Raw genomic sequence first — 72,089 nt, forward strand, 5'->3', positions numbered from 1 at the left:
ACTGCGTACATAGACGCTCACGGAATCATCCGAGTTGGCGGCCGCCTCAATCTATCATCATTAGATCAAGACAACAAACATCAAGTAATTTTACCTCGCCACTCACGGTTCTCAACCTTAATCATCGCTCACGCCCATCTGCGCACCCTGCATGGAGGAACTCAGCTGACGTTGGCTCATGTCAGGCAACGATACTGGATCATTGGCGGACGGGCTCCAGTGAAGTCCACATCTTACGGTGTGTCATGTGTGCTCGGCAGAGGGGGATCCGTGCTCATTAACTGATGGGCCAACTACCTCTCTCTCGGGTTACGCCGTCACGTCCGTTTGCTCATACCGGAGTCGACTATGCCGGACCGCTCACCATCAAGACATGGAAGGGACGAAGTGCGAAAACGTACAAGGGATGGATCTGTGTGTTCACCTGCTTCGCCACCTCCGCAATTTACCTCGAAGTGGTGAGTGATTACTCATCGGAAGGATTTATAGCAGCCTTCCGAAGATTCTCATCGAGAAGGGGAATTGCTCAAACCTTGTACTCGGATTGCGGGACAACTTTCATTGGAGCAGACGCAGCGCTCAAGAAAATGTTCATCCAAGGCTCTCAAGAACATCAACGGATTGCTCAAGTTTTGCAACTTGATCGCACCAGATGGGAGTTCACCCACCAGGCGCTCCACACATGAAGGGCAAGTGGGAAGCGGTGGTAAAATCCGTAAAGTTTCGTTTGAGACGGACTGTCGGGGAGACTCTACTCACGATGGAAAAACTCACAACGTTGCTCACGCAAATCGAAGCCATTCTCAACTCACGGCCTTTGGAACCGTTGAGCGACGACCCTGAAGACGTCTCAGCGCTCACACCAGGTCATTTTCTCATTGGAGGTCCAATAACTACCATACTCGAGCCATCTCTGATTGACCTGGCAACCTCACGATTATCTCGGTGGCAGTTCATCCAGTAGCGTGTTCAACACGCTCACTGACGAACGCTCTTCATCGTGCAAGTAACCACTCGCCAGAGTAACGGCATTGCATCCCGGCAAGGATGGACTCACTAGAGTGGTCACCCTTAAGACGGCCACCACGACACTCATTCGGCCAATTGCCAAGTTTGCCGTGCTACCCGTCTCATCGGAATAAGGATCAATGAGTAAGGGATCATCAACAAAGTTGCTGATGGCTGGCGGAATGTTCGAGATTCCGTTATTACGATGCGCCCTCCCTTCAGATGGCAGCATCGATCGGGTACCGGCATCGTGGATCCATGCGGCAAATAGCGCAAGCTCATCGCCAGCTTTTTTCCGCGTATCTCGTTCGTTGATATGGCCGCTGTGTGACCGGACGTACGTGCGTGCTCGATGCATTTCAGCGTTTTGTGCATACGCTTCAAGTGCTTATTGAAGTGAAATAACTTGCTGAGAGACACTTTTAAAGTGTGAAACGGACTGCTTAGTAATCTCAGGTGCATCAACACGACGGATCAAGATCTCACGTGCGCGAGTGCCGACCGCCGCGTGTTTCAACGGCTCAAGGGCTGCTCACTCACCGAGGAGGGTGATTAATATAATTGCCTCTCAAGTGCACGGACGATTATACAAAGACTTCTCATTTTAAGTGAACCGCGAAAGACTGCTCATCATTCTCAGGTCAGACTGTACATATTTATATTCTCATTGAAGACGACTCAGACTGTGCTCTGAGTTACATTTTTTAATCAAAGGATAATCAATTAACACCTTCCACGCGCGTCTTTCTCATCCCGCTTCCATCGCCGGGATTAGTCAGCGATTTCGTAAACAGTAATTTTTTTATTTCCGGTGCAGATCTGTGAATAATTTTCTACCAAAGGCGTCGGTGTCCGCAGCCACATCTTCACCAACTTTGTCGCCAACAGATGAAGAGCTGTCGCTTCCGCCGTCATTGGCATCTTCAGGCAGCATAGAAACAATATTGAGCGAGCAGGCTGTGGATGATGTTAGTGCTCCATTTAGAGTGATGCTACCTGCTCTCCTCTCTCGTCACCTTCACCTGGATGTAGCTCATCATCAGCTGCTGCAAGTTTGCCCTATTTAGGACCTACAGGTCGGTGCAAGAAGTCAAAGGTGGACGAAACGGCTGAAATGTTCAAAGAGACTCTCGTCAATCTGAACAAATCTATGGCTACACCTAGTACTGCTGCTCCATCACTACGACCTTTAATTGATATTAATGATCCAGACATCTTGATCGGCAAAAGTGTTGAATCTTGCCTCAAAAGTCTAACGAATATGGGTTTGAAACTGAAGTACAGGAGGAAATTTAGGTCGATCATTTAAGATTATGAAGAGGAGGCTGAAGATTTGAAAGTACCGGATTAATTATGTGTTAACATATTACTTGTTCTATTTAAATATTGTGTATTGTTAGAGATTTTACAAAATAAATTTTATTTGAAAATAAAAACGTTTCCTTCGTGTTTCAATAAAAACATTTTATTATGTTTCGTATTTCTATTTATTTTATTTCAAAATTTATGGTAGTAAGCGTAGATTGCATGACATTATCGTTCTATGTATGTCGAATTAATTAAGGTATCCGTGGTATTGAAAGCGAATAATTGTGAGTCCATTCAGTAATCATAATAGCGAACCCAATACCAACAAAACTAAAAGGAGAATTGGAAAATGGAATGGAGAATTTTTTGTTCCCTCGTACCTTTCTTCGGAATCTTTTCGAATTTTTCTCCAATTTGAGATATCCGATGTAGATCCGAATCTTGTACGTTATATAATAATTGTCAATTTTATCATCGAAAAAATTGCGCAGTGATTACCTCGTTATCATCGATTACTGCAATCATCCCTGCAAAATTGCGTCCCTTGCGTCTCTTAATTCTAGTAACACAGACTTGAATCTAAGAAATGCAAATAAAACTTCAAACGGTTGATTAAAAAAAGACCCGATCTCCTTTTGATAAGTTTAGCCATGTTAATTTTTTCATTATTTAATGATATCATCGTTTTATTCGGAACTTTCTGAGAAAAAGAAAACATTCAAAAATATTTTGATAGAAGTTATAAAATATATAGCCAAATTTGTAAAACCCGAACCTTCAAAGAAGTACTTTATTTTTAAATCTGTCCTGCTAGGTTTAATTAAATTTTTATGTCATCTCTACATCGAGTTGTTTTCGTATAATTGAATGTATAATGATACAGTTGCATCGTTCCAAGTACAGTAATATACACTTGCGGCGAACGCAACTGAACAACTCTTGACCAATAAAAACGAGATACAACATGACGCAAAATAATAATAAATTACACTAGACAAATTATCGGAATCTACAGCTACTGAAGGGGGATAATTCCTTGCCGGATCCTCACAATATTGTCTTGATGGCGCATAGCCCCAGGCCCATTTACAAACTTTTTTAGTGTATCTTTCTGTTGTAAAACTCCAAGAGCAGCATTTCTTGCTCCCATCCGTGGACCATCAATGATGGCTCCATTCTCCCCAGCAACAATGTCATGCCATTCTCCCTCTACCAGTTCGCCAGTTGGCAATTCCTGGTCTACAAAAGAAGGGAAGCAATATTCTAGGTTGAGTTTCCTGTCGCCTGTCTTGCGGATGAAATTGTGGAGGCAAACAGCACATTCAATGATGCTTTCCACATTCTCTTCTGTAGCAATAATGGAGTGACGGAAAATCCCCCAACGAGCCGCTAAAATGCCAAAAGCATTTTCAATTACTCTCCTTGCTCTGCTCAACCTGAAGTTATACACAGACTTGTCATGGGGTATGTTGCGCTCGCCATAGGGTTTCATCAGGAAAGGTTTCAAAGGGAAAGCTGCATCTCCTACAAGGACGTAGGGCATGTCAACATCAGTTCCTGGTAGATGACTTGAATTCGGCAAGTCAAGGGATCCATCATTCAATCGCCGACCCATTTCAGACGATTGAAAAACTCCGCCATCACTTTGTGAGCCTTCTGCTCCTACGTCCAGCATGATGAAATTGTAGTGTGCATCACAAACTGCCAATAGAACCATGCTAAATGTCTTCTTGTAATTAAAATAAACACTTTGAGAAGCTTGTGGGGCCTGTACTTGAACGTGCTTTCCATCGATGGCCCCCACACAATGAGGAAACTGCCATTCTTCCCAAAATCCAGCACTCACCTCACGCCACTCCGCTTCATTTGCTGGAGGTTTTACACAAATACACTCTTTAATACAAGTGCTCGAATGGTTTCGGCCCAGAATCTGAGAGACAGTGCTCTGGCCACATCGATAGGAAAAGCTCAGAGTATACTGACTGTCTCCTGCTGCCAAGAATCTGCAAAGCAAATTTACAAATTGAATCGACTCTTGAGAAATTGATAAGATAAGCGAACATTGATGATCTTACCTCAATGTCATAGCAAGCCTCTGAGTGGGTGAAAGAGCAGTGTACGTTTCTCGCTTCTTTATCAGTGGACCAACCAAGCTCAGGAGATGCTCGAATCTAAGAAAGCGAACATATAATTTGTAAAAATAAACTCTGTGCAAGAAAAATATTTATCTTTCGCGCTTCTTTATCAGTAGACCAAGCAAGATTAAGAGGTACCAGAATGTAAGAAAGCAGACATTAATTTGTAAAAATGATTATATTTTGTACTAGACAATCATTAAATCTTACTTTTTGACATTCATCCCTGTGTAAATAAAAAAAGAGTGGATCACGGAAACGGAGTTCTTCAAGTAAATTATGTCCATCACCAAACTGGATTCTTCTCCGAAAAATCTTTCACACCAACGGTTCGTACTCGTTTCTTCTTCCGCAGTTGAAGATACAAATATACTCAGTCCTATTACTCGTGCCCGAGCGTGGTGACTTCTCTTTATATACATGTGTTGCGCACGTGGATTATACACATTGTATATGGAACCTACAGTTTAACACTGATTTTAAACGGCAATTTTTAGAGAAGTTTTCGTGGCAAGACATACTCTCGGTGGTTTGCCATTGCCTTCCGAGAGTAGAACGAGCGAATAAAATTTTCTAGCTCTACCGGGAATCGAACCCGGGACCTTTGGCTCAATAGACCAGTGCGCTGTCTACTAGGCCACGCTCGTCCTCTACATCCTCTCTGAAGATACAAATATCCGGCTAAAATTAAGTTAAAAAACTGATAATGCCTCATAGAGTAGAATTTATTTGGAATTACCAAGCAGGAACTACCAACGAGAATGACAACAAACCTTCTATTCACACCACGCTGTCAAATCATTTTTCAATGCACGCTGCTTCACGTTACGGCGATCGTAATTTCACAGATGTACTTTTGCCGTTAAGTTCACGTCACGTTACTTCGCGCCCCGTCGCGTCCCGTTACGTTAAGTTATCGTAATTCCGGCTTTATTAGTCTTTAATAGTCACTTTACTGTTCACTTCACTGTTTGCTTCACTGTAGCACGTTATTACACTCGCGTCACTACACTATCGTCGCGACAGTATCTATTTATCTATCTCACTCCGCGATCGTCGTTGATTTGTCATAAACATATAGACACGTAGATCGTGTTCACAATTTACATTACTAATACTGAAAATATGTACCATACGTAACGTGAATTTTTACATGTTTACATTTGGAATAGATTTGTGTAGTGGCAGTACACGTAAGAACAAGGCCGTAGTATGTGTCATGTAAATGCGATAAATGATATCACGGCATTTTATCCGCGGTATTAGTAATACTATGTCATTCACTGGAGCCGGTACGTATTCTTACGAATTCATATCAATGAATTAGTAAAGAATATCGTTCAAAAAAAATTCCTAATATTTACTACAAATGCATAGATATGAATTTGTAAAAATACGTATCAGCTCGAGCGAATATCATAATATTATAATACCGCGGAAACACCATGATATTATTTATATACGACACATACTACGGCCGTGTTCCGATATATACTGCCCGTACTAAAAATCTATTCGAAATCTAAAAGTAAAAAGATTCACATTACGTACTCTGTCAGGAATAATTAGTGGAATCGACGTCGATACGTCGATGAATGGTCGCTTTCAAATACTGGTTGATATTTTTATCTTTTCGTTTTTATCATAATTATGTTATGTTCATAGTCTTTATCATAGTTATGTTCATTGAACAACTGCAAATTGTTCTATAACATTTCTATTCGTTTTTCGGTTTATTCTACATCAATACACAGTATATACATTGACTTTGCGTCAATTCGATATAGAGTAAAGACCATGATTTAGAAATAGATAACAACTTTACCAATGAAATATTAAAAATATTTTATATACAGGGTGTCCTATTATAAATTTGACAGCGCTATATTTTGCGAACGGATGATTTAATTGAAAAACGTTTCAAGTAAAATTTAATCTGTTTCGAGGGGAACATCTTATGATGGACACACGTTTTTCCTAGGTGAAGGTGTTCCTGATATTTTAAGGTGACCTTTGTTTATTTTAATGGAATCATACAACTTTCTTTATATAATATAATTCCTCTACTTATTTGGCATATAAAAGTATAAAAGTAAAGTTATCAAAAAATCTATAGTTTACGGGATATTTTATATTATATTATGATACTTTTATATGTAGCATAGTGGGACGAATCAATTCATGTGAGAAAAACATAGTTACTTTCCAAAAAAGTATGTAATTGCACATTACAAATTGCATTATTTTTTTTTGAAAAGCGACTATGCGTTGTCTTTAAATCAACTTACTCGTTCCACTATTTTACGCATAAAAGAAGGTACAGTTATCAAAAAATGAATAGTTTATAAGATATTTTATATTTCATGTCAAAATATATGTTAGAATAAAATATAACATCTTGCAAACTATTGATTTTTTGATAACTGCTAGCTTACCTCAATACTTTTATGTGCCAAATAACTACAGGAATTATGTTATATAAAAAAGATCGTATGATTCCATTGAAAAAAACAAAGGCTACTTTAAGATCTCAAGAAAAACGTGTGTCCATTATAAGATATGCCCCTCGAAACAGAGTAAGTTTTACTTGAAACGGAGCAAGTAACGCGATGTATTTTTCAAGTATTTGCGAGAAAGTATTGAAACTTCTCGTGCGACTGATGTACCGAGTACGCAACCGAGATAGCCATGTAGCAAGCGTGGCGCAGCGACTAAGGTGCCGGACTGAAACGTTGCAGGTCGCGCGTTTAAACCCTGCTTTTCCCAATTTTTTTTTTTATTTTTTATATGTACATTAAAATAAATGATTAGGCAAGAATGTATAATAAAAAAATTATTATTTTATTATTATTAAATTTAATATTTTATACATATTTTAACGTTTGCAACAATACGAATAATATCGGTTCGCAATAATTCCAAAATCTTTTTAAATTCTGCCTCATTTATATATATAGAAATCCTCTTCGGAATCTTTCTCGAGAAGTGTACATTTGGATGATAATTATCGAAGAAACATTTTAAACATAATATATAAAATAAATAAAAAATAATTTTAAAACATTTAAAAAATAAATATAATAATGATTTAGAAATTTTTACGCGATGAATTCGTCGCTCGCTGAGTAAAAATTATTTTCCGGCTTTGATGATACCACGCCGAGCAGCGAGTAGCGAGCGAATTCATCGCGAATTCATCGCAATGCTTGCCGTTCGCTGCGTGACAATTATTTTCCGGCACGGTATCATCGAAGACAGAAACAATTGTCACGTCGCTCATTAAGCGAGTCGGCTAGCAGCTCGGCGAGCTGGGCGAACAGCAAAAACGCAACGTGAGAGAGACAGAATATGGCTGTCCTTTTCTAAGCGCGATTCGTTTGTTTTCCGTCGCAAGGATAGACCGAATCCAGCGAAGTCAAACAAACATGCGATAGAAAAAGTGTCACGTGATCGAGACCCCCCGACCCCCGAGCAGCCCGGGACTGCTTTCATGATTGCGCGCGTTTTATTTAAGGTTGTATGACCCGTAAGATCTCTGCCAAAAGTTTAAGAAACGTAACATAAAGCTAATTAACATATTTAAGAAGATATTCTTTACTGGAAAGTAATATTTATATTAATATTTTATTAAAATAACGGTTGCCTGTGTTTTTAAGAGCTATAGAGACATTTTTATGCATATTTTCTCGTATGTAAACTTTCACTTTTAATGGTTTTTAGAAAGACTGTACCTGACTTGCAACTGACACAAACGAAAATCTGAAAGTGTGAAAATCTTTAAAAAGTAACAAAACATAATAATTACTGTTTAAAAATACTAATGAAATTATATTACGTTATTTATTTACGTCATTTATTAATAAATTAAATACAATAGCTCTCATAAAAAAGTATTTTGATCGCGGCAACGTCGCATTTTCTGTAAGTTGGTAGCATTGATCTCACTCGACATCAGCTGCGTGAACGCGAAGTGTGCTCCGAGCACGTGTAATATACAGACGCATCGTTTGAGGTTAGTTTTCGCTTGCGCTACGAAAATGCCAAAAGTAAAACGTTACATGTGGAAAGGAAAAGTTGTCACTGAAAAAGTGTACAATCAACGGTTAGCACAGACAAATACTGGGAAACGTAATTTGAAGACACGAGTCGAAACTACACCAGATGATTGTATGGAAAATACAAGTACTGCGGAGAAAGAATCAACAGATATCGATGAAGAACAAAGATCTTTCGAATGAGCCTGGTGAAGGACGCCGAATCGTGGATTTAAAATTTCTCGGTGAACAGTTATGGTGCACATCTTGCAAAGAAACTTTATCATTAAAGAATATTGAACAAGAAGAACGTCGAGGTCTTGGATCTGTTTTGCTCATACGATGCCATAAATGTTTATTGGTTAATCCTGTTGTAACGGGAAAGCAACACACTCCACCTGGAAAATCAAGACGCAACTCACGATTTGATGTTAATACCAAATTAGCAATAGGTTAGTATTATTTATATAGCAAACTATTATTTATAATACTTCAAAAACAAGCCTAATATACAATAAATAAACAGCCACATATACATAAGTTAAATCTTTTTCTAGGACTGATCCACAGCGGAATAGGTTTCACAAATTTAAACAAATTGTTAGTTTGTTTAAATATTCCAACAATAAATTTCAAGACGTATAAGAGATACGAAGCAGAAGCAGGAAGAGCACTGGAAATAGCAGCTAAAGAAAGTTGTCAGCGTGCAGTTGAATTAGAGCGACAACTAACGTTAGAAAATAAAGCGACTATTGAAGAAAACATGTAATTTGGAATTTTATTTTACAATTGAATTCGCTTTAAATTGTACATTGATTTGAGTTTCTATTATTTAGATATTCAACTATAATAATTGTATATTGTAACTCTAACATTTTTGTATTTTTATGATTGCATGAATTTTAAAATGTTATATTTAAATTCAATTTAAAAATTAACTTTGAAATGAGATAATCATTAAAATAAGAAATAATTTTTTGATGCGATATAATAATTTGCTATATGTAATATCCTGTCGAATTCGAATACAAATGATTTTTAATTTACTTTTTAATAGGCCTGACAGTGTGAGATCTTGTTTGAATACATCCCAAAAATCCTTAATAGATCCTCATCCTGTAACGTTCGATACAGTAGTTCGTGTGATGGCGTCTTATGATATGGGGTGGACTACAAGAGGAACTGGTCGCGACTATGATAGTCTTAATGGTTTTGGATCTATAGTAGGCCACTTCAGTCAGCAAATTTTAGATTACTCAACATGTAATCGAAAGTGCAAAAAATGTGACATGGGACATACTCCTTTCGATCATGATTGCAGACTGAATTTTAGAGGCTCTGCCAAAGCCATGGAATCGCATGCAGCAAACAAACTAGTCAATGAAAGTGATATTTTAAAATCGAAAAATGTCGAAATTGGCATTCTTGTTGGTGACGACGATAGTTCCGCCATAGCTGCTTGTCGAGCAGATGCTTCGCATTCAATTGCAAAATTATCAGATGTCAACCATACATCCAAAGGAGTAAAGAAATGCTTGTATAATATAGAAAAACAGCACAAAGAGTTGACAAAAGACGGAATAACCTACTTTCACAGATGTTTCACATACGCTATGACCCAGAATAGGGGTAAAAGTGCAGCTATGGCCGAGGCGATAAGGAGTATCCCTTATCACGCGTTCAATCAGCATGAAAAATGCGGCCAATGGTGTGGATACGTGAAAGACAAGGAAAATTATAATCACAAAATGATTCCAGGTGGCTTTACAGACTTGAAATTATTTGAGGCACTTAAGGAAGTCTTTGATAAACTGGCATCAAATGCAGAAAAATTTTCTGTAGGCGCTTCCAGTAACGTAAATGAAAGCCTTAATGCAAGTATGGCTAGTAAGGCGCCTAAATCTAAATGTCTAAGCCTAACAGCATCAGCCGATTATCGATACGCTTCTGTTGTTGCGCAAAAGAACATGAGAGAAAGTTACCCCCAAATAGCTGCAAAAATGTTGATTGTCGCCTGGTAAACATCATTCCAAGCACGTTAAAAAAATTGATTCAATTAAAAAACGACGACAAATAACAACAGCAAGTCGTGCATTTAAATTAAGGCGTATGCAATTAAAAAAATATAGAGCTTCTCTACGATACCAAAGAGAACTTTCAGAAGGTGTTACTTACGAAAGTAATTCTGCTTTATTGAAAGAGCCAGCCGTACAAATAAATAAAGAATGTATAAGTGATGATGAAGGTACTATGGAAGAAGATATTCCCATAGTATATCTTGACCTCGAAACCTCAGGATTTCAAAGAAATTGCGATATTTTGCAAATTGCAGCCAAATGTGGTAAAAATTCTTTCGACGTTTATATTCAACCTAGTCAAGAGATTTCTGCAGCTGCCACTGCGGTACATGGTCTTCGAAAATGTCAAGCAGAGTTAATGCTGTATGGTAAACCAGTTCCTTCAGTTCCACCAAGGCTTGCAATAACAAATTTGTATCAATGGTTAATTTTATTAAAAAAGAAATGTTATATAGCGGCACATAATTTGAGTTTTGATGGACCAAGATTGATTGATTTAATAACAGTTTATTCTTTAAGCGAAGAGTTTGCTGACATTATTGTAGGATTTATAGATACCTTACAGGTTATAAAAAAAGAAACTAATCGAAAAGGTAAAGGAGAATGTTCAATTACAGGATTAGCAAATTGGCTTAAAATTTCTAGTGTAAATGCTCATAACGCAGTGCAAGATGTATATATTTTAGAAAAAATTATTAGTAAATCTGGTATTAGTTATGAAACATTAACAAAATATGCAGTGAGTTATGCAAAAAAATCACAAAAGTGGATTGTAGATAAGCGCATAAATAGTCTGCTTCCAGATTTAAAAGTCCATTAAACGGTATAGTGAGTTTAGATATTAGGAAAAAACTGGCACGAGCTTCTATTAACATGCAATGTTTAAAAGATACTTATTTTCAATCTAGTTCAGAAGGGATTTATCAATTGTTAAGTAAAAAGGAAAATGATAAGCCTGTAGTAACGGCGTCTAAGTCAGTCATTAATAAAATAATAGATTATTTTAAAACACTTTAGAATTATTTAATAATGAATTATTTTATTAAAATATATGTTTCAATATAATTATAGTTTGTTTCCGTTTCCGTAGTATTTATATAGATATAAAAATTTTCAAATATCTATGATAATCGAGCGTTACACGCACTTTATTTAAATGTATTTTTTTCTACGTATAAAATATTAATATGTTATTTATTTAATTTGTGAACGATTTTATATTTATTATATGTGTTGATAATTTATCATTTTCAATGCAGTTAATAAACGAAATGTTTACATATAAATTAATAATCGATTATTTATGACATTTTGATATCAATTATATTTCGATACACAGGAGGCTCTATTGAAAAAAGTAACGGACCTCTGTAGTATTTGTTATCCTTTACGGAGAGTGACGGAGAGAGAGGTTATAATGTGACGTCATAGTGCGCTGTTGCCGGATCTCCGTACTTACGAGTTCAGCGAGACCAAGCGAGACTGTTCTCTGTTTGCTTTTTATTTAATATTTCAGAAAATATCCTTGAAGTCATAATTTTTTTGGTTCTAATTTGTTTGTAAAATGTTTATTAATATTTCTGCAAAGTTTTAAAAGAATGCCATATTTTCTTCGATATTAATTTCTCAAATAAAGTTGAAAAAATAGTGAAACTTGATGAATTCCCGTAAGAGCCCATGTTAAATTCAAATTGTTATAACTTTTGAACGGGCCTCGCAAACTTGTTCAAACTTGGCACAATGCTTTATTATTATAATACTCATCACCTGACAAAGTTTAAAGAATTTGGCATTTTTTCTTGTAAGGGGTCATACAACCTTAATACTCGCAACACTCGCGAACGTCATTTGTCCTTACTTAATAAACAACAAGGCTGAAATTCTAAGAGAAATTCTCGTTGAGATCGTAAAGTGAAACACGCTTTTTTTGGACCGATTTCACCGCCTCTGATTAACTTGATCCTCCGATTAAACTCACTCTTTGTCTCTTTCTAAGGGGGACAGTTAGAAATACATGCAGAGTGAGTTTAATCGGAGGATCAAGTTAATCAGAGTGTTTGCACAAGCTCGCGCACAAGCCTGAACTCTAGAATTAGATGAGGAAGGAACAAATAAAAAGAATCCGTTTATTGAGAGAGAGAGATTGCGCTTCTTAATTTATATGTAATTCAAAAATAAGAAGTTTAGAATGGGCAGAACTATACAAAAAATACCAACATTTGTTGCATAGGAGAAGGGAAACTGCCCTAAAACCTTCCCAGTATTCGTGAACAAAATTGTACATAAATAATATAAAAGACAATAGAAATACAATAAATGTATCAAATTCAGAAAAAAACAAATAATTGGTTATAGTAGAACAGTCCTTTCTTTAAAGCTATTGTCGAATAGACTCTAGATTCACTGATGTAATTTGTTATTAAATGAATTGATTCTTTATAATAGGACTAAAAATAGTATGCTCTAATATAATTAATCTTGACGTAGTCAAGCTCAGAACTAGTTGTTATTTATCAAAGAAAGGATCGTTAAAAACATAGACATAAATCAATTAGAAACATGAATATCAGTTCAGATATAATTCAAACAATCGGGGAAATAATGCATCAATCTTTTAGTTCAATCATGAATAATTGTCATCAGCCTTGTAGATAATATTCTTCGTAATTCGAATATTGACTGAGTATTACAGAACTTGTGTACAAATCACGGCACAGAAATATTACTTACAACATGAGCTATTATTACGACACGAGAGATAAATACGACAAGAGCAATAAGTTTTCAACTAAGTGTACTGAATTACAATTGTAGTAGGCCTTCAATCTTTGATTGGTACATTAATTCGACACAACACAAACGCAATATTAGATAATAATAAATTGGCAGAATAATCACGGTGATAATACAAAGAATAATATATCGAGAGATATCATCAAAACGTATAAAAACTGGTAACAGATGTTATCGCAAGTACTGTTGTTATAAACGTTATGAACGAGTCGTGAATGCTACGCAAATACGCACCGCAATGTTATCACGTGAAAATATAATTCAATATCTATTGGGAGATGTTCTCAAAAACGCAAGCAAAAGTAAATATATCTTATCGCAGACAATGTAAGGTGAAAAGATTATTAAGTGCGAAAAACGTACGTATAAGAAAGAAATAACGGTTTTACTTGTAAATGAAATGAAATGAAATGAAATGGTTGCAACCAAAGAATTAATTATTGACTTTACTTTAGACTGAGCTCAGTGTTACAAATGACTCGAAATAAATTTACACCTCAAATGAGTTAAACTTGCTCTCTGAATTTAGCAAGTTGCAAATTTGTAACCGTCGAGGGTTTAATTATCCCTTGCGGATCCCTTGAGTAACGTTAGGTGAAATTCTAACGCCCCTGCTCAAACGGTTACCTTTGAATTGATGAGTTTAAATTTGAGTATATCTGAGTTCCTCGATACTTGTCCTCGATGACTTCTAGTATTCCGTTCGGAAATGCTTTCTCGAACGTTCCTGAAAATGGCTTCCTTCCTTTGTTCCACGTGCCGGCATGGCTCGCCGGGACGGATATCCCTGGATTCCTCTCGGTGACGATCGTAGTTTTACGTATCTTTCGTTAACTGATGTATGATAATTAGTTACTGCACACGAATAGGCAGAGTTCAGTGACCGCACAATTTTATCGCGAAAAGATGACGCAATTACGTATCGAACTTAGCTACAACGCACGATGTATCGTGCACGAGATCTGGGTAACGAATGCTCGCTCGGCCGGGCCACAGTATATACAGTAGCGCAACTCTCTGTCGGCACTTTTGATGTTAGCGTGGATAAAAATGAACTGCACATGCGCGTGCGAGGTATGTAACCAATCAGAGCACCGATAATCTGTCTCACTTCCTCTCGCTGTTATAAGTCTCTCTCTCTTTCTAATTTATCGTTGCGTGTCAGACGCGCGCGTTTTGATTGGGATAATGTATGGAGACGCATGTTTGACGTGCGTTATAACGCGCAGAAACGCATGCATAAACAACAAGGGTTACATTTGAGATAGAAATAAAACATAATGTACAACCAGACGCGCGCTATATATTTATTTATTGGCACTATATATTTTTAATTATATATATATATAGGTTAGGTATGTACAAAATACAGATAAATTTTAATAATTTGTATAGCAATTGTACAAATGTGCCATATTACTTCTTCGTGTTATACACGAGTTGTATAACACAAATCAATAAATTATTTATGCTATCAATATTTAAACGGTCACAAAAGGAAATATCAAGGAAATATTAAGAAAATTATATAATACAACTTGTAACTTAATTTTATCTAAAATATAAGTAGAAAGGGCTGTAAGGGTCACAACGCGGATCACGGTGCGTTCAGATATAAATTTATTCCTCGATTTACAAAAATCCAAACGTTTCGGCTCCTGTCTGAGCCATCCTCAGTGGTATAATATTAACATCAAAAATATATATTCTCCCTTAACATATGGTGAGTTTACTGTTTCAATTTGACAGAAACTTAGTGAGACTAAAAGGTCCAAATCAGTTAGTCTGGAGAAAAAATACATCGCAGTCAAACCGAATAATAAGAAAATAAGGCAAAGAAAATGATCTGTGCAGAGCGATCTGTAAGACGAGATCCCATCGACACGACGCACAACGAAAGACATTCTGAATGATCTCGTCTTACAGATCGCTCTGCACAGATCATTTTCTTTGCCTTATTTTCTTATTATTCGGTTTGACTGCGATGTATTTTTTCTCCAGACTAATGATTTGGACCTTTTAGTCTCACTAAGTTTCTGTCAAATTGAAACAGTAAACTCACCATATGTTAAGGGAGAATATATATTTTTGATGTTAATATTATACCACTGAGGATGGCTCAGACAGGAGCCGAAACGTTTGGATTTTTGTAAATCGAGGAATAAATTTATATCTGAACGCACCGTGATCCGCGTTGTGACCCTTACAGCCCTTTCTACTTATATTTTAGATAAAATTAAGTTACAAGTTGTATTATATAATTTTCTTAATATTTCCTTGATATTTCCTTTTGTGACCGTTTAAATATTGATAGCATAAATAATTTATTGATTTGTGTTATACAACTCGTGTATAACACGAAGAAGTAATATGGCACATTTGTACAATTGCTATACAAATTATTAAAATTTATCTGTATTTTGTACATACCTAACCTATATATATATATAATTAAAAAATATATAGTGCCAATAAATAAATATATAGCGCGCGTCTGGTTGTACATTATGTTTTATTTCTATCTCAAATGTAACCCTTGTTGTTTATGCATGCGTTTCTGCGCGTTATAACGCACGTCAAACATGCGTCTCCATACATTATCCCAATTAAAACGCGCGCGTCTGACACGCAACGATAAATTAGAAAGAGAGAGAGACTTATAACAGCGAAAGGAAGTGAGACAGATTATCGGTGCTCTGATTGGTTACATACCTCGCACGCGCATGTGCAGTTCATTTTCATCCACGCTGAAATCGGGAGAGTTGCGCTACTGTATATACTGTGGCCGGGCTGCGCGCCCCTCCTAACATGCTCGAGCATGCGCGGCACACGTGTGCCTCGCCGCCTGGGACGCAACGTTGTCGGCGCCGCTTGCGCGCTTTTTCTCGGAACTATGTAAAATGCGCGGTTTGATTTATTGAATTACAACCGCCACAGATGGCCGCAAAAAAGAATAACACAACCTCTCTCTCTCTCTCTCTTTCAACTTCAAACACAGAGACTGTGAAATCGGCCCTTTGTCAAGGCTCGGTAGAATTTTTAGTGTCACCTGTGCTTTGCTTTTCGCTCCTCGCTGCTTCGAGGATAAGATGTGATACAGAACGACAATGTTTCCACAATAAACAACTTACACAAATCGTACTCATCAATCGATGGCTGATTAGAAAGTAAGTAATTCTAAATGCCACTCACGTAGTGAACGATAAATATATTTTTAAAGAAATGCATATACTTTGGGTATAAGTTTGTGCTAATTTGATTGCGAGAATAAAAATAAGCACTGGTAAAAAATTATAGTGTAATTGTTTTTTTCTGTCGTATATGTCCCTTATCGCGCATATGAAATCGACATTACTCTTGCAAGTCAAAACTGTGCCCGTAAAGATCAGTTCATGGAGATTTCTCTCCAATTTCCAAATTCAGTTATATCTGTCGCGATTCGTCGAGACTACCACGAAGATTGTTATACATATATCTGAACCTTCAACTTTTATTATATTTTAATATTAAACATGCATTTAAGTATATGCAAGGAAATACCTTACATATAAAGTTTTAATATTTTTATTTCTTAGTGCCTCCACAATATACTCAAAAATATCGAAAGAAATGGGAGAAATTGGAGGCAACAAAAGACTGGCTCAATCCGTGCACTTCCGACTCATCAAAGGCATACTGCAGATATTGTAAAGGGTTGCTCAACGTTAAACTAGGAGATCTTTTAAAACACGGGAAGACTTTAAAGTACGTTGCAGCATCAAAGCCATTTTCGAGCAAGAGACAACAGATGATACCATTTCAACCCATCGACACATGTACCAAGGAACAGCGTAAAGAAGCTCAACTTTCTCTTTACGTCACCGCACATACATCAATCGCAAGTGTCAATCATTTAAGCGATCTCCATAAAGATACGCCTTTTAATATAAGCTTACACAGAACCAAATGTACAAACATAATCAATAATGTGATAGGACCTTAGACCTTATTTTTACGAGGCACTAGTCAAAGATATTGGTGATGGATATTATAGTTTATTAATAGATGAATCTACTGATATTACAGTGAATAAAATGCTTGGTATCGCCATTAGATATATATTACAGCGTCGAACAAAAAAAATCGTATTGACTTTTTTAAGCCTGATTCATATTGAAGGTGGCACCGCGGAGTCCATTGTAAGTGCAATAAAAAAGTTATTGATTGACGCGAAATTGCAGTTAATTAAAATGCAAGGAATTGACAGTGCAAGGCACTGACAATGCATCGACGATGGTAGGACTGAATTCAGGCGTTTACGCGCGATTGAAGAAAGATGTACCTCATTTAATATTAATTCGATGCGTGTGTCATTCATTCCAACTTGCCATCTCGAAGGCAACCGAAAATACGTTGCCTCGAAATATTGATTTTTTAATTAAAGAAACTTATAATTGGTTTGCTAATTCGTCTATACGACAGTTAAATTACGCGCAGGTCTATCAAACGTTAAACGATGGTCAACAACCCTTGAAAATTTTGCGAGTCGCGGACACGCGATGGTTATCAATCGAGCCTGCAGTCAAACGAATTTTAGATCAATGGACAGAGTTGAAAACGCATTTCGAAATTTCACGAGTCAAAGACAACTGTTACACAGCTGAACTATTATATTCCATGTATTGCGATAAGAAAAACTTCACTTATCTTAATTTTTTGTATCCGATTTTAAATATGGTGCAGAAAACAAACAAGAACTTTGAATCAAAAGTGGCTGATCCAACAAAGCTACTTTTGGACATTAAAAGGCTTTATTCAACGGTTGCCAATAAAATTTTACTCCTAACGGCGAGAATAGATATTTACGAGCAAGACATTGAAAAGTATTTGGATCCCTCGCCTGCCTTGGATTACGCGTTTGATTCTTCTTGTATAGAAAACGAAATTGTGGGTCAGGAAAAAGAAAATTTGAAATCCAGATGTATCTCTTTTCTAATTGCCCTGGCGAAACAATTAAAAAATCGTTTACCTGATAATATTAAGATATTGGAGCGCATAAGTGCTTTTTCTGTAACCAAATGCTTAAAAGCAAATAAACTTCCGATCACAGATGTAGCTTTGTATTACAATAAGAAAGACGCGATAACTATTGTTCAAATCGAATTACAGTGAGAGAATATTCATCACGTTCAAGCAACACGTGTTAGTCAAGTTGTCGTCAAAATGACATCAAATTGCTTCGAAATCCGTCATTGACCGAAATGACCTGACCTTGACTTTATTTTGACCTCGTGCTTTTTTATTTATTTTTATTATACCTGGTATGTGGGTGCATCATCTGCATGATTTCATGTACGGAAACTGATATCTGTAAATAAACGTGCGATATTGTGAATTTGACATCAAATGGACATCATTTTGACTTGTTTAGTTTGATTTCTAACTACTATATATATATATATATATATATATATATATATATATATATATATATATATATCTAGTGGAGGCTGAATAATATAAATAAGTTTGTCTCTTCATAAATTATTACAAGCTTTACTTTACTTTGATAATTTGATGTTCGATTATTCTTTTCCATGTATATTGTTGTGCCGCGAAGGTCAACAATCCCGAATTGCGACACTTAGCTGTCAGCGTTGCTTCCGGATCTTGCCAAACTCACTGAGGTGGCATTCCGGGTTTCGCAAGTGACACAGGTCACTCGCCCGGAAGCAAAAGCGCTGACAGCCGAGTCAGCACCGCGGAAGCTAACGCGCGAGAGATAAAAGCCCGCCCTTCCGAGAAGCGGCGGGCAGTCCGGAACGAAAGGCTAGATCACGCGCAACCGAATGTAATCGATAACACGAGCGCCCGCAAGTCAGGGCAATAGACTAAGAACACCTGTGTAACAAGACATCCAAGTTTATTAAACGCTATTATACAAAAGATCTGGACTCGTGTGTTTTCTCCGTCCCGGCGGATTCCAAAAGAACTCCGTGCCGACCCTGCAAACCCCAGGCGCGGCACAACAATTGGTGGCAGCGGTGGGATATCTGCCAACCGGACGGGAAGACATCCTGCCAGATCTACACGGCAGCCTGAAAAAGGGAACGGATCATAAAACGGCGACAAAATATCCCTGAGAGAAAAAGCCAGCCGGATCCCGAGTGCGTGAAACAACGGTAGCAGCCGCCGAGTGTCAGCGACATCGGAGAAGCCCCGACCTACCGCACGGACTCGCCAGCCCGAGGCAACGCCACAGGGACGCACCAAGCCAGCGAAGCAGCGCAGCAGGGATACAGCGAAACAGAGACGACACAAAGCAGCGGAGCGGCCCTGCAGGACTCCGACTCAGCAGAAAGCGGACACCATGCGTTGCGCGGCGGTACTGTAAGTCCAAAGCAAATTGTAAACCGACTACGGCACGCGCCGAGCGTAGAAATAGCGAGCGTCCCCGCGATCGAAAGTCAAAAGAAACTTCGCGATTACAGCAAATACAACCGCGAAAGCCGAAGAAAGCTTCGCGAGTACGAGGAACAAGAGTTAAGCGCAAATAGATGTCGGATGACTTGTCCCGGCATCCCCCTATTAGTAACGAGTCCTTCGTGTTGAGCGAACGCGCGCAACGAGCAATTGAGAATAGCATACGAAACCGTTTTCGCGCCGCACGACGTACAGACCACGATTCTTTAAACCGCGTGCGACGAAACTTAGACGCGCAACTTGCCGACGACGATACGCCAGTGCTCGAATTGCACCCCAACGTCATTATAGAACGCGAGTTTGAATTTTTAGACGCTAGCCTTTGTAACACGAACGAGCAACCGCGAGATAGCCTAGTGGACGAACACAGTGACACACGCGTACAGCCCCCGACCGACGGTGACGCACGATCGGACACCTCGGCCGATACTCAAAGCGAAAACGCAGGGAGAGGAGAATTCTCCCTGACTTCGTACGACAGCGATATATTCGACCCCGAGGAAGAGGACTATACCCCCCGGGCTAGAACAATGAGCCAGCCACGAGCTGCCGCGACAAACACGCCGCGAGAGGACATAAACCCCGCGCAAAATAACGCCGAAATGAAGCGGCTCAGACCCGCGGAAAATGGGCAACCGTCCGAAACCGACCAAAGTCGAGCCCCCGAGCCGACGCAAATGAGCCCAGGAGCAATAGGCTCCGTGCTCGGCGACGTATTGCGCATGATGCACGACATGCAGGATTGCATGAACCGCGCAGAGGCTGTAGAATTCGACCGCTCAGTCGAAGTCCTGCGCGCGATCCGCGACATACAGGACCGCGTGAGACGGCTAGAATCCTCGCACGACCGCCCCGACGCGCAAGAACGAAGCGTACGGACCAGCCAAGGCCCGCTGGACGTGACCTACGGACGAACGCAGAGCGACATCCGTAGTCAGCCAGGGCACCACGTCGGATTCCTTAGCCTAAAGGAAGCCCGTAATATGATTCCCGAAATAAACGGAGAATCTAGGGAGCGCGTCCGCGAATTCCTTAGCGCAAGCACGTACGCAATGAAAAATATTCAGCCCATAGATAAAGCCATGCTTCTAGAAGCAATTCTATGCACGAAGTTCAAGGCGATGACCGACTTTGACACGCGCGATATTCACGATTTTGAACAGCTAAAACGCGAACTCGAAACGGAATATCTCGGAAAGCGCGGTATAACCCACCTGCAGCTGGAGTTCAACTCGCTAAAGCAAAAAGCGGGAGAAAGGGCACAGGATTTTGGGCGTCGAGTCGAGAAACTAGCAAGAGAACTATATGAGGCCATGGAAGAAGGCCAAGGACACTCCCACGAACAACAGAAGGCGATTCTTGACAGCATTAAGATGCAAGCCCTGCACAATTTCCAAATAGGACTGCACGACGACATCAAAATGCTGGTCCGAGCGCAACGGTATCAAAGCCTACAAGAGGCGATAACCGGCGCCAACGCGGAGGAAAAGGTCAGAGGTCCCTCCCCGAGAAACGGACAGCTATCGTCAAGAAATAGACTCCCCGCGGAAGACGCCCGAAACGCGAGCGCAAACGTGCAATGCCACACATGCGGGAAGACCGGCCATTACGCGCGAGATTGCCGCTCAAACCGGTATGCAAGCAGATATACACTGCCGAAAGCAGAAAAGCCCCATAGAATCAACACCATAAAGTGCACCTATTGCGAGAAGGTAGGGCACAAGCGGGACGAGTGTTGGTCCTTGAACGGACGACCGAAAACAGAGCGACCGCACCAACCGAAAAGGGAAGCCACGAAACAGGCGCCCGTAAGCACGGTGAGAAAAGATAAGTCGCAAGAAACGAGCGACGAGACATCATCCAACAGTAGCAGTGAGGAAGAAGAGCGACCTAGGAAGGGTAAAGCACGCCCCGCAGCGGAGTATCGAATAACACAGATAACGGGGAAACGCAACAAACATGCCTTAAACCTGATAACACTGCCGATTCAAGAGGCCAAGAAAGGCAAGGCCAACTTCTTATTAGACTCAGGAGCGATCTTAACGCTAATCAAAGTAGGAAAATTAAAAGGCGATATTATGGTACGAAAAAAACGCCTAACATTGACCGGAGTGACGGGACACAAGATCCACACTCTCGGAAAGATAAAAGCAACCGTAAATCTGGGAAGCCAGAAAATACGCCATACCATGTACGTGGTAGAAGACGATTTCCCGATCGACTATGAGGGAATACTGGGGAATGATTTCCTCACAAAGCGCAAAGCCGTTATCTCACACGCCACACAGCAGGTACACATCGGAGAAGCTACATTTAAACTCTGATCATATAAGAAGGGAAAATCACCACACCAAAACCGAATAGGCATCGTAAAAAACGGCGAAAATTTTATCGGGCATTTTCTCACAAAGCCAGCCGAATCTAAATGTATTTTAAGCAAAGCCGGAAAAAGTAATATGAAAGCCGACGCGTTGAGCCGAAACCCGACACCGGAGGCATCGACCGTGCAGATGACACGGCAAGATAAGAACACGCGCAACAGAATAGAAGCAAAAAGCAGTAAGCAAAGAGGAAAGATTAAATATAATAAGCAAACTCACAAGGGTGTTACTCCCGACAAGGACGAACGAGGACCACGTCCCTCTGTCCTGTTGCGGAGTGCAGCGTCACTCGCAACGGAGGGGAGGGCACCACAGTGCCCGGGCGGGCCACCTCAGCATAGGGGGGAGGGGGCGAGGAACGCGCCTCGTCTCTCTCTCTCTCCCTCGCCTCGCGATCCGCGGCAGCCGCCGCCCGAAAGGCTCTTCTCCAGTACTCGCGTTGGCAAGCGTCACAAAAGGAGGGTGTAAAGTACTGAGTGCACCGATAGCACCGCATAGTTAATAAAGCACAGAGTTAAAAATCACCGAAAGGCACCCAACACTGCTCGAGAGTAGCAGTCAACTGACGCGAAATTAAGCGGAGAAATTAAAAGAAGAAATCCGACACGGACAGATGTCAGCAAAACTTAGGACTTAGGACTTTCAAACGAAAGCGAAATCCGATGAAAAAAGATATATATAGGATAGAATGAAGAGCGCTACGCGTCCACGTAACCGTTTGAAACCCTTAAAAAAGCAGAGATAGGAAGCATAACCAAAAGCATAAGTAGCATAAGGACAACAGTAATGAAAATAACCAAAACGTACAGTTAATCATGGTGAGGGGTACCACGCTCCAGATCAGCCTCCATGCGGGAACGAAGCGCAACCAGCGTCAAGAATAACACCATAGGAACAGGCGGCGTGCGTTGACCACGCTCCATCAGGAACTCACGCGTACCGCCGTCATAATGCACGCGAGCGTGAATAAGTTCCCGAACCACCGGCCTTTCGGGAATCACCAAAGCTGGACCATTGGTTTCTTCGGCCTCCTCACCAGCCCGAATCTCACTTGGATCTACCGCGTCAGCCCCGACTGGCACATAGTCAAGTGGAAGCATCCCGAGAAATAAAAACTCCACGAGACCAGTAACGAACGCAGACTGAAGCGACTCGTAAGACAGTATAAAAGCGAAAATCCGTGGACAGACATCGTCAGCGGAAAATACGATTAAAAGTAGAAATTCAGGAATACGCCTAACAGCAAGTTAGCGCGCCGCGAAGAGATAGACGAACATTTGCTAGCGATAACCGCGACCACAATCTAGTTGATAAGCGACGTAGAAGACACCCTAGCATACTTTATTTATTCTAAGAATTGTATTATAATCATGCGATATCGTAGCGGATTAATAGATGAAATAGACCAAATAGGTAAAACTTATTCGGGGCAAGGAATGCCGACAACGCACAACGAATAAGTTGAAACAGGATGTAACCTCTATGGAAAAGGAAAGCGCTAACGAAAACTTCGTACCTCAGTTTTCTTTTTTCACGGGGGGAGGGATGTTGTGCCGCGAAGGTCAACAATCCCGAATTGCGACACTTAGCTGTCAGCGTTGCTTCCGGATCTTGCCAAACTCACTGAGGTGGCATTCCGGGTTTCGCAAGTGACACAGGTCACTCGCCCGGAAGCAAAAGCGCTGACAGCCGAGTCAGCACCGCGGAAGCTAACGCGCGAGAGATAAAAGCCCGCCCTTCCGAGAAGCGGCGGGCAGTCCGGAACGAAAGGCTAGATCACGCGCAACCGAATGTAATCGATAACACGAGCGCCCGCAAGTCAGGGCAATAGACTAAGAACACCTGTGTAACAAGACATCCAAGTTTATTAAACGCTATTATACAAAAGATCTGGACTCGTGTGTTTTCTCCGTCCCGGCAGATTCCAAAAGAACTCCGTGCCGACCCTGCAAACCCCAGGCGCGGCACAACAATATATTGGTGTGAATTCTTCACTTTATTATTCAAAATGGTCGCAATATATACTATAATTATTAATATTATAAAATTATCATTAAAATCATAATTATTTATGATATTAATATCAAATGTACATTTAATAAAATATATTATACATTAAAATTCGCGGGCTAAAGCCGCAGCGCGCAATAATACTACTAGCGCCATATAATGGTTATTATTAGCGACACTAAGAGGGGCAATAGCGCCAACAGCTGAGATTTGAAACTGAGTGCCAGGGGTCTGGCCCTGTGTTTGCTTCCATATCACGAAGTATAGGCTGATAGAAGCTTGCAGCTTGCAGCTTAAAGTTTCTGTTGAAGTGTTTGTTGATAGAACCTCGTGCATTCTCGTCACCTACCACGCTTTTTAACATGGGAGACAAACCGGTAAGTACTTAAAATTATCTTGTTCAATTATTCGCACACTTTCTATTTTTTACGCATGATTTTTTCTCGTCACGTATGTAACAAAAATGATGCGTAAGAATTAAGTTGATTGTCAGGGCCTGTATTCTGTACACAACTACCGACATTTGTCGATTCGATATATAAGGGCCAGTTCCACGTCGGTTAACTCTTAACCTTATTTAGTTAACTCACTCTTCGTCTCTTTCTAAGGGGGACGTTAGAAAGAAACAAACGATAAGTTAACTTGAGGTTAAGAGTTAACCGACGTTTGTGGAACTGGTCCTTAGAGTGTCGTTGCGCATGTTTTTTGACATATCAAAAAACATCCGCAACGACACATTGACACTTTATCGAACCGACAAATGTCGGTTATCCCTTACAGAAAAGTATTACTGACTAAATACTTAAAATCTCAGTGATTTAATACTGTCAATATTTATTTGGGAAATACTGGGAAAATACTGGTAGTGATAAATATTATAGGTAGTGATTAATACTACACAGAACTACTGGTGCTTAGTATTGAATTACTTACCAATATTTCGATTTCCGATATTTACCCGGCATAAAAAAAAAATTTTTTTTTTCGAAATTTTATTACTATTTTATAACTAAGTTTGTTTCTCCAGATGCAGTCTATAATTATAAATATTTTCTCGTATTTGAAAAACACACTTACCTTGGTGGGATCGAACTCGGGACCTCTGGATTGTGAGCCAACTGCCTTACGTGGTAGACTACTTCTTAATTTGATGTAAGTGTTATATATAGTCTACATGTGTCATAACCAGCGCAAATATATAATTTTTCAAAAATCATCTTAAAAAACAAATTCAGTTTAAAAAAAGTAATAAAATTTTGAATTGGATATTAAAATGATATCCTCAGTACTATTTCAAAACTTGTACACTTTTATCACGACGAATTTGTACAGACCTTCATATAAAATGTATTTGTGCCTTACTTTTATCTCTTTTCCTTAGTATTATCAGGAATTACCCTTTATAATGTTTCTATACAAATTGTAGTACTGGTCAGTGATTAATTTCACATGGAATATTCAGTTCAGTACTTGAGTATTAATATTAAAATACTGGCCAGTGATTTATTACACATGGAATCCTTGGTTCAGTACTTCAGTACTAACATTAAAATACTCATCAGTAATTCAACACAAGTATTTATTACACAAGTATTTTTCACCTAGTATTAAATGCTTTCTCATCAGAAATTTAATACTAAGTATTCAATACTCGTCCTGTATTAAATACTACTTTCATAAATTACTGACCAGTAATAAAATACTATGCAATACTTGGATCACAGTGATTCAAGTACTAATAAATACTTAATTTTAGTATTATTAATACACAAAATAAGTATTTATTACTAACCAGCTAGTAATACTTTTTTGTAAGGGATCTGGTCGTCGTGTATCTGTCCTTTTTTGATAAATTAATAAAAATTAACGATGGCAACTTTCAATTTGTTAGACCAGATTCTTTTACTTATATCAAATCTAATATAGTTTTACTTATATCAAATTTACTATAATCAAATAAAAATAATATTACATTATTTGTCAACGAAATAGTCAATGTCCTCACAGGGGTTCCCACCTGCTTTGACATTTTCGTTCGAAAGATAAAAGGACTCACTAGAATTTATGTTGCTAGTGGCAAAGAGTGCTCTGAATTCATAAGCGCGTGCTAAAGTAATGTTTTTTTCAGAACGCTCTTTTATTCGCTCAATGTTGCACAATAGGAATAAAAAAAATTGCAAGTGACTAAATGTTCTGTTAAATTTCACAAAATTATCTAGAAAGAATTGTATTTAATTATACGTTTTTAAAAAATTACAGATTCATAATTTTATATTGAAAAAATATATTGAAAATTTTACTACATAGCATACCAAGTAAATTTACCTTGTTTTGTAATCTTGGTATGCTATGTAGTGAAATTTTCAACATATTTCTTTTAATTAAAAAATTTTATAAATATGTAATTTTTTAAAGACGTAATTCTTAAAATTGTGTCAAATTAAAAACAGATTTAATTTTTTAGAACAGAATAATTAGCCGCAATCTTTCATTACACGTTCTTCCTTCTTTTACCTCTACATAATCTTGTCTTTTAAAAAGTGACACTTTGTCTTTCTACATTATTCTGAACGATGATTGCCACTAATATTTCATTTTTGTCATCAGATAAGAATCCGAAACAGAATAGTGGATCAACATCATCAAAATATTCAAAGGCAAATTGTTCAAATGATATTCAATTCTACGATTAACTTGACGCTAATATCAATTTTTTTAAATTTATTTAAAACAAAACGTTTTTATAAACGTGTTTTTTTCAAGCGGATTTTTTGAGTTACTAATTTTTTAAATATTTTTTAAATGCCCACAAGAGAGATTGATTCAAAACATATACTTGGTACAGATTTTTTACAAAAATGTAGATTTTTTTGCTTTTAATACTGTTGCGCCCGTGTTGAGACACCCGTTGCGCGCGGAACTTCGATCACGAGGAGCCCGAACTTCGCTCGAATAGCTTCAAGTCGAAGCGCGGTCCTTAACGACTGGTTGTTGTTGATGTATAGATTTTCACGACGACTGTCAGATCTACAGGGAGACTCCGATCGTTCGGACGTATTCTCCACCTGAAACGCTTGTACAGAATTCTTAATAAACTTGAGTTTCTTTTATAATAAAGTGTTCACCCTCTTTTATTACACGAGTCCGGGAGTGCGCGGCGCGAACGCGAGTGATTGTGCGACAGCGAAGCGCAGCGCAACATTTTGGGGGCTCGTCCGGGATCGGACGAGCGAGGATCGGACAAACGAGGATAGGACGAGCGGACGAGCGGACGAGCGAAACTAATGGCGAGCACCAACGAGTCATTGACAGCGCCGGCGACGAGAAAAAGAGCGCGGATGGGAACCCCGAGACCGAGCGCTCCACGGCTCGAGACAGAGACTGAGATACGACCCGGTTCGAGCGCTCCTCAGCTCTCAGCGGAAGTTGTGACACTGCAGGACATGATGCAGGAGATTCGCCAGATGCGTGAGGAATACGCGGCGTTGCTGCGACAACGGGAAGCGGAGTCACAGCGACGAGAACTCCCGCAGCTAAGTTCTTTTTCATTTAACGCGACCAGAGATACGGGAGCGCGGGCCGCCACGGTCGCGGAAGTGTCGCGCGGAAATTTCGGTGACGCGAGAGCGCGAGCCGAAGTAACGCCCGGAAATTGTGCGCGTACGGAATTAGGCTTCAAGCTGAAGCCCGATACGTTCGACGGCTCGACGCCTCTGCGAGAATTCCTCTCCCAATTTCTTCTCATCGCGCGCAAATAATTGGGACGACGCGTCAAAATCTGTTGCGCTGGCCGCGAGTCTTAGGGGAAAAGCGCGAACAGTATTAGAGTGTGTCGAAAATTTAGAGAACTTATGTTTCGAAGAATTAAAATCGAAATTGGAGTCGCGCTTCGGCGAGGGAGGTTTGTCGCAAAACTTTTATACGCAATTTACGGGTCGAAAGCAGAGAAATGGAGAGGATTTGGCTTCTCTTGGCTCGGATTTAGAAAGACTTTCGCGATTAGCTTACCCCGAGTGTTCTTTTTCGGTTCGAGATAAGATCGCGTGCGCGCAATTTGTTTATGCGTTATTTGACGGTTTTTTGAGAAGGACTCTCCAGTTGGAGGGAGTAACCTCTTTAAAGACAGCCGTCGAAAGAGCGAAAGCGATAAAAATTATTCAGGGAAATAGTTTCGAAAGAAAGAGGGAATATTTTGGAAAGAATTTTGAGAATGTGGAAGGGAAGGTGGGAGAAGAGAAAGAGGGGGAGGATGGAAAGGACAGCGCGCCTCGAGGGAGTTGCAGGACCAATCAGTGGGAGTGTTGGTCCTGCGGAGAAACGGGGCATTTCCGTTCTGAGTGCCCCAATTATGAGGAAAATTAGACTTTTTATTTTCTATAGAAGTTTGGTTATTTTATCGATGTTACTGCGTGTTGTATTTTGTTTTTTTTTTCTTCTCTAGAGGAAGTCTACGGTTTGTGAGAAAGCTTGGATCTCGACCTGAGCCATCGCGGCGGAACATCGGCCAAGACTTCTTTGGAGGAGAATTATTAAGAAGACTGTCTCGCCCACGGTTCTTTTGAGTTGTGGTTTTTCCGTGGGACGTAGGGCAAATGCCGAGACAAGGACTTGGGGAGTCTTTAAGACGTTGGGTCCACAACAGTTCCCCCCCCCCTTGTCCGAAGATTTCGAGGAAGAGCGGCAACGTCGGGGAATGTTCCCGCAGAAGAGGATGGTTCGCCTTGGTGTCGGAGGGGAGGAGTCTGGCCAGCTCTTTCCCAGGAAGCCGAAGGAAGCGAAGCCTACCTCGAGGTGTTTTACGGCAAGGGACCAAGAGAGGGCAGTTCGTTAACCCGTGGCAGCAGCCCGGGGTAGAACAAGGAGCCAGCCTGGTGCCCGGGAAGTCGTATTATCGGGGCACTACCCTTCTGTGGATTGTCGGGATGACAATCTAGGAAGAAGGGGGGCAGTGTTGCGCCCGTGTTGAGACACCCGTTGCGCGCGGAACTTCGATCACGAGGAGCCCGAACTTCGCTCGAATAGCTTCAAGTCGAAGCGCGGTCCTTAACGACCGGTTGTTGTTGATGTATTGATTTTCACGACGACTGTCAGATCTACAGGGAGACTCCGATCGTTCGGACGTATTCTCCACCTGAAACGCTTGTACAGAATTCTTAATAAACTTGAGTTTCTTTTATAATAAAGTATTCACCCTCTTTTATTACACGAGTCCGGGAGTGCGCGGCGCGAACGCGAGTGATTGTGCGATAGCAAAGCGCAGCGCAACAATACTGTATTTACATTTGTGTCACTCACAATCACTTTCTTGTTTCATTTTTTTTATCAGCAACACAGGCGCACTTGGCGTCATATTGCTCGTGTTGAAGCTATCAGGGGATTGAATCTTCAAGGTATCCAAGAAAGGGTTGCACAAATGATAGTTGCTCATAATAATAACATGATCTCTGGCAGTGACACGGAGTACAGTAATAACAATTTTGGTAATGTTAATGAAAGTAGTGATGTCAGTTCTGAAGAATATTTCGGCCTACACGATGCATTGGTAAACCATGATTTAGACAAACGCAATGAGATATATGATGATGGTAGTACAGAGTCAGACTATGGGGATGCAAATATTATAGTAGAAGATGAGGAAAACATGGAGATCAATCATGATCATGTTAATATCGAGAATGATCTTGTCGTGAATGATGCACAAATTAACGCATATATGTTGAGGAGTCTTAAGGAATGGGGGAGGAGGGGTGTAACTGGACAGAAAATAAATGTACTACTACGAATTTTAAGAGTTGTCTTCACACAGCTTCCAAAGGACTACAGATCTCTCCTGAGTACTCCTCGAAACACACCTGTGAAGGATATTGGAAATGGACATCTCTGGTATAAAGGCATCAGATCTAATATTCAGTCTAAATTATCAGAGGAATATTTTACTGCTAATCAAGAAATTATGATGGATGTCAATATAGATGGGATGAAACTTTTCCCTCAGAGTTGTTCTCAAAAACACTTTTGGCCAATTTTAGGAAGTTTTGCCAATTAGGATGAACCATTCATTATAGCAGTATTTTATGGCGACGGAAAGCCCAATGACTTAAATGCATTTCTGGAAGACTATGTTGCAGAAGTGGCTGCTCTTCAGGAATCTGGTTTTGAAATCAATGGAACTGTTTATCCTTTTAGAGTAAGAAATTATATCCTGGATGCCCCTGTTCAAGCATTTATCAAGTGCTGTGTTGGGCATGGTGGAACTTTTGCATGTGAAAAGTGCTGTGTCACAGGTCGTAGATATCGGGCTCGAGAAATTTTCATTGACATGGATGCTGATCTTAGGACTGATGAATCTTTTAATACCAGACAAAATCCTCAACACCACACTAATAATGTGTCACCATTAGAAACTATTGGAACTGGAATGGTCTCCCAGTTTAGACTGGATAGCATGCATCTAAAAGATCAGGGTGCTTTCAAGAGATGGTTGAAATTCTTATTAGTTGGTCCGGGTAATTTTACTTTGACCGATGCAACTCTGAGAGCTGTATCAAATGCTCTTGTGGAATTGACTCCTCACACTCCCAGAGAATTCAATCGCAAACCGAGACAACTGAAGCGATCAGGTAATAGACTAAAAGCCCAAGAATTGAGGAGGATAGCACTTTATGATGGAGTAAAAATTTTCAAGAATTACCTTACTCCTGTTCTTTATCAGAATTTCCTTTTGTTCCATACTTCTATATACATTCTATCTAGTCCCCACTTGCTTGATCGGTGTATTGATGTTGCGGAAGAGTTGATGAGAGAATTTGTTACTCATTCTATACAAATATTTGGCCGCGAATTTGCTGTTTACAACATACACAGTCTGATCCATTTGGCTGAAGAGTGCCGGCAGCATGGTGTGCTTGACAATTTCAGTGCATACAAATTTGAGAATCATCTTGGTCTAATCAAGCGCTCTCTTCGGTGTCCCTATCAACCTTTGCAACAGATTGCCAATCGAGATTCAGAAGGTTATGGGAACTTGAGAAAAACTACCAACAAAATACTAGATCGTCAGGAAATCCTCTTAAGTAAGAGGCGAGAGGGTCAAGCTGAGATTCCAGGAGATCATTATAGTAAAATAAAAACTCGTAACATAACCCTTGCTGTAAACGAAGCTGACTGCTGCTTTGTAACTAATCAAAATGATGTGGTAGTCCTGACTAACATTATCCGTACTCCTCAGAGAGAAATTAGATTGGCCGGTCATAGGTTTACACGAATGACAAGCTATTACGAGTTTCCCATAGACTCTACTGACATAGGAATTCTTAGCGTGTCTGAATTAAGTGAGCGAGAACAGTTTTTTCGTCTCTCAGACGTTGCTCACAAATGTTATCTTATTCCAGATGAAAATATTTATCTTTGCATCCCATTAGCTCACACATTGTTTTGATATTATGAGGCATGTTTTAATTGACTTATTTTATTTGTTATAAATAATCTACTTTTACAAGTTAATTTTAAATTAAGTTTTATATTCTATTTCTTGTAGTACTCCGTAGTTATATTCACTGAGGAGGATACAGTCGACGTAGTAGCTACCAAATGGATCGTAGACAATGGTACGGCAGCATATTGGCCACCAACTAAGCAATCAATAGCGAGGATTGTGATGGGACTTGCCGATCCGAGTAATGACTGGAAAAAATGTCCGGTAATAGTGGAACATAGTTATAGTGCGTATGATTTAATTTCCACCTTTTACATGCAGTGTTGTACCAGATAATAACTTTCTTTTTATCTGAGATAAAGATAAAAATTGGTTTTTTTTTAAGTTTTATCTGACAAAAAGGTAATCTGGTTTTGAAATATTAGATAGATAACAGCAAAAATTATGTGGATAATTTATCTAAATTATAAAACTATAAGTAAAAAGTAGAAATTATAAAATTATAAGTAAAAAGTAGAAATTCATTACTTTTGGCTTTAGAATAAAACATTTTTCTTTTATTTGGGAATGGATCTCTACTACTATTGTAAGAAACAAATTGCATCCGCGGTTCAAAATAACCGCCATAAAAATTATCTAACATTTTAGATCGATAACATTTAGATAGATAAAAAAATCTTACCTCAGATAAAGATAGAGGAAAAAGTTTTCTACATAAATTATTTAGATGATTTATATACATAGTTTTATGTAGACAATACCTTACACTGTTCAACTCTTATTATAATTATAAATTGAAGCTTTGTCTATCTTTTCTCAGGTACGTACAATGTAGCCCGTAAGGCAGCTATGAAGAAGGCTGACACTGGTCAAGCCTTGGACTCGGAAATAACGGATGGAGAAAAGGGAAGGGGCAAACGGCACGTTAGGAAGAAGAAACATTTTGATGATAGTGACAGTAAAGAGGACACGGAGAGCCCTGTGCTGAATGTTAAGAAAAAGAAGAAGACTTTCATGCAGGAGTCTAGTGATTCTGAGGATGACAGAGTGTTACCTTCTCCACAAATAAGTGGCATCCTCAAAGGATGTTTCTGGTACCTTGTATACACAGAAGAGTACTTCTGCATTTGGTAAATCAACGAAGGCAAATCTTGCCACTACATCCAGTGAACGACAAAAGGAGAAGCAAATTACATCATCTATGAAATGTGACAAGAGACTCAGTTCAATGAAAACCCCTGATAAAACATCTTCAAACAGAACTTGTATTATAGATGATGACAGATGCACTGAAGCTTCGCATACAACTCCATCAAACGGTTCTCCTTCCTGTGTGAGTGTGCTAAAGAAGAAAATTTCCAGGATTCTTTTCAGTGAGTTTATACTGATGTTTTTATTGCTGAAGTGCATAAGATCTCTGAAATCAAGAGACTCGACAGTGTCTTGACACCAAATAATTAAAAACAAATTTTAAAGTGTCAAGATAACGTCGTGCACTCTTTATACAGTAAGTTAGACTCTTACTGGTCATATTTATTAATTCTAACAGCACATTTTGATTTCTCTATTAGATGACGGCGGCAGCAATAATGAGAAATCGCCACATCTGATTGATACTCCACGGAAATGTAAGCTATTTGTTTACATACATTTCTATAAATTTTTACACTACGAATCTTTGCCACGTGTTATATACTGTTGATATACTGTGATGTACTGATGAGAAACGAACTGAACTTTTCTCTTAATTTGTATAAGTGTTTTATTAATTTGTAAACTGTTGTCATTAATTTCTCCTCTTCGTGATAAGCATGAGACAGAAGTTTTTGTATGGAAAATACAACAGAGCAGAAAAGATGGAGGGATTGACAAATTGTGCTGTTAAGATCTTTATATGATATTGTTTCTAATATATGCAATACATTGTTTTAGCCTGTTCATCTCAGCCAATGTATTCGGCATCAAGTGTAGAAGTAATCAAGGTGGAGCTACTTTATGAGTTAAACAGTAAATTGGATTTTATAATGATACAAAATCAACGAATTATGAAGAAATTATACCCGGAGGAAGCTGCTCTCAAGAAACCAAAAGACTTTCCATCCCTGCCACTTCAATCTGAGGACGATTTCAAGAACTTTGAAAAATTCTTGCAAACCGAAATCAACCTCATCAGCACAGTAAGTTATCCTTTAAATTAATGTACTTGTAACTATATGTCCAAGTCTAGTACAACTATTACGTTTAAATTTTTGCTTTCCAGGCAGATTTCTTCCACGCGGTTGCTTCTGACTGTGTGTTGGAGAGTAAAGCGGCAGGAAAGCTAATGAGGAAATGTGTGTCAAACCGTCTCTCAAGAGTAATGAGCTGGGATGGGACTAATAAAACCAAGCTTAGCTTTAATAAATCGAAACTGAAGGAAGCAATCTTTTGTGAGTATTATATTATTTCTGGTAATGCCTGCAAATTTTGTTTTTTAAAGTAATAACAATATCATTACAATCGAAGTAAATCATGTTCTTGCAAATCTTTTTATGTTTTGAAAGAGGTTTTAGTAAATTAAAGTGACTATATTTTTTAGTATGAGTGTAATAAAAAGTACTACTGTATTACTGTATTACTTTATTGGAGAGTTTTGTTATCTTTTTTACATTAGAGAAAAATTATTGCAATTTTATGTCTTATTTTACGTGTACAATTTTTCTCTATGGATTCTAGATATATTGAAACTCAGTATTTATACAATCATACTTCCTTCAGGTTCACTTCTCAAGTTATACCCTGGGAGTAAGCTCTTAGATGCTGAAGCTGCTATTAAAAGGTAGCTAAATACGAGTGCACAGCGCTTGGTATAACAAATACCGTTCTCGCCCGAACTAAATACAGGGGCAGACCTGCAAGTACCTCCACATAAAAGAAGTTCTTTTGATTATTTTTGTGTTATTTTATATTAAACATACATAGAGAAGCATATGGACAATATAATAAACCAAATGGTCCATAAAGACATGTATTATATTTTACACCTTTACTACGTTTACGCGAGCGTTACTTCTGTAGTAACTTACGATAATTCTTTCGCGTAAACGGGATTTTTCTTCGCGTAAACGGGATTTTGTAATAACTTACGATAATTTACTCCGCTTAAACGAGTGAATTATCGTAAGTTACTACAGAAGTAACACTCGCGTAAACGTAGTACTTGTTCCCTATGCTCCTTATCGTAGCCGCAACGCATCGAAGCGTGCTCGCACGCCCCACGCCTTTATAAAAAGGTCAAGATGATGTCATTTTGATATCCAAATGACGTCAAAAATTTGTCAATATGGAGGTACTGATTGATGTCAAAATGACTTTGACTTACTTGACCTCAGGTTGACGTCTACATGATGTCAACTTGACTAACACGTGTTGCTAGATGGGAAGAAAGACAAGACACAGAAAAATTTTTGATAGAAGTAATAAATTATCGAGATGCTAGTAGACAAAATCCTTTTAAAAACTTAGTCGATTTAGCCTTTAAAATTCTGTCTTCCTCACTCTAATGCCGATATTGAGCGAGTATTTAGTCAAATGAATTTGGTTAAAACTAAGTTGCGAAATAAAATGAAGCTTCAATTATTGAATAATATTTTGCATATTAGATTCGGACTCAAAAGACTCGATGTTTGCTGTAATAATTACACTTTACCTGATAAAGTTTTGAAAAGCATCGGTAACATGAAAACGTACGAGTCAGTGCCCGAGTCGGATGCTCATGAAGCAGAGGAAATAAATCAGTTGTTATTATAATAATATATAGTACAATATTCAAGTTTATATAAATAAGTAACGTAAAACGTACGTTAATTTTTATTAACATGTCATTTTAATTTTATAATTTTATTGTATTTTATTCTAATTTACCAAAGACGTTAAAACTGTTTTGATGTTTCTATGTTCCTTATAATGTATAATCAAAAAATTTAAATTTTATTTATAAATTATATTTAATTATAAAATTTATATTAAATTTAATACTTTTATTAAAAAATTTATTCTGATATTTACTCCCTGTACTAAAAGTTTATAATATCCGTAACGTAAGCTGTAGATTTTCGGTATTGACTGTTTACACGTCACTCTTAGGGCCTCTCATCAATCTAACCGATCGGTTAATTCATTGGAATTGACCAATCGCATTTGTTATGTCACACAACAGGTAATGCAATTTGTCAATTCCAATGGTCTATCCTCTCGGTTAGCCTTAACCGAGATTGGTGAAAGAGACCCTTAATCAGATTTAATAACATCCGTAGTTATTAAACTGGCCAATCATAGCTATTCCTCTAAAGAATAGAATAACTATGATTGGCCAGTTTCATAACTACAGATGTTATTAAACCTGATTAAGAGTGACGTGTAAACGAAATCATTGACATTGAATATTGGAAAGCCCTTAATTCAAGTGCTATTAAATTTTTCGTCATAATTTAAGGGTCGGCAGGAGACCCAGGCAAACTCAGGTGCACTCAGATGCACTTTATGCACTAGTGCAGTTTAAACTGCACTTTAACTCCGTATTTTATTTATTATAAATTTTTAAAAGCAAAAATGCAAAATCGGGCTTTTTAGCGTACTGCATTATTATATAAAGAGTATATAAAAAAAATTCACGAATCTATGTAACTTATTTTATGAGAAATCTTATTACGAATCCGTAACTTATGTCCCTTGGTTTCCCACTCCGGCCGGAAGTGGGAAACCCTCCCAAGGCTCCGCTGGTAGACATGTAACAGCGTTGTCCAATTTAGTTTTCAGCTTGGTAGACTGTGCGACATCAGTGTATCTTAAATTCCTAGTGACATAAACAATGATTGAGGATATAATCATATGTGTCATTCGGAAGATATTTTCGAAATATTGTACTACCTGCGGATACTTCGGCCCGATCTTAAGGCCGAATCACACTACGGGTTGCAGGCTCGGTTGCGGTTGAGGTTACGGTTGAGTGTTGGAAATCAACCAATCAGAACGAAGCAGTTCGCCGGTTAGGTTGCAGGTTATACGGGTTGCGGGCTCGGTTGCGGTTAAGATTACTACGGTTGAGTGTTGAAAACTAACCTAACAATGTCACAAATTAGTGAACTAATTATCTTGGAGCGAAAACGCAGAATTGCATCTGCGTGTCTGTTGCTTCTTGCATTAGCTGATAAAAAAGTATATAGTCGTTCTGTGTGGACCAAGCCGTATTTGTTGCGAAGAAAGCATCGTGGTATGCATCATAACCTATTTCTGGAACTTGCGCTTGAAGATCCAAATCGATTTCGTAGGTAAGAGTTTATTGTGTGTAGTAATTAATTAAAATATATACAAATATATTAAATAATCTTAAAAAAATAAACACAAAGATTAGTTTAACTTAAAAACAATAATAACTTGAATCATATTTACAGATGTCTGCGAATGAACATTGATGTCTTTCAATATCTTCTTGAAAGAATTGCACCTTTTATTGAAAAAAAGACAACACATTTAAGGGAAAGTATACCTCTTGCTGAGAGGCTCTCTGTCACCTTGCGTCATTTGGCTACTGGTATGATATCTTGTGCAAGTGCAATATAATACATATTTCTTTTGTGAAATAATTAATTATGTTTTAATTTGCAGGAGAATCACAGGAATCACTTAGCCTACAGTTCAGAATTGGTCAAAGCACAATATCGTCAATAATAAGAGAAGTATGTGCAGCATTGATCAGTATTTTAAAAGATGAATTTCTCCGAATGCCAACATCTGCAGAAGAATGGAATATTGTTGCGAACGATTTTGGACAGAGATGGAATTTTCATCATTGCATCGGTGCAATGGATGGGAAACATGTGCGAATAGATCCTCCTCTTTCATCAGGATCAGCCTATTATAATTATAAAGATTTTTATAGTATTGTATTATTGGCTGTCGTCGATGCACAATTGAGATTTATATACATTGATCTAGGCACCAATGGGAGAATGAGTGATTCCTACATATGGAATAAATGTAGTCTGAAATCTCATTTGTACAGCAATAATTTTCCTTTGCCTCAACCATCTCCACTTCCTGGATGTGTCACCAATTTTCCATATGTATTGGTTGGTGATGAGATTTTTCCTCTGACAACAAAATTACTTATTCCATATCCAAAAGATCAATGTCGCAATCGGTTAGACAGGAGAATTTTTAATTACAGGTATGATCTAAATCTTCATATTATGAATCCCAGTTATGAATTGGATGAAAATTGACACATTATAGATATTAATGTTAATCAGAGATGTCAATATAATTATGTGCTACATTATTTTGATAGACTGTCACGTGCCAGACGTTGTTCAGAAAATGCATTTGGTGTGCTGGGTGCAAGGTTTCAGATTTTTCGGACAGCTATGAGATACGATCCTGATGAAGCAATTCGAATCACAATGACTTGCTGCTGTCTCCATAATATGTTACGTAGTCAATCTACAGGTTGTGCCATGTATACCCCAACAGAATTCCTCGATGAAGAAAATGTTTTAACGGGTCACATGAGACTTGGTGAATGGAGACAAGAATCAGCAAATGGCTTAGCACAATTGTGCCATCAAGGTGGAAACCGCCATGCAACTGATGCCTGCGTTCTTCGAAACACTTGGAGTGCATATTTTAATGGACCTGGGGCTGTACCGTGGCAAGAGAGAATGGTACTCGGTCAAAACGCATAATAAATATACAGAAAATTTACAAGAAAAAAAAATTTTTATACAATATATTAAAACTCAAGGCAAGAAAAGAAACAAAGAGTTATAATAAAGAAAAATAATGTTTGCTGTACATAACATCTTTTTATTGTTACTTAGATCATACCTAAACCTAAACACCTTTTATTATGTAAAGCTGACAGATTGTCAATGACAATTTACGGAAATTCTATGTACTATTATAAAATAAATAAAATAAAGAATTTTTGCATATACGTTCTATTTCTTTTAACTTAACACAAAATAAAAAAGTATATCTTATGGATTAAATAATAATTATAAAATAAACAATGTTTTATTAATATTGCGATAAAATGTTATTAGAAAAATTAATACTTGCTTATCTTATTGATTGAACCCTTAAAATGAATAATTAATAATCCACAATTAAATATGCATTATATGACTAATAGAAAACAAAAAAATACTTTTATTTGATCATTTGGTATCACTATACTTGTCAAAATTCGTTAAGTTATCATAAGTGCTTGAAAATTGCACAGTAAAAATACTTAGTTTATTTCTAAATAAAAAATGTAAATTAGACGACGCACTAGGTTTAACACATTAGTACTAATAATACATGCATATACTACTATAGAAAATTTATCTTAATTGTCATCACAGTTACTCTCAATTTATCCAAATATAAATATAAAAAATTGTTAAACTAAAAAACTGAAGAATATATATTTATTACAAGAATCTGTACGTATCTATATGTAAGTATAAAATTATATGTAACTGTAACAAAATTTATAGCAAATGTTAATATTTTAAGTATAGAATTTATGTTGAGATCATAGACTTTTCAAATAAAAAAATTAGTATTCCAGTTTGAGATATATGTGATATAATATTTAATAAATCGTTTAAACTAAAAATATAAAAAATAAAATGTTTTGTTTTTTGTTGTGTTTGTTGTCTTAACTAGCAGTAAATAGCACTTTCATTATTTCTTGCTCCAAGAGTTTTCTACGTTGAGGAGACATTTCCCTCAATTTAGCTCCTACGTAAGCTGTAAAATGATCAATAGCATCCTGAGCAGATCGATCAGAAGACTGAGGAAGAAGTATTGGCTGTGAGGTCATCTGTTTGATTGCATCAACAGCTTCTTCCATAGTTAAACCACTTTTTTGCTTCTTACATGCCCTTCTTTTCGTATAAAGTGGTTCATCTCCTGTGTGTTTCCTTCCACTCACAACATGGGCAGAAGCAGGATTTTCAGGCGTTTTAATTAAAAGAGGTTGAAAAGTTGATAAGGGAATAGTTGAAGATTCTGACATAGATGACGTATTGTGACTTGGAATAACTTCTTGTAATTCAGAAGAGTTCTGCGAAAAATCGGTATATATTTGGCTGTCTTCAAGGGTTGATGTTAATGTCTAAAAGATTCAAAAACAAAAAATAATGATCAATTTAGTTGTGTCATATTAAATAAATGAGTAACTTATAATTTAATAACTAACTTATAAATTATAACTAACATAATACCTTCGAAGTTGCATCAAAATAAATTTGCATTGCTGTATCTTCAGTATCACAAGGTATTTCCAGAGATGGAACATTTGAACTCCGAACACTATCACTGGAATCCTGGCAATCTTTTTCATTCTGAGATTGAGACTGAGGTGATAGATGTGGTACTATAGGTACATATGGTGATAAATTAGATGTACTTTGTGCACTGGACATTGTCTTTTTTAAAAATTGAAGCTTTGTGTAAAGAGGCCATCTCGGCTTAAAAATTTCTTCAACGCCACTACCACTTCTCTTTGAGTCTCGTACTTTTCTATCATTGTCAAGAAATGTGCCCCTCATATTGTTCCACCGTTTTTTCACATGTTCAGCTATGAGAAAAACAAAAAATAATATAAAATATGTTTTTGCATATTATTTGCTAAATGGTAAAAGACATAAATCAATTATACATTACAATTCCAAGATGCTTAAAGAGAAATTTGAAATTTTTACCTATTCTATTACTAATAAATGTTATTTAATATGCGTCGTTATGTGAATTATAATTACGCAAGCTAATACTAATATCTAGCTGATAATACATGTCAAAAATTAGAAAAATTTTACTTACTTGTATATGGTGCACCCATTCTTTGGCTAATCTCTTCCCATTATATTTCTTTTAAATCATTTCTACGATAATTATTCTGCGTGATATCCCATAAAATTGTTCTTACTTTCACTAAATCTATTAGTAAATGCTCGGCCTCATTAGTCCATATATCTCTTTTGGGAGGCATTTTGATACAGATAAGAAGAATTACAGCTATATAGTATACAATAACTAACCCGCCACACGAATATGTACAGTCGGATTCTCGCAGCCTATACAGTTGCAATCGCAAGGTTAAAAAATAGGCTCACGTCTAAATTATAACCTGCAACCTAGCCGTCGAACTGCTTCGTTCTGATTGGTTGGTTTCCAACACTCAACTGTAACCTCAACCGCAACCAAGCCCGCAACAGTGGCGCAACACGTATAACCTGCAACCTAGCCGGCGAACTGCTTCGTTCTGATTGGTTGATTTCCAACACTCAACCGTAACCTCAACCGCAACCGAGCCTGCAACCCGTAGTGTGATTCGGCCTTTAGGGTGCGTTCGGGGAGACGCTATTAGCGCTACCTAGCGCTACTGGCTGTTCGCGGAGCTCTATGATAGCGCTACCAAACGCTGTCGTGACGTCATTACTGGTAGAGTTATACGTCATAACTGCTCGCTACCAACGCTCTTCCTTCCGAGGTAGTGCATTAATAGCGTTAGCGTTTACAGGCTTTATGAACAGCGCAATAGTGAATGGTAGTGAATTGTTGTGATTGTTTATTTGAAGAAAAAGCTTTGCGTGTGCACACGTATTGTAAATATCGTATTAATTACGAAGTTACAAATATGGATTATATATAGAAACAGATATATATATAATATATAATAATTTTTTTTTTTCAGCGGCGGCGAAATTAGCGAGTGATAATTTATCGGAATGAATAAAAATAGCAAACAATAAATATTCAGCACGTGTTTTCAAAATACGATCATTTCATTAGCCTTACTAATGTCTTTTCTTTCACAAAAAAAAATAAAATTTATCTTAAAATGTTATTCCTGACTATCATACGTAACAAAAATAAAATGTAATTCACTGTATATATCTATCAGATATCAGACTTCTTTCTCTCTTACTTATTAAATATTTCTTCACATATTAAGTTGTATAAATAATATGAATAATATACTTAATGTAAAACTTATTTTACTGACTTTAAATACATATGTTTTATTAATTTGAAATTACCGTAAATAAATAATATTTTATTAAATTTTGATGGTTTTAACGAAGAACGTTTTGCTGTGATAAGCAAACCTGCAGAAGAAAACGCGCATTTAGATGCTGAACTTGTAATCGCGGTATGGCATAAATGCAGCGTACCAATTTGTACAAATTCGGCAGTGACAACTTTATTTATTAATTTATTCCACCATTGTAGAGGATCTTCGATAATAGATTCTGACATATGTAAATACTTTTTAACTTCGACAAGAATAGGATCTTCAGGAAGAATAATGCTTATTGCATGTTTCGCATCCAACTCCAATCGTAATTTTTTAGTCCAAGAAGCTCACATGACTTATTAGGATAATCTGCTATTATGAAAAAGTAAAACTAAACATGAGAATTTAACTTATATATATCATAAAAATAATAATCTTATATTTGGTGATTAATATAGAAGCTGTTGCAAATATAAACTATGTAAGACTTATATATACTACTTATACTAGGCTTAATTACAATATTAAGCCTAGATTTTGTAAATCTAGATACTGTAAATTACCTAGACTAGGTATTGCTTAGATATATATATAGTTTATAAAAACTGTAATAAAAGTTATATATAGCTTAATGGACAAAATTCATATACACTAAATTTTTCATTGTATTAAAAGTATAAATTAATTTTATATAGCATATATTTTTGTTTTTTGTTATGTTTCTTAATTCTAATTAGCTTTAAGCACCAGCTCTATGTACAGGCAATTATTTGCCTCTTTAGGTGTTATTATATAATACTTGCTGGTCTAAATAAATAAATAAATAAATAAATATATAATCAAATAGAACCAAATATGGATATATTATTAAAAAATATATTTAATTATATTTCTCATTTTATATATAAAAACAATGTCATTCAATTGGACAATAAGTTTTACTAGAACAAAAATATTTGTTAAAATATGATCTAATCTAAAACGTCGCTTAATGTTAATAAATAAGATATAAAAATAATTTAACCTGCTCATTTCTAATATTCAGGGGAACCATTTTGTGGATCATATATATTAAAAATTCCTTAGGAGATTGCTGCTTGTCTGCGAGATATTCAGCAACACCTTTAACACTTTAAAGAGTCGGATCCAGAAGTGCTCCGCAAACATGAGTTTCATGAATTTAAAATCGCTTTTTTATATTTTGTAAAATAGTTTCTTTAAGTTGTTTTACTAGAAATGAATCGTATTCATTTATACACATATTACTCTTAACTTCTGCCCTGAAAATATTAAAGAAGTAATTGATACAACAACATCTATTAACTTAGCTTTTTAAATTTGGCGGCGCAGGGGTTACAAAATGCTACGCTAGTACGCTACTGCTGTTCATGGAGCTCGCATTCGCTAGCGCTATCATGGCTCCATGAACGGAGTTAATAGCGTTAGCGTTGGTAGCGCGGTAGCGAGCTCCCCGAACGCACCCTTAGTAGCGTGTTGTTGGAGCTCGTTCCCTTCCAGCGCAAGTGATTGATCAAAATCGGCACAAGTCAAGATTCAGTATTTCAATACCTGATGATTTTACGGAAACGTGTATGTTAAAGTAAAAAAATGTACAGTAAATGATTGGAGTAATTGATTGGCGCATTAGAAAATTAGATTATAAAAACCGCACACACACACACACACACACACACACACACACACACACACACACACACACACACACACACACACACACACACACACACACACACACACACACACACACACACGCACGCACACACGCACGCACACACACACACACGCACACACGCACACACGCACACGCACACACGCACACACGCACACACGCACACACACCTTGAAACAAATCTCCTGTAAGCGTGTAACACATATTGTGTATTAACATTTCACGAACTAATATACATATATAATATAGATATATATAATTCAATAGTAAAAGTTTCTTATATAAGTTCAATTAGAATGACTTACGATTAGAGAAATCAGTGCGAGACCTATGTGAGGGCTTCCACTGTGTTGACGCACTCCAGCGTAAAAGCATCTATTAACTATCTATTGGTTAATTCCATGTCGTTTGTCACTGTTTGCTCTTGTCGCGCTGTACACAGGTATTCTACCAGTCGTGGCGTAAGCGCACATGGATGTATATGGAGTATACTTACATTACGTTCCGGATGCAGAAATATCGTTCTTAACGTTTGCACGCATTTCAGCCTCACCTAGATGAGACAAGATTATTCGATTATTTTGAAGATCAACAATTAGGAATAACATTTTCTTCGCATGTTATTAGCTCACCGTCAAAATTTTCAGACTGAAACGCGTGACGAAAGTGATTAATGCATGGAAATCTGTAGATTCGGAGCGCTCACCACATCCGGCGACGCGTGGAGCACGAATACTGCGCGATACCTAGTATCATTGTGTGCCACCTCATCCATCTTAGTTTCGTCACTGCCTGTAAAAACAAAGTAGGCAAAATAAAAATAAGTAAAGTAAAGTATATATATATATATATATATATATATATATATACATATATATATATATTCGTACTCACATCCTTGAAAATTATTTCGGGAATTCAAGCGAATGTCACAACTAGAATTAATTTTTCATATTTTGACAGTTGAGTAGGAACATATTTGAGTCGGCGAAAAATAATTCTCTGAAACCGCACGTGTGTGTAAATAATTCAGTAGAAAATATATAATCTTCATTTCAAAATACATTTGCACACTACGTACCAAAAATATATAATATGATAACGTAGTTTTTGCTATTCAATTGCTTAAATTTCAGAAAAGAAACAGATTTAAAAGTATATAACTATGTCAGTCAATAAAGAGACATAGACGCAAATTGAATCATATATATTGTTACGCCCGTGCTGTACGACCGTGCCGTGCGCTCATACGAGTCGCCCCGTAGAGAGAAGTCGCGAATCGTCCTTAGCGACGGTTGTCATGTATCATCGACTGTCAGATTATACTCTGGGAATCCGTCACGTTCGGACGTGTTTTCCCGAGCTTCTTGTATTACGATATTAAACGAGTTCCTTTTCTAAAAACAACGAGCCTTGATTCATTTGTGAGAGTGCCGGAATACGCGTCGCGCGTGAGTGAGTGCGAGAGTGAGACGAGAACGCGCGACAGGTGTAACAATATTTGATTGCCTGCTCATTAAATATAAAGTGCAAACACATAGAAATTGTATATTTTTCTATACTTAAATGCAATAGGAAGAAATAATTAAACAAGTATCCTTGCATAGGAATATTATGCATAATTTTTACAAAACATATTTGAAATTCGCGCAATTGAGATATATAATAAAATTAATAACGATTCTATAAATGTTAGGTATATGTTAATAATAATACGACATGATCTTTTTAATCATGAAACTTACAAACTAACGGAAAAAGATTCGTATCCTAAATGCCAATAATTTTTCTAATGTAACAATAATACTGAAAATATATGGATAGAAATATATATAATAAATAATAACATAATGAATAATGATATACAAGAGCTTTTGTCGCGCATATCGATTTTCAATAATGGATATTATAACAAATACGTTTTACGTTCATTCGAAAACAAATTATGTGCACACATAAGAAAAATTGTATGAATTAAAATTATGTGTATACACATAATAAAAATGCGGAATTATTATTATGTCAGACATAATTTTAATTCATCCAATTTTTATTATGTCAAGACATAATTTTAATTCATCCAATTCTTATGTTTAGACATAATTTTAATTCAGCGAATTTTTATTGTCATGACATAATTTTAATTCTGCCGCTAGGGAATTTTTAAGTCGATTCTTATGAATCAAGCTTGAATTCGATGTCTAGGTGTCCCAGGTTGCCGATGACGAGGTCCACATAGTGCGCTCCATAGTTTTCGGTGTCCAGGTGTATTAATACCTTGAATTCGATGTCCACGTGTTTCAGGTTGCCGATGACGGGTTCCAGATAGTGCGCTCCATAGTTTTCGGTGTCCAGGTGTAATAATACGTTGAATTCGATGTCTAGGTGTCCCACGTTGCCGATGACGAGGTCCACATAGTGCGCTGCGTAGTTTTCGGTGTTTACGTGTATTAATACCTCGAATACGATATCTACGTGTCCTACATTTAGATTTAAAGTTATTAATACACCTAGACACCAAAAACTACAAAGCGCACTATGTGGACCTCGTCATCGGCAACCTGGGACACGTAGACACCGAAAACTACGGAGCGCATTATGTAGACCTCGTTATCGGCAACCTGGGACACCTAGACATCGAATTCAAGGTATTAATACACGTAGACACCAAAAACTACGGTGCTCACTATCTAGACATCGTCATCGGCAACCTGGGACACCTAGACATCGCATTCAACGTATTATTACACCTGGACACCGAAAACTACGAAGCGCACTATGTGGACCTCGTCATCGGCAACCTGGGACACCTAGACATCAAATTCAACGTACGATTACACCTGGACACCGAAAACTATGAAGCGCACTATTTGGATCCCGTCATTGGCAACCTGGGACACGTGAACATCGAATTCAAGGTATTAATACATGTAGACACCGAAAACTACGGAGCGCACTATGTGGACCTCGTCATCGGCAACCTGGGACACGTAGACATCAAATTCAACGTATTATTACACCTGGACACCGAAAACTATGAAGCGCACTATCTGGACCTCGTCATCGGCAACCTGGGATACCTAGACATCGAATTCAAGCTTGATTCATAAGAATCGACTTAAAAATTCCCTAGCGGCACTTTCTGCCAAGCGTAGACAACCTTCTTTTCCGGCAGCGGTGGTAATACGATGTAAGGATACGAAATCTCTTCAGATAAACATGAAGCAATTGACTCAATATATATATTATATATATACCTAATTTACCTAAATAGAAATCTTTCTCCTGACCGATAAGTCTATCGACCTAATTTCGAAATACGCGCGCGATATCGAAACTGGCGATACCTGCGCCGCCAGCGTCGAAAAAGTGAAAGTGACGTTTCTCTAATAATCATAATAATATTGAGACGTCGGCGTTAGGAGGAGGAGGTGGAGGAGGAGGAGGAGTATCTTAAAAATAAATTTTCACATTTGGACTTTGCGTCGCAATATCTCCGCTCGTAGGGCACGTAGCGGAATATTAAGGCCTTCACACATAAAATGTCGTAAGAGCGTAAAACGTAAGCGTAAGAAAATCGATCAATCCCAATCGAGTATTTTCCCCTACTGGGGTTACGAACAGCACAATACTCGATTGGGATTGGTCGATTTTCTTACGCTTACGTTTTACGTTCTTACGGGATTTTATGTGTGAAGGCCTTTATAAGAGAACCCCCCCCCCTAATTCGACCCCAAGCTATCGATCAAGCCTACTTAGAACTTGATCCATTCACTCGTTATCGAGATCTCAACATCTCGGATACTCGCAACCCGTCGCGTCGCGTAAAAGAGTCACGGTCGGTCTCGCTCCGCGTGTACTTGGCGCGAGACACTGCCGTGTCTCTTGATTCATTTTTCTAATTTGGTATTTTCCTTTCATAAACGTCAATGACGTACCTTGTGATGACACTGTCTATTCATACTAATCTGTCACTTATGTGTCAAATAAATTAAATCAATACCTTTTCCGTTTCCACGTTAACAATAAAAACAGATCTACAGATTGAACATATCATATTCTTTTTAAATTTTATATTTAATTTTCTATTATTTACAAATATTCTATTAATATTCATTATTTAATAAAATAGTATGAGGACCCTCGAAATTAAAATAAGAGAAGTAGAGGCCATAAGGGACAGACGCAGATCTCCGTGCGTAATATCAGAAATAACTGATTTATTGGTCGTTGTGATTTACACCGATCCGTACGTTTCAACTCAACTTTGAGCCATCTTCAGCCATTTGAAACTTAGAATCAGAAAAACTAAAACTTAGAATCACAACGATCAATAAATCAGTTATTTATGATATTACGCACGGAGATCTGCGTCTGTCCCTTATAGCCTCTACTTCTCTTATTCATTAGTTAAGTCATATTATTATTTTGACAAATACAAAAAAATATTAATACATCTCATTTCATTATATATCTCATCCAATTTTCAATTATATATCTATACTAGTCTATACTAATATATAAAATCCTTACGGGTGGTGTATGTTTGAACGTTAATAACTTGAAAATTATTGGACCGAAATTTTACCACAAGTATATGAAATAGGGGTAGAATTTTCTGGAATGTGCTATAAAGTGTGTATTTTTTCGTTACCGATTTTCTGGAAACCGATTTTTTTAATTTTTTATTTTTTAAATATTAAAACAATTAAAGAAATCGGTTTCCAGAAAATAGATAACGAAAAACTATACACCCTATAGCACTCCTCGGAAAATTTTACCCCTATTTTATATGGTTTTAATACAAATTTGGTCCAATAGTTTTTAAGTTAAAAACGTTCAAACATACATCACCCGAAATGTATGTTTGAACGTTTTTAACTTAAAAACTATTGGACCGAATTTTTGCCACAAATATATGAAATAGGGGTAGAATTTTTCGGAGAGTGCTATAGAGTTTGTAGTATTGACGTAGAACTACGTCTTTTTCTGGAAACCGATTTTTTAAATTCTTTATTTTTTAAATATTAAAGCAATTAAAGAAATCGGTTTCCAGAAAATAGACAACGAAAAATTATACACCCTATAGCACTCCCCGGAAAATTCTACCCCTATTTTATATGGCTTTAATACAAATTCGGTCCAATAGTTTTTAAGTTAAAAACTATTAGACTGAATTTGTATTAAAGCCATATAAAATAGGGGTAGAATTTTCCAAGGAGTGCTATAGAGTGTGTAGTTTTGACGTAGAACTACGTTTTTCCCGGAGGGGAGAGTTAAATATTAATCAATTAATCAATATCGAAAGTCGCTTTCGGAAAATAATTGACCGAATATGTTATTTTTTGACCCGGTATTTATTCTTTTTGAGTAGAGAATAAATAAGTTGTTAAATTCACATATTAAATATAATGAATTAATCAATATCAAAAGTCGCTAAATTCACAAATTAAATATTAATCAATTGAAAGTCACTAAATTCATACATTAAACGTCAATAACGAAAACGGAAGATGGATAAAGAATTTCATCAAGAAAATGAAATTAATGTTGAAGAACGTAAGTTTAAAAAAGATGTAAACCTAATATAAATTAAATATTATATTTACATTTATTTAAATGTATGTAGCGTTATGGCTACTTTTGTTCCGCTCGCTATCGTTCGCTCGCTTCAGGACGGCAGGATACGCAGTGGCAAGGTACCGCAAATGATGAGAAGTGAAAGTCTGGTAGACACAGTATATATTCTTAGAATAACGTATGTACAACTTATATACAGGTTTTATGTACAGTGGTTGGACGTGGTCCTGAAAAGGACCGTTGGTGTGGTGTATCTATGTGGCCCTGAAAAGGGCCGATTGTACGGGTCTACCGCGGTGGTCGCTCAGCCCACGTAATGGAGGGCTGTGTCTTCGTCCGGTGGAGTGGCTGTTGTCCCCACTGATTCAGGCGCTTCCAGGCCGGCGGTGTTCCGGGCGGCGTATAGGACTCGCGAGGGTTGAAGTCCTCGTTCTCAGTCTGTGTAGCCTGAGTATCCGCTGGTCTCGGGATACACGCTTGTGTTCCCCTCTCGACGGTGGACGTCTCCCACTCACTATCCGTTTGTGCCTCGGCGTCGCTGATAGTAGGCTGCACCTGAAGGCCTCGGTGCACTCGTGACGGTGGCACGGTCTGCGTGCCCTGCGAATGGAGGTCCCTCGGTGATGCGGGCAGCGGTGACAACAACGGCGGTACAATGTACCGCGGCGATGTACGGCGGCGCAGGCGGATATCCCACGTGGTGAGATGTTCCCTCGGCGGACGGGTGAGCGGCCACGGTGGCGAATCTAGTCGTATCAGCCTCCACGCTAGGCGTTCCTGGGGCTGCGCTGGGTTGACAGGCGGCAGCGGCGGGCGTGACGTTGGTGGCTTGGTCCTGACGTGCTTTCGCAGCGTGGTTGCTACCAAAAAGTATCTCACGCTCGATACCTTCTTTTAGAAGGAGCGTACGAGCCGTGAAAATGCTGGGGATCCCTTCCTGGTGCGGCCTTATATTCCGTCCTGGCGAAATATTAAATGCGAGAAAGCTTAGCCGCCTAGCGGTGTAAGCTTGTTGTTATCCCGGTGTCATCCTGGGAACACGTGCTTTAGCGCGCGCGGCCGCTGGCGCTCCTGCCTGACGGGACGCGTGGAACGGGTTGCCGTCCCGTAGGCGCGTGCCTATACGCGCGCGGTATGGCGGTTGAGCCGCCGTCTCTCGGGGCGCTCACAGCCGCCACAATGTAACTTTAAATATTACATTAATTCGTAAATAATTTGTAAATTATGGGAATTTAAATATTATAGTTTTAAATGACGGGATGGACGAAATTAACATTATGGGAGCTGAAGAGTATGAAGAGTATGAAAAGCAGATGAGAAATGAAGAGGAACAAAGGGAGAAAGATGATGAAAAGGAAATGGCAAGTAATGAAGAGAAAAAGGAGGAAGATGAAAAAGACGAGAAAAGGGAGAAAGGTGATAGTTCAAGCAAGCAAGACTATGAAAAAGATATGGGAAATGAAGAAGAGAAAAGGAAGCGAAAAGATTACCTATTAGAAGTTAGCCCCCCACTTTTAGAATTAACATATTTTCACGGTTGTGCTGAATTGTGCTAGGTTTGTGCTATATTGTGCTCGAATATTATAACCATAATATAAAAAATACGAAAGAAAATTTAAAAAAACGAATTTTTAGGTCAGCCCCCCACTTTTCGTTTTTTTCAATTTTTTCGATTGTGCTGAGTTGTGCTAAGTTGTGCTAACATTGTGCTAAAATATTATTTTAAAAAAATAATAACAGAAAGAGTTACGATAAAAAAATAAATTATATCCAAAAATGATTTTTTTATCGTAACTTTTTTTGTTATTATTTTTTTAAAATAATATTTTAGCACAATGTTAGCACAACTTAGCACAACTCAGCACAATCGAAAAAATTGAAAAAAACAAAAAGTGGGGGGTTAACTTAAAAATAATTTTTAGGTCAGCCCCCCACTTTTCGTTTTTTTCAATTTTTTCGATTGTGCTGAGTTGTGCTAAGTTGTGCTAACATTGTTGCTCGGGGGGCGGTAGAGCCGTACCCGGATTTGCGATAAAACGAAGCTCGAAGGACCAGGGGGTGTGTGTAAAGTCTCCCCAAAGCGAATTAAGTTAAGCAAATGCGACTCACCGTTTGTTGTGCCGTCGACACCTGGATGCTTTGTCTCTCGGTCACGATCGAGCTCGTGCAGCAGCGCAAGTAGGGCAGCAAGCAAGGCAAATGCAAGGCAGGCAGCAAGCAAGTCAAAGCAGGCAGCAAGCAAGCAGGAGGAAGCAGATAAAGGCAGCAAACAAGCAGGCCGAGAAAGTAGGCGATCGCACTATCAGGGAGCGGGCTGGTGATCTCGCGATCCCGAATATTAGCGAAAGCGTCTGTGCTCCGAGACGTCGTTACGATGAGTGCTGAGTGCTCGCGGCGCTGAAACAGTGTCGCGAGCGAGTACTTGTTCTTCAGGCGGGTGCCCTCGTGGGGTGAGCGAGGGCAGCACCGATTGGTGAGTCGCGCAAATATCGATTCCGCGTCGATCGCGATCCGCCGACGTTTCGCGCGAGTCACCGAAATACTTAATACTAGGTATGCGAAGACTACTATGTACAACGAGTAATAACGAGACTAAACTAATGAGTATGATACATGCATCTATCTACAGTTTGGTGAGCGCCAAACAATTGTGCTAAAATATTATTTAAAAAAAAATAACAAAAAAAGTTATGATATTTTTTTATCGTAACTGTTTTTATTATAATTTTTTAAAAATAATATTTTAGCACAATGTTAGCACAACTTAGCACAACTCAGCACAATCGAAAAAATTGAAAAAAACGAAAAGTAGGGGGTTGACCTAAAAATTATTTTTTTTTTATTTTTTCGTATTTTTCATATTATGGTTATAATATTCGAGCACAATATAGCACAAACCTAGCATAATTCAGCACAACTTCCGGTTTTCTAGGAACAACGATGTAAAGAGCACTTTACCCTTGAACGCTCAAATTTTATAATTCAGATTTGTAATAATCTAGTGGTGAGTGTAATATTAATTACCTAAGACCTCTCTTTAGGTAAACCCCCTATTTTTTGTTTTTTTTTTCAATTTTTTTGATTGTGCTGAGTTGTGCTAACATTGTGCTAAAATATTATTTTAAAAAAATTATAACAAAAAAAGTTACGATAAAAAAATATCGTAATTTTTTTGTTATTTTTTTTTAAATAATATTTTAGCACAATGTTAACACAACTTAGCACAACTCAGCACAATCGAAAAAATTGAAAAAAACGAAAAGTGAGGGACTGATTTAAAAATTATTTTTAAGTTAGCCCCCCACTTTTCGTTTTTTCAATTTTTTTGATTGTGCTGAGTTGTGCTAAGTTGTGCTAACATTGTGCTAAAATATTATTAAAAAATAATAATAACAAAAAAAGTTACGATAAAAAAATCATTTTTGGATATAATTTATTTTTTTATCGTAACTCTTTCTGTTATTATTTTTTTTAATAATATTTTAGCACAATGTTAGCACAACTCAGCACAATCGAAAAAATTGAAAAAAACGAAAAGTGGGGGGCTGACCTAAAAATTTGTTTTTTTTAATTTTCTTTCGTATTTTTCATATTATAATTATAATATTCGAGCACAATATAGCACAAACCTAGCACAATTTAGCACAACCGTGAAAATATGTTAATTCTAAAAGTGGGGGGCTAACTTCTAATAGGTGAAAAGATTGTTTGGGAGAAGATGAAGATTCGGATGATATAATTAATTAAAAAAAAATTAAAAGAAATTAATGTTAAATGTATGTGACTGTGTTTAATACAATGATGTCAATGTGTCACTGTTATAACGCTTCTAACCGACGCGGCGCAGGAATTTGTTCGATATGTATAGAGGGATAAAAATATTCTATCTATTTGTAAAATGTGCATTTTCTTGCATTCTTTCTGTGGTTGTAAAATTATTGAATCAGAGTGCATTACACTCTGAAATTAAAATTTGAAGAATTTCGGGTATATATCTAAATATTTCGGAATAAAATATGAAGCATTTCATATACACTATTAATTTTTTATGATTTTTATCTTAAGATTTTGATCTTAATATTTTTGTGTGCAGAGCGACTAGCAAATCGAATTCTGTGAAAAAAATGTCGCTAAAAAATTATATAATTTTATTTAAAAAATATTAAATAAAATATAATGTTAATATATTTCATAAAAATCAGGGTTGGCAAAAAACATGTTTTTTTTATTTTAAACAAAAAACATTGTTTTTTTTGTTTAAAACAATGTTTTATGTTTTATTTGTGTTTTAAACTAAGGTATAAAAAAAACATGTTTTAAACAAAAAAACATGTTTTAAACAAGCAAAAAAAACACGATAGCTTTGATCTATGCAAGAAGATTTAAAATAAAATATTTATGCAAGAAGATTAAAATAAAATATTTATTGATCTGAAAGCAGCATTCGACTCCGTGAACAGAGAAAAAATTTGGGAGGCACTGAAAAGAGAAGGGATTAGTGAACAGCTGAGAACTAGGATAGAAGATCTGTACGAAGAGACAAGAAGCGTGGTAAGAGTGAAAGGAGAAAAGGGATCATGCTTTTGCATGGTCAAAGGAGTCAGACACGGATGCCCGCTGAGCGCTATGCTCTTCATACTACTGCTGGCAGATTTAGAGGAAACAATGAGAAGGGGGCAAGATGAAAGCGTGGTAGTAGGGAGAATAAAATTTTGGACGTTAGCATACGCAAACGATATAGTAGCTATAGCAGAGGACGAAGAGGAGATGAAGAGGACGATGAAAAGACTGGAGAAATATTTCGACAGAAAAAGCTGAGAGTGAATGTAGGGAAAACAAAGGTAATGAGATTTAGGAAGGAAGTAGGTAAAATGAAGAAAATGGAATGGAAATGGATGGGAGAAAAAATAGAGGAGGTAAAGGAATTCTGATATCTAGGCTACACATTCCAAAAGAACGGAGGACAGGAGGCGCATATAAAAGAGTAAGGAAAGCTACCATAGCAATGAAACAGGTTTGGGGAATAGGAAAAAAGTTATTTGGAGGAGACTGGATAAGAAGAATTAAGTTATACGATTCAGTCGATTCACTGGTAGCAAGCATAGCTTTATATGGAGTAGAAGTGTGAGGATGGAAAGAGAGAGAGAAAATAGAAAGAATGCACGAAAGGTATATAAGGTGGACATTGGGCCTAGACTGGAGCACACCCGGATACATGATAAGGGAGGAAACCAAGAGGGACAGAATGAGAGTAAGTGCTGGTAAAAGGGCGATGAAATACGAGGAAAAACTGGAAAGGGGAGAGGGAAATGAGATTGCAAGACAATGCTGGAAAGAAATAAAAGGGAATGTCAGGAAGGAAAAGGCAAATTGGGAAGAAGAGAGAAGGAGCTTTTATGAAAAAAAGAGGATACGCAACTGAGGAGATAGAAAGGAAAAGAGGAAATGGCTGAGGCAGTATAGAGGAGATAACAAGAAGAGACAAAGACATTCAGAGTCAAGAGAGAGATGAAAGAGTAAGAGAGTCTAGATATAACAGGTGGTACAGGGAGATAGCAGAAATTAGAAGGCCAGAATACCTAGAGAAAAAAGAGAAAGAGAAGTCCATGATCAGGATAGCGAGATTTAGGCTAGGTAATGAGATAAGAGGTGGAAGATATTGGGAACCAATAGAGAAAAGAAGCTGTAGAATATGTGGTGCAGAACCAGAGACATGGGAGCGTGTGTTAGAGCGGTGCACAAGAGGAAAGGAGGAGGAGAAGCCAGAAGGAATTGGCGAGAAGATCATAAGGATACTGAATAGTAAAGGAGAGAGAGATAAATGGATGGCAGAGCTAGAGAGAAGAAGAAGGCAGGCTAATACAGCGGCAAGTTAGTCAGAAAGATTAGAGAATAATACAGATGATTTTTGTTGAGGAGGATAAGCGGAAGGTATTGGATTCAAAGAGAAAGGAAGAGAGCGGATTGAGGGTGAAAATGGACGAGGACAAGTCGGTGGAAACGAGGGTAAGAGAAAGAGAGGAGAAAGAAAGGAGAAAAGAGAGGAAAGAAGAGGAAAGCGGGAGGCCAAAGAGGATCATGGAGGAAGAAAGAGCGAAAAGGATGGAGGAGAATCTCCTTATGGATACGGACGAGGACGAAGCAGATAGGAAGAAAAAAGAATAGGAGAAATTTAGGATGGAAAAGAGAGATAAAAGGAGATAAAGAGAGAAGCATTAAGAGAGAGGAAGGGGAGAAGGAAGTAAGATTGTAAGAATGTAAGAATAATCTTTAATGCAGTTATTTGCAGAGTGAACGTAGAATAAGAAAGAAGGAAGGCATCAAACAAGAGGAGGGAGAGAGCCGAAAAGAAAAGGGAAGAGCAACGACAGAAAGGAGAAAGTCAGAGGGGTGCGGAATTAAAGGAAGCTGAAAGAGATGACCAGAAGGGTGCCGGATGGAAGACGAAGGGAAGGGAAATGAGATGTGAGGTCGCTCAATGACCAGGTCGGGGAAAAAAGAAATAAGAAAAATTATATTATAGATATAAAATGTATACGATTAATGATTGAATGTATAATGTATATGATTTTATTTGTATAGCAGAATTTGTAAAGGTTTTTGGGAACGTTTTTACTGAAAAAAACGCCTTTTCAACCCAGGAAGGGGGGTGAAATAAAAATTAATTGATTGATATATATCTTTATATTTATATGCTACACAAATAATATAGATAAAAAACTAAATAAAGGTTTAGTTTTTGTTTTTTTTTGCAATTTTTTCTAAATAATCACATGTTTTTAATTGCAGTGTTTTAAACAGTTTTAAACAGTAGTTTAAAACTGTTTAAAACAAAAATGTTTAAAACAGTGTCCACTGTTTTAAATCAGTTTTAAACAGACAGTTTTAAACAAATTGTTTAAAACATGCCAACCCTGATAAAAATGCATTTTATAGAAATTGTATATACATCTTATTAATGCATTGTGTGCATGTCATATTTTTTCTAGATTTGTAACATTTTATATGCAACATTCTTTAATGCTTTCGGGAATAAAAAATCTTGAATATAAAAAGTAAAAATAAATTATGTTTACACTGGAAAAAGGTAATTAATAGTTTCCAAGTTCTACATTAAAAATAGATTTTAACATTTGTCAAAATTAGTTAACAAAAAGGAGATTTTCTTCGCCAGTGAATAAAATACAATAATGAATAAATCTTCTTGACTATACTATATCTGACTTTTAAAAATATCTCTTTTTTTAAATGATTTGGTATTCAAGATCTCAAATATATCGTATTCATGTATTCACTTATTATAAATGGTGATTGGTATATCGTTCGCCTGTCTTATGTGTGGCATGCTTCATATTGTTGCGCTCGCCGAGTCGTTCGTTCACTCACACTCGCTCACACTCCCGACGCTCACGGAAATAATAGAAACACTGCAGTTATAACAAGAATAATCTCAATGTTTATTCTAACGTCGCGATACAAGAAAGCGTGGTCCACGTCCGAACGGTCCAGCAGCTCGAGAACAAATCTATCAGCTGTTACATTAAATCAATAAAATCAATAACTGGCTCGTTACTTAGGACAGGCTACATTCGACTTTCCGTTGCACGCTTCAGCTCGGTGTCGGAAAGGTATACCGGGCGGCATGCACGCAACACTCTGCCCCCCTTCTTCAGATTGTCGTCCCGACAATCAGGGAGGCAGCTTGCTAACTAGGGAAGCCGCTGACTGGACGGTTTCCTGCTCTCCTCGTGCTGCTGCACCGAGTTACTGAGCTCCGTCCATCCCAGCCTTCACAACAGGTCCTCTCCATCGTGCGATTCCAGGATACCGGAACGGCTTCCTGCCCTACCCTGGGCTGTTGCCACAGGTTACCGGGCGCCGTCCTCTTCTTGGTCCCAACCGCACTCACTCCGGAGCTTCCTCTTCTCATAGAGCTGGCCAGACTCTACGACGAAGATCCTGCTTCACCCCTGACTCCTGCCGCCGGTGCTCCTTTTCCCTCTTGAGCTTTGCGCGCTTGGGGTCTTCTTTCTTCGGGATCAGAGGGGGAAATACTTCCGTGGACCCATCGCTCTAAGAGCTCTCTGTCCCCTGCCCCGGCATTCGCCCTCAGTCTCACGAGAAAACCACGGTCAAAAACCGTGAGAGAGGCAGTCCAGAAAGGTTTCCCAGGAGAAGACTGAAATTCCCCTGCCGTCATGCCTTATCCGTATGCTGTTAATATCTGTAACAAAACATTTAAAAAAACGCAGCAAAATCGAACAAAAACTAATTAGCAATTTCTTAAAAATATTTAAGTACGGGCTCAGACTCATGTCAAATCGAATTAACACTTCCCCTAATACGAAATCGGAAACCATGGGTGATAATTAAAAGACTTAGTGATGTTGTGTATTGTATCCAAGAGTCTCCTCGTCGTAAAAATAAAATTGTTCATGCAGATCGTTTGGCTCCTTTTCAGGAAAGGGAATAATTTTCCGATTTCGTATTAGGGGAAGTGTTAATTCGATTTGACATGAGTCTGAGCCCGTACTTAAATATTTTTAGGAAATTGCTAATTAGTTTTTGTTCGATTTTGCTGCGTTTTTAAATGTTTTGTTACAGATATTAACAGCATACGGATAAGGCATGACGGCAAGGAAATTTCAGTCTTCTCCTGGGAAACCTTTCTGGACTGCCTCTCTCACGGTTTTTGACCGTGGTTTTCCCGTGAGACTGAGGGCAAATGCCGGGGCAGGGGACAGAGAGCTCTTAGAGCGATGGGTCCACGGAAGTATTTCCCCCTCTGATCCCGAAGAAAGAAGACCCAAGCGCGCAAAGCTCAAGAGGGAAGAGGAGCACCGGCGGCAGGAGTCAGGGGTGAAGCAGGATCTTCGTCGTAGAGTCTGGCCAGCTCTATGAGAAGAGGAAGCTCCGGAGTGCGGTTGGGACCAAGAAGAGGACGGCGCCCGGTAACCTGTGGCAACAGCCCAGGGTAGGGCAGGAAGCCGTTCCGGTATCCTGGAATCGCACGATGGAAAGGACCTGTTGTGGAGGCTGGGATGGACGGAGCTCAGTAACTCGGTGCAGCAGTACGAGGAGAGCAGAAAACCGTCCAGTCAGCGGCTTCCCTAGTTAGCAAGCTGCCTCCCTGATTGTCGGGACGACAATCTGAAGAAGGGGGGCAGTGTTGCGTGCATGCCGCCCGGTATACCTTTCCGACACCGAGCTGAAGCGTGCAACGGAAAGTTGAATATAGCCTGTCCTTAGTAACGAGCCAGTTATTGATTTTATTGATTTAATGTAACAGCTGATAAATTTGTTCTCGAGCTGCTGGACCGTGCGGACGTGGTCCACGCTTCTCTGTATCGCGAGCCTTTAATAAACCTTAAGTTTGTTCTCCTTAATCACCGCAGTGTTTACTTATTTCCGCGAGCGTCGGGAGTGTGAGCGTGTGTGAGTGAACGAACGACTCGGCGAGCGCAACAATATGTATGTGTCAACTTGCGAGGTTCGTTTCGCAAATGATTAAAAACTTACATAATTATTAAAAGTAAGGTATTGCAGTTTTCTTGCAATAACCTGCAGTTAAAACGAGAGAAAAAAACAAAGAGACAGAGAGAGAGAGAGAGAGAGAGAGAGAGAGAGAGAAGAAAGAAAGCAGAAGTGTGATAAAGGAAAAAGGTAAGGATGTGTTTTAAATATTAAATTTTTTATGATAATGTTATCTATATTATCTATATAGATTGCAAAATCTTGAATGTGCAAATTTTTCTTTCTATTTATCAAAATTTTTAATGATAATCTTACCTATATTAGATAATATTAGAGAGATGATGATGATTGATATTTATTAGCTTTCTCAGCTATATATGTTACATAAAAATCTTACAACTTTGTCACAGTTAATACTATGTATTCTTTTAGCCTACGTCTAAACAATTCGATCCTCTCACTCTGTTTCAATTCTACCGGTAACGCATTATATACATTCACACCTTCATAGAACAGACTCTTTTGCGCGTTTCTTGTTCTGCGAAATTGCACTGCAATATTATCAGCCTGCCTAGTGGATCTTCCACTCACATTACCTACTATTTCTAATCTATTATATAACTGACCAGGTAACATTCCTCTCACTATCTTATAAATAAAAATACATACATTATAATACAACCTCTGTCTTACAGACATAAAGTGCAACGTTTGTAACATGTGTTCTACCTTGGTTCGTCGATCACATTGCAATAATACTCTCATAGCTCGATTTTGTGCCACTTGCAGCTTAGACAGCTGTGTCTCGCTCATACCAATTAGTAACGTTGCACAGTACTCGAAGTGCGGTGCTATAATTGATTTATACACAACACATCTTGCATACGCAGAAATATCGCTACCTATTCTATTCAAAAAGCTTGTCTTTTTCCCTATTTTCTTTAACATATAAACACATTGGTCTTCCAATCGAAGCTTGCTATCAATAATTACTCCAAGATATTTCATTTTCTCTACACGCTCTATCACAGTACTATCCCCGCATTTTAGAGTAATATTATCCTTCATTTCTTTCTTAATACTTCTAATTATCATATATTTCGTTTTACTCGCGTTTAATTTTAATTTATTTGCATTCATCCACTCTTCTATTATAATAAACACCATATTTAATTTCATTTCCAACTCCTCACAACTATCTCCTGTTACATATATTAATGTGTCATCCGCAAACATTTTTATGCTATACCCGTATGGCACTATATCATTAATATATAAAATAAATAGCAGGGGCCCCAGCACCGATCCCTGTGGAACTCCGTACTCAGTAGTAAGCAATTTCGACCATTTATTATTAAACTTAACTTGTTGTGTCCTATTACTTAGATACGATCTAAACCATTCTAGCACCATTCCTCGTATGCCATACTGATATAATTTCTCCAAAAGTCTTATTCTACAAACAGTCTCAAATGCTCGCTTAAGATCCATGAAAATTACTCCTACCATTTTTCCTTCGCTAACTGACAGTTTCCACTCATCCATAACAACTTGAATAGCTGTTTCACATGAGTGCTTTTTCCTAAAACCCGATTGATGCTCCGTTATAATGTTATTATTTTCCAGATATTTTTTTATTTGTCCTTTTACCACTAACTCTAACACTTTCTCGTATATTGGTAGAACATTAATCGGCCTATATTCACTTGCTTTATTTGGTTTAGAGATCTTTGGAATAGGTATTATTGTGGACGTTTTCCAACCATCGGGGCACTGACCTTTAATTAACGAGTTATTTATCAACTCTACAAACTCTACCTCTATTGCATGAAAGGCTATTTTTAGTATACCACTAATTATCCCTTCTTCTGTTCCTTTCTTATTAGGTAGTCCCATAACAATTTGTTCTAGTTCCCTTGCATCGATTCTACTGAATTCTTCCATGATTCCCTTATTTTCTATGTTAATACCATCTGACTCTGCAAAACCCCCTTTAATGGTTTCAATTATATTCCTAATACTCTGTACATAATATAAATTAAATTTGTCCGCTGTGCTACTATCTTCACTGCCTACTATTATCTCAAAATCTACTTTATTTATTTCACTAAGACTCGGCACACCCTTTACCACCTCTTTTAAAGTTTTCCACATTTCCGTAGGGTCTTTTTTATTATTATCTATCATATCTTCATAATATTTTTTCTTTTTCACTTTGATTAGTTTAACCACTGCATTTCTCTTACTTTTAAATTGTCGCCAATCCTGTTCTTCACCAGAGTAACTTGCTTTAATATAAGCTGTATCCCTTTCATTTGCAGCCATTCTTATATTCTCCGAAAACCATTTTTTCCCTTCCCATATTTTCGGTATTCGAAACTTTTTCTTAGGCGCTACAATGTCTAGTGCACTAACCATATTCTCTACAAATTTATCTCCTTTCTTATTTACATCTAGCTCTGTTTGCTTACATTTCCCTTCTATAATTAAACTAAGAAAATCATTTGCCTTAAACTTCTTATAATCCCTTCCAACAAATTCTCTATATCTATTACTCGATTTTCGTATACTAAAGTCGACTCTCAGCCACGCATGGTCTGTTATTTTAGGTTTTTCATATACTTGTACCATTACTTCACTGTTCGCAAAAACTAAATCTATAGCTGTTTGAGTATCTTTTGTAACTCTTGTTGGACTATTAACATATTGTTTCATTCCTAAGCTTAACATTGTTGTTTGCAACTTTCTCCCATAAAACGAATCTATCAATAAGTCTATGTTAAAGTCCCCAATCAACAGGCATTCCTCTTTAATTACCAATGTTTCCACTATGTCCTCCAGAAATCTTATAAAATCACCATCGGACGCACTCGGTGAGTGATACACTACCATTACCGTGCCCTTATACGAATTTTCTCGTACTTCGATTACCGCGCACCAACAGTTTGAAACTAATTTTCTCGTTATTACTACCTCATGCTTTATGTCACTTCTTATATACAAAATTACTCCTCCTGTATTTCTGCTTTCAGCATCACACCTTACTATGTTGTAGCCCGGTACACACACCTCGCTGTCTTCTATATCTGCTATCAGCCTAGTTTCCGACAGCGCCAAGATTGCAGGGTTCATTCTCTTCAAAACTAGATGTTGTATCTCTTCTTTATGTGCCATTAAGCTTTGCGCATTGGTGTACAGAATTGATTCCAATTTTGTCTGTAGATGCTACTTGGTAGCTCCCCAGCCAGTTCTCCTTTTTTCCTCCTCAAGTGCTCTTTTGAATGTCGGACATTCCATACTAAGGGCATCGTGTTCATCATTTATCTTTAAGTTATACGTCTTGACTTTATACATGCAGTTTACACACCGCTTTTTCGATATCGTACATTCGTTTGCTTTGTGGTTGCCTGCACATCTATGACATGTATCTTGTCGAGTACAATACTTGGCTATGTGATAGTATCCCCAACACTTGTAGCATCTTTTAACACTGAAGTAGTTAAATACACGACATTTCCTCCAACCTATATTTATTTTCTCTCTTTTCAGCATTAATTCATGAGTCACATCATCCACTTCAAGTATTAAAGAGCCTTCTTCTTTCCCACTGACATGCATATTATCATTTCTTCCTTCTTTGACTATTCTTTTCACTACTCTTATATAGAATCCTTCTCTTATTTCATCAATTTTATTTTGCTTTTTAATTGCCTCTATTAAGTTTACTTCTTCTTATTCCATTTCCTCCTTACCCACATTTATAATTTTTATTTTTGGTTCTATTTTCTTTGGCTCTATGATTTTGTATTCTTCACCCATCTTATTCTGTACTGTGGTCTTTAGCTTTTTCAGCTCTCCCTCATTATCACATCCAACGATAACTGTTCCGTTGTTTCCTTTTCTGAGCCTTGTTATACCCACTCCTAGATTTTTTATGTCTACACTGTCCATTACCAATTTCTTGGTAGCTTCACTTTCCTGTTGTTTCTTCGGCTTGACTATTATCACGCTTTCTTTTTCCTTACTTCTTACAGCTTCACAATAACTTCTTTTTAGCTCGTCTTCTGGCGGACCCTTATTTTCTACCTGCATACTCCTTCTCAGTTCTTCAAATTCTAACTTTATACCTTCCAATTCCTCACGAACTATTTCCTTAATTACCGTTTTAATTTCCTTTTTACATGCCATTTCGTCTCTCATCTCCTTTATTGCTCTCATCAGCCAATCTATCTTTACATCCATATCAGAAGATTTATTTGCAGATTTATTTGCACTCTCCGACTTGTTAGATGTGTTAGATGCGGATCCCGCAGATCCCGTTGATCCCAGTCTCTCTCTCTCTCTCTCTCTCTCTCTCTCTCTCTCTCTCTCTCTCTCTCTCTTAAAACTAGGAGAACAACGCTACGCAAAAATAACTACTAAAAATACTGAAATACAGCAATTCGCAAGAACAAAAGTCCAGTTGTAATTTTATCGGGAAGAGAATGCCAAGAGCTAACAGTTAGACAGAAAAGGACACAGACTCGCGAGTGCGCCAAACAGCAAGCAGCGAACAGAAAGCAATCAAAGTCAGTCAGACTCCAAAGCAAATAAATACGGACGAAGGAGATTCTTAAAAGAGCCAAGAGAAGACGCAGATTTAATATTGTCAGGAAGAGAGTGCCAAAAGTACATTGCAGAGAGTCGGAAAGAATTGCGGTAGGTAACAGTTCGATGGAGAGGAATGTGAAATGTATGCGAGGATGAGGCCAAGCGGTCTGATCTTCTCAAAGCTGAGTCAGGAGGGATGAAAAATTCCTGAAGATAAGAAGGAGATTGAGCGTAGAGAACACGGTAAGTTTGACAGCCAAGAAAATAAAGCCTTCTATTTCTGACCGAGAGCCATCCCAGACGACGCCTGAACGGAGTGATATGCTCATCTCGCCTGAGATTGAAAATAAATCTTATGCAACAATTAACAAGTCTCTGCAGCTTAGTATCCAACTCGCCACTTAAACCATGATATACAAGGCAGCAGTAGTCAATGTGTGGTAAGACAAGAGTATTAACGAGCTTGATTCTAAGCACAGTGGGAAGGGAGTTCTTATTAAATTTGAGTTTGTACAGAGCGTGGTGAACCTTCTGTGAAACGTGAAGGACGTGCTTCTTCCATGACAGGTTGGACATTAAGATTACACCCAAATTTTTCACATCACTAACAAAAGGGAGAGGCGTCTGGTTAATAACTATCGGCGGTAGAAGGGTAGTGTCAATATTACTAATATGAGCCTGACTGCCAAAAATGATGACGTTGGATTTAGCAAGATTGAGTTTAAGGCCGTTTGCAGTAGCGTATTCAAAAATGGCGCAGGCATCTCTAGAGATCAGCTCAAGGCCGCGAACAACATCAGCAGGTGGACATGAGAAATATATCTGCTTGTCGTCAGCAAAAAGCATGTGATTTGAGTGAGACAAAACCTTGCTAATGTCGTTAATAAAAAGGGAGAACAGCAGAGGACCTAGCACCGAACCCTGAGGAACACCCAGGGACATTGATAACCAGTCAGAACAATTCCCCTCATCGTCGACTACAGCCTGAGAGCGGCCTGCCAGGTACCAGAAGATCCAAGTAACCACGGCATCAGAAAAACCAACTTCCACCAGCTTGATAAGTAGAAGGAGATGCGAGATTGTGTCAAACGCATTGCTAAAGTCGAACAGAATCATGATGGTAACAAGTCCCCTATCAATCGCTTTCCTGATATCATCACAGACACGTAAAAGAGCAGACTGCGTGTTGTGACCAGAGCGATATGCCGATTGTCTAGGATCGAGAATATTATGCTCGTTTAGATAGTCGGTGATCTGTTCAGCAACAATCCTTTCAAGGATTTTGGAAAGTTCAGGCAAGTTAGCAATCGGTCGCGTGTCTGACGGGGACAACGGAGTGCGAATCTTAGACAGTGGGCGAATCAAGGCCCGTTTCCATTCAGAAGGAAACATGGAAGACAATAATGATTTATTGAAAAGTGTAGTAAGCCATGATGAGATACTAGGCCAGGCCATACGCAGAACCTGAAGTGGAATGCCATCTGAGCCGGAAGCGTAAGAGTTGGCAGGTCCAGCCATAATATGCTCAAGAATCATACGAGGTAGTATCGGAGAAAAGATGAACTCAGGACGTTCAGGTGGGCGAGCAGCACGAGAGGTAGCTAAGATAAAATCGTCATAACTCAGCGGTGGTGCGCAGGAGACCAAAGCATAGTGAGCATTTAACTGATCCGGTGTGAAAAAGTGGAGAGGAGAAACAAAAGAAGACTTAACGAGTCCAAGGCGAGCCAACTCTCTCCACAACTTAGCCGGGTCAGTGATGGCACTCAGCGAGCCCAAGTAAAACTCACTCTTAGCACGATTTATGTCCGCATTGAGCTGACTCCGAAGGAGTCTATATCTAGCATATCCTAGCAAACTATTCGAACGCTTAGCTTGTAGAGAGAGAGAGAGAGAGATTGATTGATTGATTGATTGATTGTTTAATATGCCCAAACATAAGTTATAGGGCAAAGATACAATACAGCAAAAGACATTATATACAACTTAATATTAACTAGAAAAGAAGAGTATAAGCATGATAAAACATTGCATCATGAGTACTACTTAAACTTAATGCTACTTAAACTAAAATTACTTAAAACTAAATATATGTATAATAACGGAAACAATAATTAGAGAGAGAGAGAAAGAGAGAGAGAGAGAGAGAGAGAGAGAGGGAGGGAGGGAGAGAGGGAGGGAGAGAGAGAGAGAGGGAGAGAGAGAGGGAGGGAGAGAGAGAGAGAGAGAGAGGGGGCAGAGAGAGGGAGAGGGAGAGAGAGAGAGAGATATGATATGATTTATTTTATGCCCAAGCATAGGCTAAAGGGCAAATACAGAATAATACAAATAACAAAATATACATGCTCTCTCTAGCACATGTGCGTTCGCATAAAGCATGGTAAGTGAAACATAATCAAACATAACAGCGCAACTTAAGTAAAAGCGCGCAACTTAAAATAAAAATATGTACATTATACTAAAACTAACTTACTACTAACGCAACTAAGAACTAGCGCAACTTAAATCTAACAGAATAACGCAACGCAAACAAAAGACTAGAAAAAAAAAGAATACCAAAGAAATACAAAAATAGGAAGTATGCAAAAACCAAAGAAGGAAGGAACAAAGACACGTCACTCCGATTCAGTTGAAAGCAAAAACATGCAAAGTAAGCTCTTAAATGATGTGAGAGACGAAGCTGATGTAACTGAGTTAGGAAGAGAATGCCAGAAGTAAATGGAAGAAAGCTGAAAAGAATTTCTGTAGGTGACGGTTCTATGAGCAGGAATGTGAAAAGTTAGAGTAGATGATGAAGCAAGCCGGTCAGACTTCCTTAGAGTAGGATCAGGGGAGGTAAAAAGTTCACGCAGGTAAGATGGTGAGCTCATATGCAGGATACGATAAATCTGGCATCCAAGAAAGTAGTATCGTCTGTTTTCAACAGAAAGCCACTTCAACCTATGTCTATATGGGGTGATATGTTCATCACACTTAAGGTCATAGATAAACCGAATACAACAATTGACAAGTCTCTGTAACTTGGTATTTAGTTCCTTGGTCAAACCATGGTATACGAGGCAACAGTAATCGATATGCGGCAAAATCAAGGTTGTTACGAGCTTAATCCTGAGATTGGTGGAAAGAGAGTTTTTGTTATATTTCAAATTGTATAGCGCATGATGGACCTTCTGCGAAACCAACGAGATATGCTTCGTCCAGGATAAGTTGGACATGAAGATGACACCTAAATTCCGTACCTCACTCACAAATGGTAAAGGCGTATTGTTTACAACGATAGGTGGTATACTGCCAAGATCAATGTCATTTACATATGCTTGACTGCCAAATATGATGACCTTAGATTTGGCAGGATTTAGCTTAAGTCCGTACATATTGGCATAATCAAAAATAGCATTAGCATCCTTAGTGATTAATTCTAGAGCCTGAAGAATATTAGCAGGTGAACACAAACGATAAATCTGAATATCATCAGCGAAAATCATATGAAACACATAACGTAAAATTTTATATATATCGTTAATATACAAAGAAAACAGCAGAGGACCAAGCACCGAACCCTGAGGGACACCAGAAGAAGTAAATATCCAGTCGGAAAGATTGCCAGCGTCGTCTATGACCGCCTGAGAACGGCCAGTTAGATAAGAGAATATCCAGTTTAGAACGGCATCTGAGAAACCGATCTCTTTAAGTTTGATAAGCAATAGTAAATGGGGAACGGTGTCGAATGCTTTGCTAAAATCAAAAAGTATCATAATAGTGATAAGCCCTTCATCAATCCCCTGTTTTATATCATTACAGATACGTAGAAGTGCTGACTGCGTGTTATACCCCGGGCGATATGCAGATTGTCTTGGATTTAAGATGTCATGTTTGTTTAGATAGTCAACAATCTGTGAAGCAACTATCCTCTCTAATAGTTTAGACAGTTCCGGCAAATTCGCTATTGGTCTTGTATCCGACGGGGATAGCGGTGTACGAATTTTAGAGAGTGGGCGAATATATGCTCTCTTCCACTCAGACGGAAACAGAGATGCATCTAGCGATCGATTAAACAAAGAAGTGATGCATGTCGAGATAACGGGCCATGAGATACGCAGAACATAAAGCGGAATGCCATCGGAACCAGAGGCATAAGAGTGAATAGATTCAGCAGTAATAAGCTTAGAAACAGATCGAGGTGAGATAGAGGAGAAAACGAACTCTGGATAAGATGGACGATTAACTGAAGCAATAGCAGCGATAAAGTCAGAATATAAGCATGGAGAATGAGCATTGGAAACCGAAGCATAGTATAGGTTGAGCTGATCCGGTGTGAAGAAGTGTAGAGGAGAAGTAAGAGACGACTTGACAAGTCCAAGTCGAGCCAGTTCTCTCCACAGTTTTGCTGAATTCGTAATCTTAGCAAGAGAATTGTAATGAAATTCGCTCTTAGCACGCTTGATGTCAGAATTTAGCTGATTACGGAAAAGTCTGTAAGTAGCATAGCTTAAAAGACATTTAGAGCGTTTAGCGCGTTTATATAGCTGATTGCGAGTGTGTAATCGAGCAACCAAATCCGCCGTAAGCCATTGAACCGGGGGCTTATTGACAACAAACACACGTGTGGGAGCGAATGCGTCTAGTGCCGCCAACAAATTACGAGACAGCACCCCGCAGAATCCGTCAACATCAGCGATGTCAGACAATGCATCAATCTCGGCCCGCACGTCGCCAGCAATAGATTCAAGATGTTCAACGAACCGAGAACAATCGATACGTTTGTAGTTTCGCCGAGAAATAAAGCGGTCAGAATTAGGATTAGCTTTAAGTGATATAGACAACTCTAAGAGATCGTGGCCGGCAATGAAGGGACTCTGAGACTTGTTAAATGATGAAACCTTATCAAGCTCATCTACGACCAAAACGTCTAACCATGAGTCTGAGGTCGCTGTATGATGAGTCGGTTCGGATCTGACTATGTGCAACGATAAGCTAGATACAAGATCACGCAAGTAATTCGCCTCAAAATTGGTCGATGATAGATCGCAGTTTAAGTCCCCTCCAATAATTATATTTTTATACAGATGCGAGTATCTATTTAGTGACTCAACGAAGTCATGCAGGAGGAGACCTCTAGGTCTTCTATAAATGGACGCAAACAGTACAGATTCATCATTTGGCAAACGTAATTCAATAAGAAGATATTCAGGCGCATTATCACAAAGATTACTGGAGGTAGCTAAGATTTTGACTTTGAGCAATTTATGTATATAGCACGCCACCCCTCCGCCCATCCGTCCCACTCTGTCATGACGTATTAAAAAATAATCATCTAGAGCCACCAGCTCATCTGATACACTCGCATTGAGCCACGTTTCGGAAACAGAAATGATGTGGTGAAGACTAGTGCTGAAATGCAGCCTGATGAAGTCTATATGTCCCCGAAGAGAATTAGCATTAAACTGAGCTATTCGAAACGACGTAAAATTGCGTATTGAATTATGTCGACCTATGGAAGACAAGGGGCACGCAGGTTGGACAAGTCAGACGAGCTTAGCAAGATCAGTGTCCGAGTTAATATTAATCACCGGCTCACCATCTGTACGCCTAACATGTATCTGGCCGTCCCTAACCCAGACATACTTGTATGACTTGTCCTTCGCAATGCGCTTCACCTGTTGCATCAAATTAAAAGTGCTTTTTGGCAACAGCTCATTTACATATACGTTACGATGTGAGCTGCCACCACACACATCGCTCTGTCTGATCGCACCTTTTGATCGCTTACTCGACAATACCGCATCGCGCACAACGCTCGAAGCCAAGGAGATTATGACGGAACTCGAAGGTGAAGATACCGTGGGCACAGTAGAAGACGGTTCCCTCTTAACCAATCTGGTGTTAACGATATGACAGGAGAGGTTAGGAACATCCAATGCCGCAAAAACATTTTTTGCAATCTCAGATGGAGTTGCAGACAAAGTAGAAGGCAAACCTGATACGATCAGCTCGCTACCGCTCTGAGTCAACTGAGTCGACCGAGCAGACCTCAAGTCTCGGACCTCGCGAACTAGATTAGCATTTTCTTGCTCTAGTTTGATAATGCGTTGACTGTTCTGAGAAACAGTATCGTTAAGGCGATCTAAGAGACTTAGCTTGACGCTAATTTCTTCATTGGTACGCTGTTGACTATCAATAAATGCAGAGATTTTCGCATCCGTACTCTTGATCTGCTCGATCAGCCCGCGCAAAAGAGAGTCAGTGGACTCATGCCTTATGTCCTGCGCACACGCAATAGACTGCGAGGCAACGACAACGCCAGACGCAGCATCACCATCCGAAGAAAAGAACGTACGGCGTTCATCTCTAGGTGTGAGCGGCATCTTCGAGAAATAAGACTTGCAACAGTCACTAGCGGACCGCGTAACAATGTATGGCTTGACGCAACCCGGATGAAATGCCTTAAAGCACGCGGCACAAGAATAAGATTTCCCGGCAATTAATTTTGTACACCTAGCGCACGTTGGTTGCATGTGTAGTCCAGTCACGCTATTCGGCAGAGCAAGAATCACTAGGCACGTCAGATGAAAATCACTAGGCACGTCCCCAGTCGTAGTACAGCTAGGGTGGCAACACTTGAGCACAGGTCAGGCAAAACACATGCGCGAATCCGAGTGAAGCGATAGAGAGGCGTAGAGAAGAGTGAAGCAGGAGCATGCGCAGTAGAGATCCACCGAGAAGGGAGCATGCACACATCAGATCCAGAAAGAGCAGATAGACACAGCAGGCGCATGCGCAGCAGGGGTGAACGCCTTGCACAGGTGATCCCAAGAATTCCACGATGTTACCGAGAATGAGGTTAGGACGAACAATGATACTTGTCACGAAAATATTCAGAGTTAGGTAGCAATCTCCAAGGAAAAAAATAAAGCGCGTGACAAGCAACCAAAAGACCTGCTTAAATCTGCAACAAAATAGCCCAGAGGCAACCAACGGCAGCAGCAATATTCAGTTTTATAAGAGCAACGATTACGGACAACCAGTAATACTCACAGAGAAGAGAGAGAGAGAGAGAGAGAGAGAGAGAGAGAGAGAGAGGAGAGGAGGGAGAGAGAGAGAGAGAGAGAGAGAGAGAGAGAGTGAGAGAGAGAGAGAGAGGAGAGAGAGGGAGGGAGGGAGGGAGGGAGGAGAAAGAGAGAGAGAGAGAGAGAGAGAGAGAGAGAGAGAGAGAGAGAGAGAGAGAGAGAGCAGAAGTGTGATAAAGGAAAAAGGTAAGGATGTTAGGAAAAGGTAAGGATGTATTTTAAATATCAGTCTCTGTTGACCGCTTATATTATAAGCATCTAAAATTACATCAATTTAAAATGACCAAGAATTCTTGGTTGAAACGCGGTGACGATTCGTTACGACAATTATAATTAAATTATATTAAATTTTTTATGATAATTTTATTTATATAGATTACAAAATCTTGAATGTGTAAATTTTTATTTCTATTTATCCAAAGAGGTTTCAGGTTCGAACCCTGGCTGAGGTAATATTTTACGCAATGAATTTAATTATTTAATCAAGACGCTTATATTATAAGCATTTAAAATTACATCAATTTAAACCAAGAATCCGGACTTCCGTTTCCGGTTGGTTAGGTGTGAGTTGGCGATTTTTGCGAGCGAAAAGCGAAGTGCGAGTGTGAGAGATAGAGCGAGTGAGAGAGTGTGGCGAGTGAGAAGTGAGCACGGTGAGGGAAGGGGAAGGTGTGAGAGTGGAGGCAGCGCGGAGGATAGGGGAGGAGAGTCCGTGGAGGCGGAGGAGAATTGGGAAGGTTGAGGTTAGAGAGACAAGCGTAGAAGGGGAAGGATAGAGAGCGCGAGAGTGAAGGGCTAGGGAATTCTGGGGATTTCGGGATAACGCGGGGAAGTAGTACGGCCGTAGAGTAGAGGATAGATGGCGCAGTTTGCGGATAGGTTTGGGAAAGAGAGACGCGGAAGTACGGGGAATCTAGATGAGTTTTCCAAGAGGAAAGGGAGTATAGACGAGTTGTTTAAGAGGAAGAGGGATAAAATGGAGAAGGAAGATGGTGCGGGGGGGAAAGAGGACGAGGACTTCTCGAAGAGAAGTAACAAGACGGTGAAAACGCCACCAGGGGGGGCAGGGGGGGAGGAAATGGATGTGAAGGGGTTGTTGTGAGGAATAAGGGAGGAGATGAGGGAGGGGTTAAGAGGAGTGAGAGAGGAGATAAGAGAGGTGGCGAAGGGGCAAAAGGAGGTAATGATGGAAGAAGTAAAGAAGATAAAAAGCGAACTGAAGGAGAGAGAGGAGATGTGGAGAAGGGAGAGAGGAGAGCTTCAGAAAAGAATAGAGGACATGGAACGAAAGCTGGAGGGGATGCAGATGGAGGAAAAGGGAGGAGGTCTTGGGGGAGGAAGAGGTAGAGAGGAAAGCGGAGGAGGATTGAGGGAGGAGGGGAGGGGAGAGGCTGATTGGAAGGAGAGGGTGGAAAGGCTGGAAAGGAGGTACGAAGTAAAGGAGAGGGGAGAAAGGAGAAGAAACATTGGCAGTGGTGAAAGTGGGAAGTGAAAAAGAGAAGGCGAAAATAATGAGAAATAAGTGGAAACTGAGAGACGAAAATACGTGGATAGACGAGGACTTGACATGGGAGAAAAGAAGGATAAAATGGAAGATAAACCAAGTGGCATGGAAGGCAAGAGGAGAGGGTAAAAGGGTACGGATAGGGATGGGAAGGGTATGGATAGAGGGGGAATGGTGGGTGTGGGATGAGGTAAGAGGTGCGCTTAGGAATGGCAGAGAGAGGTGCTGGGAGGAAGGGCAAGGGAAAGGAAAAGAAAGTGAAAGAGAGGAAGAGCAAAGGCAGGGGGAGTAGAGGAGGAAGAGGGAACGGGTAGGGGGAAAGAAAGAGGAGCAGAAATTGAGAAGGATAAGAGAGAGGAACTGGATGGAAGAGTGGGAGAGGAAGAGGGAGAGGAGGGAGAGAGGAGAGGGAGAGGGGAGGGAAGTAGAATTTATAAGGTGGCCTTTTGGAATATGGCGGGGTTAACAAATAAAGATAAAGAGTTTTGGAAA

The 72,089-nt window shown here is 38.6% G+C and overlaps 3 protein-coding genes, 1 long non-coding RNA gene and 2 pseudogenes across 4 annotated transcripts; 5 read left to right on the top strand and 1 right to left on the bottom strand.

Annotated features, from left to right (window-relative positions):
* Positions 1-3,331: 3,331 nt before the first annotated feature.
* LOC139818247 (uncharacterized) lies at positions 3,332-4,271 on the bottom strand (annotated as a pseudogene).
* Positions 4,272-8,368: 4,097 nt separating this feature from the next.
* On the top strand, positions 8,369-9,971 carry LOC139817890 (uncharacterized; annotated as a pseudogene).
* On the top strand, positions 9,775-10,506 carry LOC139818249 (uncharacterized). The gene has a single exon (XM_071786865.1). It carries the CDS (start codon positions 9,775-9,777, stop codon positions 10,504-10,506), a length of 732 nt encoding a protein of 243 aa, XP_071642966.1.
* Positions 10,507-30,490: 19,984 nt separating this feature from the next.
* LOC139817408 (uncharacterized) lies at positions 30,491-31,903 on the top strand. The gene is made up of 2 exons (XM_071785471.1): positions 30,491-31,656; positions 31,747-31,903. Exon 1 carries the CDS (start codon positions 30,529-30,531, stop codon positions 31,645-31,647), a length of 1,119 nt encoding a protein of 372 aa, XP_071641572.1. The 5' UTR covers positions 30,491-30,528; the 3' UTR covers positions 31,648-31,656; positions 31,747-31,903.
* A 400-nt stretch (positions 31,904-32,303) lies between these two features.
* LOC139817913 (uncharacterized) lies at positions 32,304-33,791 on the top strand. Its single transcript, XR_011733336.1, has 3 exons — positions 32,304-33,017; positions 33,216-33,272; positions 33,577-33,791. It is a non-coding gene; the product is annotated as an uncharacterized lncRNA (long non-coding RNA).
* Positions 33,792-36,700: 2,909 nt separating this feature from the next.
* Positions 36,701-38,366, top strand: LOC139818250 (uncharacterized). The gene is made up of 4 exons (XM_071786866.1): positions 36,701-36,953; positions 37,077-37,216; positions 37,291-37,852; positions 37,973-38,366. The coding sequence occupies exons 1-4, from the start codon at positions 36,751-36,753 to the stop codon at positions 38,364-38,366; spliced, it is 1,299 nt and encodes a 432-aa protein (XP_071642967.1). The 5' UTR covers positions 36,701-36,750.
* The last annotated feature ends 33,723 nt before the right edge of the window (positions 38,367-72,089 follow it).

This window comes from Temnothorax longispinosus, chromosome 8 (assembly GCF_030848805.1).
Source record: "Temnothorax longispinosus isolate EJ_2023e chromosome 8, Tlon_JGU_v1, whole genome shotgun sequence".
NCBI lineage: Eukaryota > Metazoa > Arthropoda > Insecta > Hymenoptera > Formicidae > Temnothorax > Temnothorax longispinosus.

Bases quoted from the DNA above. Each gene is read 5' to 3' on its own strand.
- LOC139818249 (XM_071786865.1), top strand. From the start codon at position 9,775: ATGGGACATACTCCTTTCGATCATGATTGCAGACTGAATTTTAGAGGC.
- LOC139817408 (XM_071785471.1), top strand. From the start codon at position 30,529: ATGGATGCTGATCTTAGGACTGATGAATCTTTTAATACCAGACAAAAT.
- LOC139818250 (XM_071786866.1), top strand. From the start codon at position 36,751: ATGTCACAAATTAGTGAACTAATTATCTTGGAGCGAAAACGCAGAATT. The intron at 36,954-37,076 runs GTAAGAGTTTAT...TCATATTTACAG, and splicing joins GATCCAAATCGATTTCGTAG to ATGTCTGCGAATGAACATTG. The intron at 37,217-37,290 runs GTATGATATCTT...TTTAATTTGCAG, and splicing joins CTTGCGTCATTTGGCTACTG to GAGAATCACAGGAATCACTT.